Consider the following 72089-nt stretch of genomic DNA (forward strand, 5'->3'; position numbering starts at 1 on the left):
TTTTAGGCCAAAAAAAACGGAATTACCCAAATTACAATGAATGAAATTGCAATAAATTAACTATTGCTAATTTAAGTTAGAATTAGTCGCATAAAACTGCACCGTTATAAATCGTTCTGTCAAACTAAGAATGTATTTCTTTTAAATTTATTATTGAAAGTAAAATGAGGTGTAGCTTTTCTTTAATTGCTTTGATTTTTAATCTATATGATGATAAATGAAATCCTCTGTCACAAATGATAGTTTTCTTATTTGAGAGTTTAAGCTTTCACGGAAAATAGTTAATCGAATCTACTCAAAACATAATAATGTAACAGCAAAGTACCTGTAATTGCTTTGTAATTGAAAAATGCATATAGAGCTCTATAACTTTCATCTTATCCTTCTAATTTACAGCTAGATAACAAAAACAGAAAAACCTACGCAATCTTGTCATTTTTTGCACATCTCCGTCATTTGATAATTATTCTAATTCCTTTGAAATATTTAGACAGCACATATTATGTAGGCAAAGAGCATTTGCCCACGGCTTGCTTTTATAAGATTAGAGAGATCAATTATAAGGATTACTCGTTAAATTATTAGAGCATTATTTTCAGGACGACTGAGAGCAAAGAGGATTTGCAAAAATTACTCAGTTTCAAAACATAGCAATTATTCCGTTTTTCTTTTGAGAATTGAAAGGTTGCTTAGAAGTTTTTTTTAATAGAGGATCTAATGAAAATTTTATTATATTCGTCTTGCCAAGGATTATTTGAGAAGCATGCATGGTGAATATGCGTTAAATGAAAGCAGAAATAACGAGTATTCGACTAAGATGAAAGGAAAGTCTCATGTATAAATTTAGTTTAGTTTAGTGACGGAGGATGTGGGCACCACCCCTTTACCATTATGGTTAATTGGTTTAGCGCCACGTCCACCCTTATCTAAAGCTGACTCATGTTAGAGCCACACGAGATCCACTCATAGGGCACATTGATTAGTGTTACAAAACATAGATATTAAAAATGGTTACATCTGTGTGAACACAGTACTTATGAACAAAACTTTAGCAAGTGACACATAAGATTACAATTCAATACCCTAGCAAGTAATTTTAGCAAGTTACATATAAAGTTTACAATTCAATACATAAAAAAAATATATCATACATAATGATTATATTATACTGTTGTGATTGATAAGTGACGACATTGTCAACATGAATTTACTAATGCAAAATTCAACATTTAAACTCAGTATACAAAAACCCAAGAACATACAAATGCTTATATTTCATACATTGCCAGCTTAAAAAAAATTTATAGTGGAGAAGTATAAAAATGCTTAGATCTCACATAAGTCTCTAATATTCTGAATGTCATTGTTAACTTTTATATTACAGCTTACTACCAAAGACACAGTTATTATATTAAAATTGGATATTAATACAGTTAAATGAATAATTGCACTTAGACTATAAATACTATAAAAACATTAATTCTTTACAATTTCTAAAATGCAATGATTCAAAACAATGATTATATGCGAATATTAGAACAATGATTCACTATAAATATACAATGATTCAATACTATTACTTAAATTAATGATAATACTATTCATATTATTAATCATATATGCGATGTTGACATCAAAATAATATTTTTTTCATACAGGTGCTTATTACTGAAATGATGTTACATATTACTAGCAAGAAATTCAAAAATAAGATATGTACAGTACAATTTTACTTGCACATTGGAAATACTATACAAATAAATAATTCAATACAATGATTCCGTACGATTACTCATGAATAATTCAATATTATGATTCTATACGATTATTCAAATGCAATGATTCAATACAACAATTCTATGCGCTTATTAGAACAAAAATTTATATAATTATTCAAAATTTCAATATTATTGCTCAAATTAATAAAAATACCATTTATATTATAAACCTCACTACCCAAGTGACACAAACATTTAAATTACATCATTAATTAATCATTACAGCAATGATATTACATGTTACTTGAAAGCAGTTAATTATAAATTATGTACTGCACAGTTTTACCTTGCACACTGAATATTATAAATAATGTAATGATGCAATACAGTGATATTATACTGCTTCTTTAGAACATGTACCAAAGCAATAATTATATGCCGTGACTGATGTATAAGGATTACGATACAAGTATTCAATGATTTAATATATATATTCAGATTTGTAGTAATACTGTTATTAATAACATTTAAATATATGGGTATAGTCATTTAAGTACCTATTATAGTATTGATGTTACATTTACTTGTAAAGAGTACAGTACAGTATAACTTGCACTTTATTTGTTGATTACAATTCAGTGATTCAATAGAATGATTCTTTGTGATTACTAAAATATAATAATTTAGTACAGTGATTCTATGCATTTAATAAGTACAATGATTAATCATACCATACCAGTTAACACAATGATGCTATAAAACAATACAATTACTCTTATTCAATATGATTACTCTAGTAACAGAACTATTCCGCTATCAATTATACTAGTTAGGTAAACATTAAAAGTAATAGCCAAGTTTAACAACTAAATTTTATTAATTAAATCATTTTACAATTTTATCATGGACAAATTTAATAGTTATATTTGATGTATGAAAATTTTTGCACAAAAATAAATACATTATAATATTGCTGGCCTAAAATTTTACAAATGGCGTACTTAAATGCTTTTGTTCCATGACGTCATTTCGCAATTTAAAATTCATTTTTAATTGTAATTGAAGTCACTTAGCAACCTGAAATTCCTTATTTGTATCGTATCTCTTATTCTTAGAATTACGATACTAAAATAATGAATTTTTCTTACATAAATATTAGTCCTAATAAAAGTCAGACGCTTGTAAAAAAATTTAAATTTCAGCTTTATTTTTAATATTTAAATATTCCGTTTTGTTTACTTTAGGCCTCGGGACCCTATGACCTTCGGGTCACCGAGTGATCCATTTCATAATTTCAAGTGGCCCACTTGAGTTCCGATAATAAATTTCAGTATACAATAAATAAATTATGAAACATAAATATGAAACGAACATTTGAAGAATACGTAAAGAAATGAAGCAAAAATAAATTATAACAATAGCACTCCTGTTTGGTTAAAAATCTGCAGTAACGAATTTACAGTTTTAAAAATTGTAACATAATTTCAAAGGGAAATCGACATGTTTTGCAACGCCGATCCATAACCGATAATTCCAAAAAATTGGCTTCGTCATTTTGTCCCCAATTCGGTTCAATTTACTAATGTGAGGAAATATGTTCACACATGAAATATATTTCATATGAACAGGAAGAGCTTCAATGCCGAAAATTCATATGTCTAAAGATTCATTCATCTAAAGACTACTAAACCTGACTTGACTAAATTGACGTCCCTATTTCAGCATCAGGGGAGTTTAACTACTATATACCTGACTTGACTAAATTGACGTCCCTATTTTAGCATCAGGGGAGCCGTTGACATCGTAGGGAAAACTAAAGTTTACCCAGTTAGGTTTGTTTTCATAATGATTAGTATTATAATCATAGTTTTTATATTTGAAATTTTAATCGTATTGTATTTTTACAATTTACAATACAATTTATCTCGTTATTCACAAAAAGACCGTTTTGCTGTGAAAATACCACTGACCCAAAAGGCCTTCTTAATACACACATTTTGTTTGATTTTGGCTTGCAGTTAAGAATGGTAGCTGGCGCCTGGTCTGTTCTTTTCTATGTTCGCTTTTCAACCCACCTTAAATAAATGCAAATTTAGCTAGCATGCAGGGCAACATTGTGCAACCTTTCATAGTTATACAACAACAGGGTCTAATAAAATAATTCATCAAGGTGCGAACAAAAGGGACACAAGGTTGCATACAGTCGACACTGTACAGCACCGACATCTCCACTGGTTCAAATTGCACACGCAGCTGAAAACCTGGTAGTATGTCTTCCCTCTCCAGTGATACTGAATTCATGAAACGTCACGATGTGACGTCAGCATTATTCATGGCAGGTAGATCGTATAGATAAAACTGCATTAATATTCTTATTTATTATTGCACTATTATCAGAATTTCTCTTCTATCGCGTCAATTGTATGACGACAGTAAGCATCGATTGTATGCTGATGTCGATGCAAATCTAAACCGGATCGACGCTAGGTAATATCGTTCCTACACGGTGTCACTTCTATGAATATGAATCCAAAGAATAGTCAAAGGTTACATAAAGAATTTTATTAATTGTTGCTTCGCAATACTTTGCCCTCGAATTATTCTAACCCAATTACCAGATTCCTCAAGACAAAATGAAAATGACATCAAAAGCTGTAAAATTAAATGTCCCGTTCATTTTTTGTCGAACGAAGTCAAATTTCTTGTCGTTTTATTTTTTTACATAATCAGTATAAAACTTTTCCAAATATAAGTATATGGACCGGAAGACTGCGTTTAAAGTTAGATTTAATTATTCCTCCAAAATTATTTTTTTTTAAAGTCTGAAATTACCAAAACGTCAACATTTTCGTCATTTCCCTCTAAGCGGCAAGGCCGTATACAGCCTTACCGCTTACTAAAATACTAAAATATTTGTTGTGATATCTGTAAAAACGTGTATATACGTGCATACTAAAATACGTCAAAGAAATTAAGGTAATGTATCAAAAGAAAACAAATCCAGGTATGTATGTGTATGTGTGTGTGTATTTAATTATGGCAAAGGACACTAGGGCTATCTGCCTAAGGGGAGGGATGCCTTCGTGGAGGACTTTCTAAGGGAAACTGGCTCGTATACACGTTACACATGGGGAAAACCACGAAAACGCCCATGCAGCCAGCCCGTTCGCGGGATTCGAACCTCAGACCGAACTACCAGTGTTCAGCGTCTTTACCGCTCGGCCGCTGGTGGGCTCTGCCACAGTTAAAGTTAAGCCATTCTGTGCTTCAAAATAAAAAAGGCAAAAGGTAAATAACCTATTAAAATAACTTATTTGTGCAGCTTTCAAAGATTGTTTTAGTTTAAATACATAAATTAATTGAAATAGAAAAATCATTTCAGGAAAAATGGTTTTTTTCGTACTCTAAAAGTGAATGATTATTGAAAAGAAATTTTTATAACTTTATAATTAAAATTAATTCCTAAGGGTAAAATCAAAAAAGAAGAATAAACATTTAGTGTTTCGATTATACGAATTTTGCATCAATAATTACGAAACAAAATATTAAATAAGAGCAAAGCACTCTGAAAATTTTGTGATGATATGCATAGTTAATAAGAATTTTAAAGACCTCATGATTATCTCAGGAAACACTTTCTGGCTTAACTGCTTTTCCTATATCGATTAAAGGCAAGAAGGAAAACTAAGAACTTTAGAAAGTAGCACTGTGTCGTAAAAGGAGCTGTTTGTTTTTTCAAATTCCATTGGACTGGTGATTATGTCATTAGCTTTTCGCTTCCCATATATTTTAGATGTACAGCTAAAATAACTGAGTGTAAAGCATGAGTCAAAATTAATGTTATTAAAGAGAGTAAGCAGAACGTCTCAGCCTATGATCAATTATGAGGCCAAATGCAGCAATATCTGATATGCGAAGAAGCTTGGGATAAAACCACTCATATGACTTTTCGAAGCCTGTCGCTTAAATTACGAACGAATATTTCCTCTTAAAAACCTGTGTTTGTTTGAAATTTACCGTATGACAGATAAAAGCAATTTTGCTTTGGGGGAAAACAATAGGACGTTCCTCAAATGCTTACATTCATAGTATAGAGAAGACGCATAATCGACAACAAGTAGCATCGATAAGGCATTTCAATGTATATTCATATACATTGATTATGGTTGACACAAGTTACGGACATACGATCGATACGATAAAAAGAAATTTTGAAAATGATATATGTACTGGACATTGCCATAGTCTAAACGAGGTTTATTGCTAGGAATGGCTTATATTGAAAAGAGTAAGAATGTGATTAAAATATGATATTTTCGGGAACCCGCATAGGATCGATGCCGACATAGAATTGAAAGAGCCTGAGTTGTCGTGTCGATCATGTGTCGCCAGAGAGGGTGTCGATTCTACATTCCCCTCAAGTCGTAATGTGTGAGGACCCAATGAAAAGCAAAAGAATCACACAAGGAATTCCAGGGACGTTAACCGTACACTTCTTTTGAGTAACAAGCACAGATAATAATTTTAAATTAATTTGTTTATAATAATTTCTAACAAGTATCAATCCGAAAGAATGACACTGTTGATGAAGCTGTCTCTGCGCTGAAAAGCAACAAAAGCGGTTTTCTGTTCTCCTTCAGTGTTGTTTGTATATGTACCAAAAACAAAATATCGTATAAGAAATTGTGGGAAATCCAAATAATTATTATTTGCGTTCATTACGATTGGCTTTACTTATGGATGAGTATTAAATCCAATTATTATATTTTCCAGTTGCACAAATTATTTTATTTCGTTCTGCGATTCAGTTTGTACTCAAGGATTTCAAAAAGAGCAATGGCGACGTTGTACAGAAAAAAAAAAAAATTATCTCCAGCGAACGAGACTGTGTATCGGAAATTCTAAAGATATGCTCATTTTAAAATTATTTTGCAATATTGCTCTTGTTAATTCTTATTCGAAATACTCGGATTGAACTGAATTTTATGGTTTAAGTGAGAAAAGCACGATATTTAATAAATAAAGGTAACACAGAAAATGTTAAAAAAACGCTCCTCTGGACGTAATTTAAAATATGAAACCTGTCAGACTTTTTTAGTTCTATTCAACCCGAGATTATGGTTAAATTAAAGTTGGATTCGAAATACTCGGATTTTTTCCTTTACCTATGAACACACCTTTCTTGCAGCGCCGAAACCTGTTTCTCAAATAATCTTAGCTTTTTAGTCTTACTAAAAACCTGACATTCGAAGTGGACTTGATGCCAATATAGCCATTCGTTACAGATGAACACCTTACCATTGCAGTATGGAAGCCAGAGGTCGAGGTTCTTTAATTATCTGAAATGAGGTATCACCTGTGGATGTGCAATACCAAATTAATATTGACATCGGTTAATTTGGGTTTTCAATCACGTTTAAAGAATACTTTACGTAATTCCTGCTCAATTACATAGCACATAATACGTGCGAGAATTTCTCCCTTATTTATATAGGATGCGCTATCAAGGCCACCCAAACTCTGTACACCAGATTCACGAAAAGGTATACATAAAAGTGCTCAAAGAACTGTACGTATATAAACCGTAGCTTTCGAGATAAATGCAGAAGAAAATCTGCCGTGAACATCGTCCTAACCGTGACAGTCCTAACCGTGACATCGCCTATGGTTCCAGCTTGATGGAACTCTGGCGAATTTCAGAGTTTCTGCGCGCAACTGTCTTGATACCCAGTGCTTAAGCCGGCTGGAGTGGACGTGGGGGGATCCGGGTTTTTCCTATGGGACTATCTAAAGAAATACTACAGAAAGTGAGTTAATTGCACCTGTTCATGTTGTCTGTACTTTGGTGGACACCTTGCTGCTGCAATAGTTTTCAGTGAGTCATTCCGTGGCGCACGCATGTATGTCTTGTGCAGGGTGGATATTTGAACACCTTATGTAAACATATGAAAATACCTATGTTCATGTTTCCAATAACGTTTTTTCCCCTTGCACCACATATGACATCATACTTTTCTTTGGCATTTATCTTGAAAAATATGGATCGTACAGGTACATCTTTGGGTACCTTTTATCTATTCTAAGCGAGAAAACCGGCTGGGAAACGTTTTGTGGTTCTTGATGGGACACCCTGCATAGGATTTTATATAGGGTTTAAAGAAGTATAGATTCGTCTCGCATAACGAAAGTATATCCGTTTCATGATGACGCTCGTTACGCTAGACACAATTTCCAATACGCTATAATAAAAATATTTTCAATCCGCTCCTAAGCGCCTTCTCGATACGTTTAAAAATTTCGGTGACGAAATTAGCGTGCTATTCATAATGTCGGAAAGATTTCTTTATGCCAAATATTACTGGTTTCTTTCACTGATTTTCTTTCACTGAGACACTTTCATTATACGAGGCTCCAGTATATACTGACGCGCTCTTACTACCCAAAAAATAAGCAAAATGTTTACGATATCCCGATATAAAATGTTTTCACAGAAAATGACCCTGATAATCTCTTTTCTTACTTCTGTGAATATATTATATGAATATATTCTATTACACTAAAAATAATAAATAACATATTACATTACAATAATCATTAACAAAATATCAGAATCAAATTGAAATTTTGATCAAAGAAATTGTCTACATCTTCGTTATAAAATTTGCCGATAAGCAGTTGACATTTAAAGAGATGCATTCTAATCAAGTGCTACTTTGCAACAGTACTTCTAACTAAGAATAAAGAGAGCTCTTTTCCAATTGCTGTTGTAATACGTGATAGCTCCAGGCATTAATTATGCGTTTCAAGAAATCTGAAACTAAAGGTGTTCCAACAATTTCATAGCCAAGATCGATCCAAATGGTACAACATTTTAACGTGGTCTTGCTAGAAACAACGTGGAGATTTATTCCAATTATTCTCAGAGATATATTCTTTTCCCTTTTTTCCCCCTTTATATCTGAATATTTTTCTCACTTTTATGCTGTCAGTCTTTTTAAGAAAAGATCGATCCTGGCAAAGTGGAGCACAATTTCTTTTTATTTTCATCTGGAGTTTGCTTTGTAAAGCAGACAGTTGAAGAATGGGAGATTAAGCTTGTAATGTGTGTAATATATATTCACAAAAATTCTGCCAATATATCACAAACCTTTTGAATTCACAAATTAGGTAAATGACAAGAAAACAATTACTCTGCAGGACTGCGTATTCCGTATGAACTGGTATTAGATTAATATTATTTTTGACTCGACTGTATTTTTCATTACGAAAGAATGGGAAAGCATAATTTATGAAGTCTATTATTTGCGTGGTATGAATTATTTCACGGTTTAAATTAAAAATAGCAATAAAAAAGGTAACGCGGATAAATGTAAAATATTATTATTACAATATTAATGTTGATGTTAGGATAATAAAAATAAATGTATAAGAATTATAAATTTAAATATAATTTTTTAGCTGTGGCAACATACAGCAGATAAGAGAATGTAAGCTACTTATGCTGGAATAGACCAGAGAGGAAATAAAATAATTTACGGAATTTTTGGGTCCTACCAGACTTACCTACATTTCAGTAAACTTTGAACCAGTTGCAACGTTTCGAGCAAAAACGGTTATAGTAGAATAAGTTCCAAACAACGGCTTCCATGTATAACGTTTTTCGAAGCCACAAAATATTCCTCCTAACAAGTCACATCACGACTATTGGAAAGGAAAGCAGAAGATCGCGGGAAATATATCAGCATGGAGATAAATATAGTGTTTGAGAACTAAAAATTGTGTTACAGCAAAACATAATTTTATAGAAAACGCGTTCGAAGAAAACCAGACCGGCTCTTGTGCATCCACTTAGGCATAATAGATAACACTGGGCCTTGCTAATATCTAAGTCTCCTCCTCGCTTGGAATTACGAGAGAGAACATTCCGGTCTATGATCTCACCCCCCTTTCTCTATCGGTAGCCTCTTGAAATGATTTCGGCTCGCCGTGTATTTTCCGCGCCTCTTGCTGCGCAGACATTATACGCTTACAAACATCCACGCTTCCTCTAGGATTTGAACCTGGGCCCTCAGGCAAGGCAGTCACGGACACTAACCACTATTCCCTTTGAGCTGCTGTCAGTATAACAGGGAAAAAAATTGAAAATAATCAACTGTCGTGAAATAGTTAATAATTTGAAGAGTATAACAGATTGTAAATAACCGCATTGTTTCCCAAAGCTAGTAATAATGGATTTCTACATGGCGTTTGAGTGAACTCTCTGACTAAAATCGCCACTTTGATAGTGTACGGATATTTTTCTGAAAAATTGCAGCTAACTGTGTGTTACCGAGTCTGGTATGTCCTTTGCGCATCTGAATGTAATTTTAATTTATTATGGCAATTAACTATGCATTTTCTGAATTTATTTCGAGTTTGACAGATGCTTTGAGCATTTGTAAACCCAGGGTCTTTATTATTTATAAGAAAAGCGACAGATGTAACTGGACACTTAACAGTCGCTTACACTAAAATTCTGAACATATGATTCTCATTTTGATAATCAAACGGAAATTATCTCTGGCCTCTGCATTGAAGTTGCATTTTAGCTCTGAACTATAAATTATGTATTTTAATAAGAATTTGTTGTTTTTATTTTTTTGCTTCACTACCGATAAATCAATGAACAGCTTGTAGAAGTCGTTAATGATAATTGAGTCTAAGTAGCTAGAAGACATAGAAGACTAGGTATATATTATGTAGTCTTGTAAATAAATTTTCAGGTTTACGTTTGCTATCTGAGATTTGCTATTTTAAGTACTGTATTCAAAATTAATGCTCAGATTTTCAAGCAAAGTTTTTATGTATTTCTCTTTATGTCCAATGTATCAAGGATAAAGCGAGTATCCTCAAAGGTACCTTATTTTGTCTGATTCTGTCTCTTCTTTTCATCTTTTGAATATTACCACAACTTACTCTAAACGTATTAATTAATTATTTTAATAAACTTATATAACTTATTATGTTGTACATTCGTAATGCTCGGAGAGTTTGCATTCAGATATAAAAATAAATGTGCCTGTGACATATTTACACCAATATAATAACTTTATGGAGGTAGCGTGTGGATATATACACTACGGAAACGTTTTAAGCGTTCATCTCGACCTCACTTAAAGAGTTTTCTGTCCACGTTTTGTCGAGGAAAATAATTATTTCATAAAAATTCAGGTATGTGATTTAATTGGTACTGAGAAGAGTCTGAGCAAATGTTTAAAGAAGAAGTTAAAGAGAGAGTTGTTAAAGACAAGAGTCTGAGCAAACGTTTTAAGCGTTCATCTCGACCTCACTTAAAGAGTTTTCTGTCCACGTTTTGTCGAGGAAAATAATTATTTCATAAAAATTCAGGTATGTGATTTAATTGGTACTGAGAAGAGGCTGAGCAAATGTTTAAAGAAGAAGTTAAAGAGAGAGTTGTTAAAGAGAAGAGTCTGAGCAAACGTTTTAAGCGTTCATCTCGACCTTACTTAAAGAGTTTTCTGTCCACGTTTTGTCGAGGAAAATAATTATTTCATAAAAATTCAGGTATGTGATTTAATTGGTACTGAGAAGAGTCTGAGCAAATTATTTCTTTATGCACATTTTCTGGCATTACTCCTTCTTTGACTTAAATTATCCAAATATATATTACAGGTTCAAAGATTTTTGCTGTTCTGAAATAAAACTGCAAGCTTAGCAAGTCAAATTTTCATTTAATACGTCTTTTGAACAATTCAAAATGTTGCTGACAGAATCGAATATAAAAGAAGACAAAAATGGCTAACAAATCCCATTTTCCAAATTGCTGCTCATTTTTCGAAGTAACCGCCGAATTTAAAAGTATTCCAAAAAATGGTAACGGAATACGACAGTCTTTCTTTATCGTAAGCCATTACGAAATTTCATCGCATGTCAAAAGAATGATACCGAAAAGAAATAATATAAACCAGATGCGGACAGCCACTGGAGACCTTCGCTAAAACATAAGACGAATACTTACTGCAAAGAAAAAGATGGCTTTACCATTGCATTATTTCTGGAAGACTTCCACGGATGGTGAGGCTTTTGGGATTTCTGGATTATTTATAGTGGCTTCTGGTTACTTAGTGCGAGTGGTAATCCTGACTAAGCAAGAAGACGCTACTGCAGGCTCTCTAAGTCTTAAGCCATGAATTACACATGTTTCTTTTAGTATAGCTTTTGCCGTAAAACTTTTAGTGAGAGAGGGGATTTATGGTATTTTCGGGAATATTCTTTATGTGAACTTTAGCTGCTGAAGTAGCTGGAGCGGTTTTAAAATCCTGAATCTCAGTTTTTAATAAAAAGGATTTTTCGTTCCAAGTGAACAGAATTGAGGCAGGAGATCACTGGTTGCTATAGTAATGGAGCGCTTTTACTTGCTGTTTAGAAGAGTAGGGAAGTTATTAATTTCAGCAACATGCTATGTTACCTATATTTTATGCTTCATTTCTTAAACTTATAAGGTATTTCTCTCGCCTTCTTAACGAGCCTTCGTGGTGTAGTGGTCACCATATTCAGAGCGTAATTGAGAGGTCTGCGGTTCGATTCCCGGCGATGGCGTTGCTAATTTTTCATCTCTCCGGCTTTTCAAATTAGCCTAATGTCTCTAAAAACTTAACATTAGAAAATGCTTAATTTTTCCTTTAAATTATATTAATTCTTTCCTGAGCTTTCTATTTCTTCCATTCGGCATTACCAGAATGAAAATTTGTATGAGTTTTAATAGCACGCGAATTTGTAATATAGCGTGAGAGCTTTTTTCAATTACCAGTAAAGCTGTGTACCCTGAGATGTTGACCTAGAGCCGATTCGTGTATTTGGTGATTGCCTTTGGTATTTGCAACTGCGCAAGATCATAAACCAAATTAGCTGAGCCTAGTTAGTTTAGTCCTTGAAAGTTAGTTTAAAATGTATTTATGGCTAATCTTTGGAATATGGTAACAAGTAGTTTGGCGACATTTTGGTAAGGCGATAAAGGTTACTAGCTAGGACTTTAGCAGTGTACATGGATAAAGTCAAGAGTGTGCGCAATGCCATATTTGTGCAATTCTGGGATGTTTTTTAAGTGAAAATAGGTCAACGTGTACATGGATACCTTGTATGTGCAATTCTTAAAAACGCGGCAAGCAGTTCGCGATTCTGCACTTTCTCCCAATTTCGCACCTAATCTTCTTCATGATTAAGCACTTTTGTTCCATAAAAGTTCTAGCATAAGCGTAATTCGGCTAGCAGATTGTTGGAAAAAATTTTGAGTTAAAAAAAAAAAAAATGCCCTTTACTTCGTGAAAACAAAATGGCGTCCAAACAAAAACTAGCAGGTTGCTGTAGCAGGGTTGGTCGCCAAAGTATTGCCAAAAAATCGCCAAGTTACCATAATTCAAAGATTAACCGTATTTATTTGAATGCATTGAATTGTTTGAGTAATTCTGCAAATAAGGGTTGTGATTGTTCATTAATTTTTAGTTGCATGATAACACGTATGTAGCTTTTAATAAAATTTTTATTTAAATTTATAAATAACGATATAATTAGATCTAACTTTATAGATTGAGCGTGTGTAAAAGATAATATGCAATTTAGAAGACACATACAGGAAACGTGACATAATTTCTAATGAATTTCCGTATCTATATATAAGTATTAGTGTTTTACATCAATGAATTCAACACTAATCATTCATATTTTATTTGTTTCATTTTGAAAATTAGCACTTTTTAATTTATTTAACTACGCACAGCAATATTTAAAATACCTTTATGGTGAGCATTACTCAAAAATCCATTCAATCAACAAGCGATTGTAACATCGACTGAAGTTGCATTGAAAAACAAGAAGCAGTGATTTCTAAAGTAAATAATTAAAAGTTAAGGCCTGAAGTAAGTAATTTCATGTAAAGGTTTTATAAAAACATAAGATGAATATAATCTGATGAAAGATAATATTTTGAAAAAACAAGAATAATATAATACGGTTTAGATTAGTTATAAACATATTGCTATTTTTAGAATAGAGAGTGACAAAAACCAAACTAAGAAGTAGATTTTAGGAGTTATTATAAATCCGAATTTTACCTCATAGGCTTAGAGAAGGAAAATATGTGAACCTCATAGGCTTAGAAAGAAGGAAAATATAGGAAACCTTAGAGCAGGGCTTTTCAACCACTTTTTCCCCATGCTTCGTTTTCACCATAGCTAGAAGGTCATTCTTTGCTCTAAAAATAAATATAGATAGATATCTAAATTTAAATGCCTTTCCAACGTGGTTTATAAATTAAACAGCAGAAAATGTAGAAAATATCGATAAATACCAAAACTTGAATAAAAGCAGTATTTTATCTTCATAAACTAAAACTAAATACTTAACAGTTGCATATTAGGCTGACCTCGTTCCCCCTTCAGACTAGGAAGGACTCGTTCAGACTCGTTCAGACTCGTTCCCCCTTCAGACTTCTCAACCAGGAATTTCTTCCCTGGTTGAGAGCCCTGCCCTAGAACAATGAATTAGACCATAAATCAAAACTTGGAAATATGAAATGGATAAATACCATTTGGAACAGGGTATATGGAATCGTATTTTAGATTCTTATAAATATTAATATGAATGACTGAACTTAAAAGTACAGTTAACGTAAACTACATTTTCGGACGCAATATTCATTAGAGGAATTTTTTTTTCCTTTCCCGTTATGACAAAAATTTTCGGCTATTTATTTACATATTTCATTCTATGTTTTTTTTTTCTTTTACACTGATGAGAAAAGAATTTAGATATCGCGCTATTAAGAGTTGAACTCATGAAGACAACAAAGATTCAATATGCGTAACGAAGTTAAAAAAAAACTTCCTATATATTTATGTATTTGCAGATGAAATGTGTTTGCAGAAAGCATAGATTTTGGCTGGTCAACTTTATGCTGTGATGAGTAAGAATATATTGGAAGATTGTTGACAAAAAACATGAAACAGATGTAGTCATGGCCATTTGACAGGTATTTTTATTAGAAACGGGGTTTATATATATATATACAGTAATGTTCATACCTTATACACATGTACGGATTTACAGAAGAAATGTTGTTGCGAAGAGCATAGATTTCGGCTAGTCAACTTTGAACTGCTATGAATAAGAATATATTGGAAGGATGTTGACAGAGAACATGAAGCTGATGTAGTCATGGCCATTTGACAAGTATCTTTATTAGAAGTATAGTTTGTACATATTTAGCCATATAATTCTTTCTAGTAATTTCGTTCTCCTGATGAGGAGGGACCTGTAGCTGCCCTCGAAATCGATTGAGTGTTTTAATAAATGTACGCGAAATACAAAGTTGTTATTGCGATTTTGATTGTCACATTGACGTGTTTCTCTTTTATTCAAGAATGAGAAGATTATGATATTAATGCTAGCTTAATATCATAATCTTAGTATTCTTCTCGCGCTTTCGTCTATTTTGCGAACGTGTCCGCTGCCTTTCCTTTCCACAGTAATATTATAATCTTAGCAAACATTAACGAAGCTATGGTTTCACTTCGTTTGTATGTGTTGGTTAAAAGCGTGGTTTACAAATTTAACATTATTACTGGCTAAAAGATTTTAGTTTCATTCCTGCGGTTTCGTAAGTACTTGCGTCCGTTCACGTTTAATATATTTTCTTCCTCCTTTCCGCATGCCTTCGTGGTTTAACGGCAGCACACTCGGTACGTATTCGAGTCCCATTGAGGGCACTGCTCATTTTCCTTGTTTCCTCCTTCAAAAACTATAATGACTCTACAGTGGTGCCTAAACTAAAAGGTGATAGATGATGATTCTTCACCAATAGGATTCGGCGACCGGATCCCCTAATTCCTAGTCGCCCTTTAAAAGGGGGAATAAAAATCGTACGACAGGGCTTAATTTTGAAACAACTTGAGACAAGTTTATTATACGCATATTACTAATTTTAGAATAGTTAGAAAAAGTAACCTAATTATATAAGCGATAAGCAACGGAGGACGTGCTTATCGCTTTACCAAAAGGTTAATCGGTATAGCACCACGTCCACCTATATATATAGAATTATATAGAATATTATATATATATATATATATATATATAATTATATAGAATTATATATATACACCTAATTATATAGAAGACTTAAGGGTCTCTTGCTTATTATAGCTTTATCTTACATACTATATAAGTAAAAATTTAATTGTACACCTTCACAAGACAGGCCTGTCATGACTAGACATTATATGTGTATATATATTATTAATCCCGCTAAGCATGATCGTTTCTACTAGGCTTAATGATCAGATTTCCTAAGGCATACCTGCTTACTGAGCCGCTTTTTTCAAGTTATTGGGACAAAATTAAAAATTGAATATTACCGTATTTCTTCACTTCAGTCTTTTTTTAATACTTTTATCGTCTCAAAACTAATAGAGCTAAATTACCATAATAATTATTTTACGAAGAATGCGTTCACAGTAAAAGCACAAGAAACGAAAAGTAATCATGAATAAAATATGGATAACTATAACAATATTATTTCTTCAAAAGAAATCTACATTAGAATAAGAGTGCATAGCTATAGAATAAGAGTGCATAGTTATAGAATAAGAGTGCATAGTTATATGAACATTAGAATAAGATACCTTCATTTCTAAGTTCCTCTAATTTTAATCTCTCCCGTTCTTATTACTGTCTTTGCTGCTCCTTTGGCCTTAAATCATGCATATATAATTAAAGTAGATGAACGTGTAGCCGATTCACAAAACTTGTAGACTAAATTTGAAGCTTGAAGAAATCTGTACTAAGAACAAGCAACAATTTTAAAGCTTTAATTTTTATCCATGTCTTTTACACCTTTTCTGAAGCTATCCACGTATGAAGGAAAGACCACCTGGCAAGTGTACAGAACACTTCTCTGTAGTAGCAATGGATGAGATTCCGAAGCTACAACTTTCCATCTCGTCACTTCTATAAGAGCAGACACAGCAGATATACTTCAAACTCTGCCCACAAATCGGGGACTAGACTTCGAAGCTCTGTCCGGCGCGTTCGACCTGCGATTTGCAGAGAAGTATTTGAAAGACTAGGCTTCAGTTAAAATCTTGCCAAAAGAAACTCAATGAAACACTCCATGAGCTCGCCACTAATGTTGAAAGCCTGTCTGATCTCTCTTTTCTGGAATTCCCAAAAGAAACAGGGTTAAAAACTTTTCCTGCAGTACTTCATCGATAGCATTCGGAATTCTGAGATAAAGAAAGCGACTTGCGAATGTCAAGGATCTAAAAAAAGCTTTAACTTAGGTCATAAAAATTCGAGGTAGACCAGTAAGCAACTCTTAGAGACCGCCATCCTATTAGAGCTGCTCAAGCCCAGAAGCCAATGGATTAAGAGACTGATCGTCTGAACGACGTAACCAGGGATGTGAGTGACTTGAGGTAGAGTAGAAGTGGCAATAAACCGACCCTAAAATGGTGGAACAGCGGTGGTGAACGCCATGTACGAAAGAACTGTAGCACACTCAAAGCCACGGGAACCAAGATCGCTCCCCAGCAATGAGGCTGGAAACACATTAGTGGCCATGTAGCGAAGAGTAAGTCCCCAGATATTAGGATGCCCTATTTTAAAGCCCTTCAGATTTCTGCAATCAGCGGCTGCAGTAATAGAATCGTCATCATGGAACATATCAATGAAGTTTTCTTCAATATGACCATCGATAGAGGGGGCCAGTGTTACCATTAACCGCAATGATTTGGCGAAATGACATCATCATCGTCGAGAAAACGCTGACGCCTTGTCTAGAGAAACCTACTAAAAAAACTGCCGAAAAAATGACGTTCTAGAGTCGAAGCGAAATACGAATTTGTTAATCCTGTCGTACGTCAAATTACAAATTCGCCCATGGAGTGATTTAGATCCATGGAGCAATGAAGTCAATAATGACCAGTTTAAAGACAGTGGTATTAAACTCTTATTGTTTTAATGGAATCTTCGAAATGGAAACATATCAGCAGGTGATTTCCATTATCTATAGTCTTAATACAAAACAATATTAGGCTCTTTGGGACTGACTCCACATTCGCAAAGGCGTCTTGTACCAAAGGTATAAATATGATGATGGAAAGGCATTCCGATACCACCTGATACTTCCCAGATCCTTGATGTCAGACTAGTTTAAAGAATACATAGCAATCCGCCTGGAGATCACTCCCAACGGAATAACGAAGACTTCTACTGGAGTAATGAAAGGGCTGACATGCAAAAGTGGTGCCAATCTTGCAGTGCCTGTGCGGGCCGGGAATGGACTTATAAAAACCGAGTCGAGCGAAGCTGCAGCGCCGTAGTGTAGGAGCTTCTTTTAAATGCATCGCCTTTGATTATCTGAGACCTCTGCCATGAACTGCTGATGGCAAGAAATAGAGGTTTAATCGAATCATTCTTATCAATATCGCGCTGATGGCTCCAAGAAACCAACATGACTGGAGCCAGAAGATACTTCTGTTATCATTAGCCTATTTCAATGCTGTCCCCCAGACTACCAGCTTTTTCCATCCCAGATGCTATTTGGTCGGACCTTCGTCAGCCTTGTAATCTCTTCTTTTGCCGCCCTCTGGATGCAACTTCATAGCCTGTGGCGTATATTCAAGATCTCCAGGCACTGTTTGAAATAACACAATTTTGCTCAAGAGCGATTTAACTTGGCGACGAAGAAGATGAAGACCCGATACGACAGGAAAGTTAGAAGACATCGATTCAAAGGAGGTTACAAGTTGTGGTTTCGGGCTCCTAAAATGCTGTCACTATGGGAGGGTCCTTACAGAGTTCTAAACAGGCTGCACGCAGCTGTACTTCGGTTCCGTAAGTCATCAAATTCTAAGCCTAAGTTCGTTTTTACAACAGGGTAGCCCGTTTCTGTGGCCTAAAACGAAATCTACACCGTGTATATAAATAATGTAAATAGCATATAAGACCATGGTCCTATTTGTATATAAATTTGTAAATTCATGCATTTATTTATCGATTTAATATTTGATATCTTGTATGTTAATTATTGAAATTATTGTTTTAGTATTGCAATGATTTTCCGTAGTTGAAAGCAGGACTTCCTGTTCAGGTAGTGTAATGGTTCGAACGTGCATTAGAAATTCAAAGTTTTGCAGGAAAAGTAAGATTACAGAGGCAGGTCTATTTAACATTCAAGTAAATGGCTATCACGTTGAGTTGGCGAGATATCCCAAAGTTCGCGATCCTTTTGGTGGCTTATTTTCAAATTTGGTGACATTTTGGTCCGGTCCCTGTGCTACTGTAACTGAATAGTTGTGATTGATCTTTGTAGGTAACTGTAACAGTATCCGGCCCTAATACGTAACTTTAGCCGTATACGTATCCCAGTAATTTTGAGAAATTGAAGGGCTGGAATAACTGAATGATATCTCTCAGTCATTCGGTGACCTCCAAGGAGTATGAAATGAACTGGAAACTCTTTGGGTACCGGGGGAAAACTATATAAGACCAAAGAGAGCATCAGTTCTTCATTTTTACTTAGTTTGAAACTGCAATTAGTGATTGTGGTCTGCCCTACCAAGAAGAGCTGTGCGAGTATTTATGTGGACAGTTCCATAAATGTAAATTGCTATATTTTGGAAAATAAATTTTATAAAGCTCTCATAGGTTCTGTGGGCATTCAATTCATTACGAATCCGTACGCTCTCCACAATATTTTCCTGTAAAATATTTTAAGCATCAGAAAAATCCCTTTCATTTTCTTTCTACCTCAGAATGTGGTAGTAATAAAGGACTTCCAAAGAGTACGAAATGGAAGTCATTTTCCCCCTTTTTTTACTTAAGGAGCGGAACGAAAGAACACTTTACATAAGCATAAGTGGAATTTTTCGATGACATTCAAACGATGGGTATCTTTTGAAAGCATCACTTTCGAAGCCAGTCGCTGGATTCTTTTGACGAATTATAGCATTTTGAGTAGTAGTCTAAAGTGGTTCAAGTCAGAAGAGGATATTTTCCAGCATAGAAGTCAATGTTGAAAAATATGAAGTAATTTTTATAAAATATGATCTCTCTATATATAAAGTACTGTAAGATTTATTTATTTGTTAAAGAGATTTACTTAACATCAATCTTTCCTCTCGAGAGTCTTGTAAAATATGTAACAATAAACCAGTTATTACGATTTAAGTCTTAGCTATAGCTTCTCTTTTCCGTATTTCTCACCAGGATTCATATTGGCTTTGTGTATATTTAAGTTCAGGGCTCTGAATCTTTAAATTAGAGCTTTTGGCAACAGCATCGCAGCGTATTCTTGCTAGCTCCGCTTAAAAGATACATTCCAGATTTACCATTCTCGCTAGCCGATGCTTTAAATACGCGCCATTAATATTTCTGAGCCAGCTTATTTTTAGTCTGTTTAGCGTGTAGTCTTAGATTACGGCATCAAAGTTTAAGTTGAACAGTCGGTTATGTTAATTTTTCCCCACCTTCGCGGTCTCTTTGGGCTCTAGAGTGGTGACCTTGGGCAGGCGTTGTAACATTGGGTATGATAAGAGAGAGTTTAAATTAAATGTCCGTTGCCTGTGTATTGGGAACCCAGGGGTGTTGCGGTAATTGCTTGCAGTACTTCTCCTTTGACTAGACAACCCACCTCCCTCCTAATACGGATAGATGAGGTCCATGGGGTGCCATAATCAGTCTGGTAGAACACATAATCAAATACAAAGCCTTATTTTATATAGTTCATCTGTACTAATGGAATTCCTGCATGCGAATATGAAGATTTTTCATTTGCGAATGGAAAGATCATACGGTAGCATTTGAAATGATAAAAAGCAAAAGAGAAAGGTACGCAATTGCCTAGAGGGGGGGATATTAAATTTAAAGAGACAATTGCTGACGTAACTCTCTCGTCAATTCTCAAAGGTATCAATAACTGACTTCATGAGAGTAAAATTTAATATTCGCAAACTGTGTAAAGACTATCAAATGCGTGACATTACCAAGAAGATTAGAAGAGTGTACAGGGGCGTGATATCTAAGATCTTGTCAGCATTTCAAACCGACAGAATGTGCTATCTCTATTACAGAGAATGAAAATAAACTTTTTTATTTAAATATAAATTTATAATCATATGCATCAAGCTTAATTATCCTTCCAATCATTTCTATTCTAACACGGAAATTGATGTCCCTGAGTAATACAATAGGACATTTATTGACTATATATTCTTTGTTAATATAATGTACATTTTATTTTTGTTATATCAAACTTAAAAGACACAGCTTATACACGTTACGAAAGTGGTAGTGCCTTCTAAATGTAAATTTATCTAAGAATTTAGATTTAACCCATATCACACCAAGCATTGAAAAAATTAAATTTTTTTTCTAAATTCCTAAATATGTGTTTCTCTAAGTTGATGTACACATATAAAACAAAACAAAAAAAAATACCAAACGTTTATTAGTTTGATCAATACAGCTAGTCCTAAAAATAGGACAATGGTATAATCCACTGCTAATCATTCTTAGGTAGGTGGAATAGGAGAAAGCACCTTAAGTATTGTCCAACGTTACATTTTTTACACATTAAGTTTTGGTTTTACTGCGCAGATCTTTAGCTGGCATCTTCTTGGTCTATTTTCTGGGTTTTTCGCAATCACGTGTTCATTTTGAAGCTTTGGAAAATTTTCCTTAAATTGTTGATCACCCAGTTTTCAGCAATATGGATTTCTTGGGATAGAATTTCCCAAATAGGCAACTGTTATGTGTCTTCGGAAATCAAACAGGCTCATACTATCATCACCAAATAAGTGCTTGAGCGTCCATGAAGCAACAAATACTGTCTCATAAGGAAACGCCTTCAGATTACATTCAAACTTGGGTTCACATTTTACCCATTTGGTGTTTACATCACGTTCTTCATTGCTATTTGAAACTAAAATTTCAATAGTACCCGCATCCCGTTTAGGACTTACTTCATCACACATTATTTCTTCCATCTCCCTTGTAGATGAATCATCAATCTTCTCTGTGTCACTCAGTGTATCGAGATCCGGAGGTAAAATCACTATTTCATTATTTATGTCAACTGAATCACTGTTACAAAAAAATACCAAGCCTTCCTGCGCAGTTAAACATTATTACAAGCATCAGTCGTCCATTCTTTGGATTTTTTTTATTTTTACAAATCATTCATTAAAAGTTATTTAATTTATATTTAATTTACAAAAATACGTAGCATAGTGTCGTGAAAGCCCGTGAATACTTCCAGTTCCCATCTCTTTCTAGCCATTCATAGCTTTTTACAGTCTGACAAAAATATAGCCTATTCCACGTGATTTTGTTTCCTTTTAGAATTACCAATTCGGTCCTTTTGTTGTTATTTATACAACGTTAAAAATTAATTAAACGTTTTATTTTGCACGTTATTCTAAAGAGTTATTATTGTGCAAATACATTTATCAATCAAACATATTCATGTTTAAAAGTTACAAAATATTATTTCTTAAAACACTAGTTCTTAGTTATCTAGAGTATCTAGAGTATTTAGTTTAATAAACCCATTATATTATGATGTTAACTTTACTGTCACTTCTACGTTTCTCTAGTTCTCACCCGGATGTAAATGAGATACGAGTATTAAGTATAGAATAGTTAGACACTGAGCTTCGTAAGCGACGCTGACCTTTGTGATATATCCTCCCCCGGCTCTGAGATATGCTTATCCGGCGTTAGCCTTTTTGCTAGCCGAATAACTTGTTAAATTAATTACAATTGAATTAAAGTTTATTAGGCTTTACGCCGTGAATCTTTAGCATTAATTTTACCTTGAATTACTTTACTTTGTTGTCTGAAATCCCACGAGCTAAGAAACATTTCATTGTAAATACAACCCGTGCAACTCTTAAGTTTAAAGATTTTAATAAAAATTTGATTTAAACCTTCTTCAGACTCATTTTCTATTTCCATAGACGGGGCAATCAGTCTCCTGACAGTCTCAGTAGTAATATTAAACTTACTAAGGAATATTTTAGCTCCGCCGTAGATAGATGTGCGGAATTTCGAAGTTTTCAGCACTTGAAGCCACTAAAATTAGAAAACATAATATCCGGATAGCGGGATTTTCGAAGTTTCCGGTGCCTAGAACCTCTGGTGTGTTACTAAGCTTGATTGTGTTTGCCTTTTACAAAAAATGCCTGTTTTTGTTTTAGAATGCAGACTATTATATGTATAATATTGTTTCCTTCAGGAATTTCAAATCGTAGATTTAATTTTAGGTTTTCTTACAAAGGCGAAAACAAAAACAACATTTTTGTGTAAGCAGTTGGGGTGATCAGCCAATAGCAAACATCCGCATTTGTTAAAATAAGAGCGCATCTGAAAAATACACATTTGGTTCAATAATAAGTCAAAAACCCAGAAATGCTTCTTTATTTTATAATAGTCTTAATAGTTGTATAAAGTAACACTTGTCATAAGAAAATCTGAAGATAATCCGTGGAAAAGTCAAGAGAGATAAAGTTTCCTTGAATGTCTCAGCTACGTTATCTTCCTTCTCAGATGCCTAGAAAAGAATATCAAAAAACATGGAAATGAAGATGAAAATTAAAGAGCATGCATAAATCATTAAAATATGGAATGGGGAGATTCACTTACGTAGAATGTAAAAGTGCTTTCAAACTTGTAAAATACAATAATGTAGCGAAAGAAAATATGTATGAGATTTTATTCTTTACTTAGGCATTATTCATTAAAAATATTAATGTATAATTGATGTAATACTATTTAATTTGCTTTTTGGAGTATATAATATTGATATTATAATTACTAATTATCTTCCTTTTAAGAGTATGTAACACAGATTTTATAAATACTATTTACCTTGCTTTTAAGTGTATATAATATTGACCTGATAAATACCATTTGTCTCTCCTTTTACAATATATTATATATATCTTCTGAACATTAGTAGCACTGTCATCACTATCAGTTTATAGCATGAATACTATATTTACTAGTAACGGTGTTATCATATTTAGTTTTATCTGTCTCTGAAAATAATCCTAAATTAGATATATACGTCTTAAGTAAATAACGTACTTTCTAAATCAGCAGATTTAATCTGATATCTTTATATTTTAGTTTTTCATATACTAGGAATGTTTTTGTATTATGCAGATTCTTGTTCTATGAATATTCCACATTCACCAGCAGTAACATGTAGTTAAATTGCCTGGAATAAAAGTTGCAGAAAAGTAATGTTATTATTTAATTAAAAAAACATAAAGTACAGATTAAGGCCTTATTAGAAAATTTCGACTTACACCATTCTGACCCAAGCCGAGACACTTTTGAGGGCATGCTTTATCGGTCGCACTTTAAACAGATACGCATAGATAGGCACGAACTATCCAGATATTCTCCTTATCGTTGAAGTGCGATGACAGGTGTAAAATGCGAAAGAAAAAAGTGTCTTCTCCATAAAGAGGCAGGGAGATAACCGTTGCTTGAGAGAGTGCTGTCTTTCAGCCAAAGAGACCGGGATCGAGATGTCACATGACATATATTTCCAAAAGGTGCTGAGGATACCGTGTCCATGGCAACGCCGTCGTAAAGTGCTCTGGAGGATCATCCGCGGAAACTTTATGAATGTCATGTGCGTGAATGAACGCGTTCCGGCTCACGGTAGTGGAAAGTAGTATAGGTTTGTATGTCCACGGTACACGCGAGATCCGAGAAGGGATTTCTGGGAAGTGCTTGCCCATAAGGTCTATGAAAGTGTGGAATGCAGATATTTTCGAAATTTTATGCACAAGGATGGGTGGTAAAAGGCAGGATGTTTGGAACAGTATCAATTCAACTTTTGTTGCCAATAAAAAATAGGCATAAAATCTCACGGATGAACAGAAGAGTAGAGAAAGTAATTTTGAAAACTTTATACGGAATGAATGCTGAAAGCTCCTGCCAAAGTTGCCAAATTGGATTTCTCAAGGGAAATTCCAGAATTTTTTTTTTTTTTAAATTTAAGGAAAAGATTGTTTGAAGTCAAAGAATTCATTTCGCATTTATATGATTCTTTTAATTATAAATTCACTAACATGGAAATTAAAGATAATTCATGTTTTGTAATTTAAAGAAATGAATTTTTGGATTAATTAAAAAATTATATTAATTTCCAAAGAAACACTAGAAATTTTGCAGCTCTTCACTCTTGTAGGCCCACCAGCGGCCGAGCGGTAAAGTCGCTGAACATTGGTAGTTCAGTCCGAGGTTCGAACCCCACGAACAGGCTGGCTGCATGGATAGTTTCGTGGTTTTCTCCATGTGCAATGTGTATACGAGACAGTTTCCCTTAGAAAGTCCTCCACGAAGGCATCCCTTCCCTTAGGTAGATAGCCCCTGAGGCTTTGTCGGAATCATATAAACCAAACCAAGTCTTCATTATCGTAAACGATAATGTTTACCAGAAAAATTCAGACGACAGATATATTATCTCCAGCTTCCGAAATTATCTTTGAAATAATGTCGGTGTTAGAGTTGATGTGTAAAAAGGATTTGAGATCAGCAGTGATGTGTGATTTATAAACCATACATTTTAAACATGAAATGCACCTTTAGCAATAAATTAAATTTACTTCTATATAATAGAATATAATTATACAATAACTGTATAATAACTATTCTATATAATCCATAATATTTATTAACTATTCTATATAATATAATTCTATAACTATATTAATGTCGTGAAGTAGAAATTGTTTTTATCTTTAAATGGTACATGGCAACTCTAAATCTCTATCCTCGCAGTAAATATATTTTAGAAATAATGTTATCAAAATTTAGAATTCTGCAAACGGTATTTGTCTGTTCAAATGTGCAGATGTGATCACCATGAAGTCTACATGTAGCTACAAATTACTACTTCTACTAAAATAATCCCAATTACATATGCTGTGAGAAAAGTTTATTGTCAAAACAAAGCAAGAAACAGAAGACATGTAATTTAAAATTAAGGGAAAAAAGCAACATCAGGTTGGCATGGATTTTTAATGAAACTCTGCTGATTTTGAGGGTGATCAAATACAGATCTCTCTTTTGCACGAGAAAACACAGTTTTGTAAAACGAGAGAACCGTTAACTTCTTTTACAGTGAAAAACAAAAACGTATCGGAAAGCAAACAAAAAAGTATCGCCGTCTGTAGAATAAAGTTGTAATGAAACGTGGAAAAATTAGAAATTAGAATCTGGAAACCTTAAGAAAGGATTAGATTGTTTTATTCAAAATCTACGGCCAACTAAGATTCATTTTTTGTTATAAATTTTACATTGGCGTAGTTTCTTTTCCATTTCAGAACACAACTGTCTCTTTATGGCTGTATTGCAATAATCTAACAGCAGTATTGCTCTCAAAGAAGACCAATGAGGACTCCACATCTTCAAAAATGAGGAATGTCTAATAACATTTAGGTCATTTATTCCATTTATTTCAATGGATATGATATACTCAACCTCGATACCGAATTTATATTGAGAAACACTTAACAAGATTAAAAGTAAGATTTGTTTTGGTTTTTTATTACTATTATGTGTCTTATTCTAGATTGTTATTTCTCAAGTTAGAGTTTTAATTTTCAGCCTTAATCTAAAGTCTCTGGCTCAGTCTGAGAATACCGTAGCAAGAACGTTACTGTAAAATCAGAAGCAATATAACTTCGCGTAAATAACCTTAATTTGTAAAATTCTAATTAGTTTGTTTAAATAATTTTACAAGTAAATGCTAGGAATAAAATTCTGTCTGATATTTTAATTAGAACTAGGAGACTATATCAGAAAAATTGCACCAAAAAATTATGTACTAAAGTAAAACTTTTTGTTTTGTTTTTATGTGAATATTTAGTTTATAACTCTTAAACATAGCAATTTATGTTATAACTTGCGCTGTAAATGGCAATGAAAGGAAAAATGAATAAGAGGAATCGGTCCAAAATTAAGAGAACTAATAAAACAAGTCATTTTAACTTTTTGATGGTCATCAAAGAGCTTAGCTTACATTCCAGTTACGCCTCGCAGTAGAGGCAAACGAACACAGCTGGGGCATTACAAATTTACTACTGACAGATATCGCGCAAGAAAGAATTGCTTAATCTAGCAATTACCGAAGGATTAAATCAAAATTAAATAAAACAATTCAAGAACAATGGTTCTTCAATTATAACCGCAGCTTACGTATGTGATGGATGATTTTGACTAATTTCGTTACATTCTACAAATCACTGGACAAGAAAATGCAACGCAATATTTTGCTGTTAATCTGAACAGTAAAATTTCATACGTTTTCTTGTTTTACTGCAGTATAAGTGCATCAGGGTTTCAGTTATGCCTCAATTCAGCAAGAAAGTAAGATATTTGGAGTTTTGGATTCATTAAGATAACCAAAACAGGTGAAGGGGAAAACTTTAAACCCTGCAGAAACTTCAAGCAATAATAATTTTTATAGATAAAGAAAAATAAACCTGTTCTTGGAAATCTAAGAGGTAACGATGAAATTCTTCCTTGAGCAAGACGAATATTATAGATTACAAAAGAACTCCCTAAAGTGAATGAGTAATTAAACCATATTATAATATGGTAGCCCGTCAATATAGTCCACGACAAAATAATTTATTACGAAATAACCCGCAACAAAACAGTTCATGACTAAATAGCCTAAATCAAAGGCCATATCTTAACTGAGTCCTATGAACAGCTTTTCAGATTTTTAGTATCTAAATATATGCAGTATGTATAAAAGAGTGCTACAGTACATGTATAAACCAGGAATTACCATCTTGCACGTAAATGCATTGTAAAAAATATACATGCTCTTTGATGTTGTACAGTTATTTAAATAGTCTGGCTGATATGCTTATCTTATTAAAACATGTTTCACAACCATTTGTCAAGAAAGATGCCGTAGTAATATGTAGTAGTATAAGTATGCCGTAGTAGTATAAGTAATGCCATAGTACAGGTGTGCATATATTAGGTTATTTTGAAGCATGAGTACATGAAAAATGAGCGATGCCCTCACCGGGACTCGAACCTGGACCTCTCGAGTATGCGTCGAGTGTAATACCGTTACACCACGAAGCCATGCTGGAAAAAGAGAGAAAATATCTTATACAGGTTACTGTGGCGTAAAAAAGCTTCGTATCCTTTGGCCTGTATTCTATATTATAATTGTTATGTAATTTACAAAAGATTTATATGGTTTGGCAAAAAAGCATCTACGTGTCTAAGTATAGTAATAATCTCGAATTACGAGTGATGATAAAAATGATTTTGTTGCTTTTTTTTAGTTGTTTTTAGATGTTTAATTAATCATTAAATAAGTTACTTTAATTTAAACTGAAAAAAAAGGATAATAACTTTCTTAGTTTTTCTGAAAACGTTTTGTAAGTAAAACAAAACTTTAGAGTAAATAATGAAAAGTTAGTCTCTTCCTCTTACGTATAGAATTTTTCTTCGGTGCATATATAAGAATTTATATGTTTGCATGTATTTAATGATAAATTTCTTGTATATCTTACTATATCGTGGTACTTGATGACGTTTCGCTCTTGATTAAATTTTTGATAAAGATAATAAAAAAATATAAAGACCTTGGAAAGAAATTATACCTCTTGGAAAGAAATTGCTGGAAATTATCTTCTGACTGTAGATTCTAATTGGACATTGTTTTTTCTTGTTAATTTTTAACTGTAAGGAAAAGATGTTATAATAAATAAATGTATTCACGAACAAAGGGATTGTTTTTACAGTAAATATTCGTATCTGAGCTTATTTAGTTTTTGACAAGTACGAATAAAATCTAATAAAATGTGTTATCTTCAAATCTTTAAGTAATATATATATATATACCACGATGTAAATTAGTAAGATCCCCCATTTATAGATTTTATGACAGCGTTATTCACTTTAGTTTTTAATGAAAATGAAAATAACATAAACTCACACATTAAAAAAATAATTAAACTCTTGAAATCTCAGTAACAATTCATTCTCTGAAATCATTGCAACAAATTCATAATTGAAATGTCTTCACGGATCTCATAAAATTGTTTCGGAAGCCGCATGCGGCACGTGGGTCACCATTTGACACTGCTGATATAAAGGATTGGATTTTGTATTTAAAGAAAACTTTCACTGTTTAAATAAATTTCTCCAATTTATTTTAAGAAAACTTTTAATTCGAAGAACGGAGAACAGAAAGAGTGTTGTAGAATGTTTTTGTGACTTATCTGACTTGTCTGACAGTAACATCAGAACAAGCCCACGGAATTCATCATGGCAAGGAAACAACTTCTCTCAGTCCCGTCCCCGATTTTGATGGAGAGCACCCAGGGAGACGGGTCCGAGGATTTCTCACCTCTCTTCCCTTACCTTCAACCTCTCGAGAGAACTTTCGGTTCGCCATGCATTTACAGTGCCCCCATGCCGTAGAGACACTATACATTTACAAACATCCAAGCCTTATCCGGAATTCGAATCCGAGCCTTTAGGTACCGAAGTAAGCTCTCCTAACCACTATACCGTCTGGGTGGCACTGTTTGCTTTGCTGCATTTTAACATTATTTAAAACAAAAAAATAATTTCTTAACTCAACAAGTGCTTTGAATTTATTTATCTTCATTTCTTAAAATTCAGCTAAAATGTATTATAAAATGTTTCTTGAGTAAACTTAATTATTTAAAATAAATAATTAAATAAAACGTTTTGTTTATATTTTTGTTGTTATGTTAAATAATATCAAACATGTTTTTATGAGTAAAATTGTAATAAATAATGATTTCGGTGGAGTTGTTTTATATTAGAAACAAACTTCTTTTGCAGAGAAAGTACATAAGTACATTAGAATTCAGAATGTACATTCTTGAAACTTAAAATAATAAAATATGGTGTACTTAGAATGCGTCTGAATGATTTTTCAACAAATACTTAAAAAACAATGCATTTAAAATTTAACTATTTTATTTTTAACTCCATGTAATAATTTAAAAAACTTAATTTTTTTCAAATTTGTCACTAAATTAATTCTAATTTGGTGACAATTCATAATTATTAAAATGAAATAAAAGACCAAACTAGCGTCAATAATGGACAAAGGGAGTGTATTGTGAGCATGTCTAGTATTGGTTTTTAAAAAACAAAGATATCTTTAAAACTTACTTTGGCATTTAAGCGACTGACTAAAGATTCTTAGCGACGTGTTAAGTGTTAAAATAGGAAAGAAATTTCAATACATTGTAGATTCTTATTGTTCCTCTCTTAGAATGCACAGTAACAAAAAAAAAAAAAAAAAAAAAAAAAAAAAAAAAAAAGTAAAAATCAGCATGTCTTACTAAATTTTTAAACAACAGCTTTTTGTATGCTAAGCCCATTTATTTTACACTACCCATTCAAAATATAAAATGTTCTCTTTCTCTTAGTATTCTATTTTCTGAAAGGTACTTTTTTTAGTTCGGTGTACGCCCACCCATCCATGAAAGAGACATCTTTTCAAGCATTACTTTTGCATCTTGTTTGTTCTAAATTAATTACGAACAGAAGAAAGCAAAGAAAAACCGAAAGTAAAAGTGTTATTGATTATACATTTTTTTTCCTGTTTCTCTGTTCTAAGGAACTGAATCTTTCTTCGGCTCTTTTCTTTCTGTTTCTTCCTTTTGTTTAGAATTTTTTTGCTTTTATTCTTTCATCATTTTACTTTTACGCTCCTCGCATTTTTCCCTCTTTCTCCAGGAGTCGGTGTTTCTATGGAAACGATGAGCATACTTTTCAATGAGGAAGATCTTTCTTGATTTTGATTTCACTGGAGTATTTGTTTCAAGGGATTGTTGGCAAATAAAGAAAATGGCTATGTATTTTCGGGGCTAACGAGGCGAAACATCAATATCTTGGTATTTCGAATGCTTTTGCTTCTTATCATGAACACAACTGAAACTTTTCTTCTGAATTTTAGAAATTTAGGTTGAACGTACGTTCAAGGTATTTTTAATGTTAGCGTATATTAATGGTATTCAAACTGTGTTCCACGGAATCTTGAGATTCGATATAACTACACTATGGGTTCCATAAGACAAAATCAAAATTCGAAAGAATTCCTGACCAGGTCGTAAACAATCCGTTTTATCATCATTCTTCATTCAGAGATTAACCATTTAAAATAATTGATCAGAAAAACTAACCATTTAAAATAATTAATAATTAAAATAATTTGTTTTCTCATTATTAATTAGCATAATATAAAATCTCTTTCTATGAGCAAAACTGAAAATATATATATATATATATAGTGATTTTTCTTCTATTTTCCGCATAACGTCACCATAGTTTCAATGCTTTTCAATCCAACATCAATATAATTTCAATGGTTTATTTTTCGATGCTTTTCAGAGCTTTCAACCTAACATCAAGTGCTGTATCACCTTATGTATGGCAGAGGTCTCACAATAAATAAAGAAATAAATAAAAGTATTATTTGAAGAGTTCCCAAAAGAAAATTAATATTTTAAAGATTCTCCCAATCAACGAAGTTTAATGATCACAGATGTATATTAAATGAATAAATGCAATTTTATATATGGAAGATTCCGTTTAATGTTATCAAACTGAAATTTTTATCGAATTGCTGCAGTCCCGGTCGTTTCCATACGCACAAGTGGAAAATACTTCGTTTACTGTGATCACAGATTTGGTTAATATAATCAAAATATTACAAAACAATTTGGTAAGCTCACGTAAAGACACCAAATAAGGACAATATAGATTTATAAAAATTGCAAACGGGACACAGAAAGATAAAGGATAAATTCACCACTCAGCTTGGTTTCGATTTTAATCAACCATTTGAAATTCAGCGAAGAATGTAACCTTAGTTTGGTATAGTTTTTGAATAGTTCTATCTATTTTGAAGCAGGTAAGAAATAAACCCCTTATCTTCAAGAGAAAACAAATTCTGGAGAATTTTCTCCTCTTTTCTTTGCTCCTGGAAAAAACGCATGAAAACGTCTACTAAAGTTGCCTTTTTTGCTAAATTTTTAATTTTACACTCGCATGTTCCCTTTAAATGGGGAATCCCATTAAAGTATTAAGATTAGAGATTCAGCATAGGTCAAATAATTTCCAGAAGCCTTATGAACAGGTCATAAATGAACTTTTGCATTAAAGACATTCGGAACTGTTCATAGAAATCTTTTGCATATTTCTAATTATAATTCTGTGAAATTGCCTATTTATGCATGATGGTTATATTTACATTAAATAAATTTTAAATTCCATTGTTGTTTTATTATTATTATTTATGTTTTCCCTAGGCACTACATGCAAGGGAGTTATGCCCTCGTGGAGAACTTTCTAAGGGAAACTGGCTCGTATTTAAAAACTTGCACATGGATACGAATTACGAATCTTCTATTTAGCAGGTGTGCATACTCGCCAGTTAAACCGCGAAAGCACACTATGAAGAATGTACTAATTCCTACAGACTGAATATACACAGTCCTGCTTGATAAATTATTTCGGCTTTTTACAGATCAAAATTCCATTATTTACACCAAAGTTGTGGCAAAGGTGAGGCACTTGATTCAGGTGAACAACTAGAAGGAGCGCCAATTTGCAGCACAAATTAAAAAATTTATTTTAAAAAAGAAATAATGATTGTAAAGTTTCAGCTTTAGACGTATCCAAAAGGAATTGTATCATACACAATCCAATTAATTAAGAGAAAAAGTAATAACATTAGTTAATCCTAAAAAATGCTGAGGTTTCACAATGCGATACAGTAAGACCCCGCTTAACGCGGGGGATAGGTTCCATCGAAGTAGAGCGTAATGCGAAACAGCGCTAAGCGAGGCTATCTTAACATGTAAATAATGGAGTTAGGGGAAGACGGATAAAAAATGGTTAGGCATTAAATTTAATAATGTTTTTTTAATAAAAATAAAATCAAACATTTATTTCTTACAAAAATAAAAACAATATAAACGCATATACTTTTAAAAACAAATAAAATTCTCAGTCAGATCATTCAGTCTATTCTGGGTTTCCAATTTTCTGCCTTTTTGTCAAGAAGGCATTATGATAGATTGGCTTAATGGCATATTGCGTTCAATTTCGTCGTCAATCCATATAGACAGTCGTTTTTCCATTTCCTCTATAATGTTATTTCTAGAACGGGTAATTCTAGTTGCAGAGCTTGACGTAGTTGCAGTTGCCGATGACAGTATTTTTTCTTTATTCTTAAGAATTGTCCTTATTGTTGAAGTTGCCAAAATCAATGCAGCACTAATTTGAGATTGACGTTCACCAGAATCTAATCTTCTAATCACTTGCATTTGAGTTTCCAGTGAAATGCTTTTTCTGGTTGCTTTCTTTTCTTGTTTTTTGTTATCACCCATGATAAAAACTAAAGATCATAATATTTGTCACTGTATTAATCGTTATAGTATTATACAAATTTAAACTTACAATAATGTCAACAAATGTTTCAAATGATAAAAATGCGTCCACAAAGCAAGAAACACAACTACACTGTTTCGGATATGTTATTTGGAAACCTAGCGCTGCGCACAATTTCGGAGAACCCCGGGTTGAAATAAAAGAGCGCTAAACCGAAACAGCGCTAAACGAAACAGCGTTAAGCGGGGTCTTACTGTATATTGTTTTCTAATGTTAAAATTTATTATTGGATCTAACGTACTTAAACTCATTCATTTGTTGTAATGATCTGCATAGACTAATCTTGCCTAAAACCCATCATGCTGCCGATCCATTGGTACTTTTCTACTGTATCCCTTTAATTTCAGCAATAGTTATTTCGGCGGGAGAAACGGAATGTTCTCTGGCGTGAATTGTAAAATCAGCAATTTTGATCTACTTTACAAAGATTTTGTAAATAGTGTACCTATAGATATATATATCTATATATGTCATATACGCAAAATTTAGAAGTACTGATGTAGGAATACCGAGTAAATAAACTGTAATAATAAATAGCAAGGAAAAGTAGGAGCAGCGTCGATGCATAATATCTAGATATTATAGATCTTAGATCCATACTGAAGAGGAAGAATTTTGATTGTGCCGTATACTGATAATGTTGACTTCGTAATATCTAAAAAACTAGGCAGTCGAGGTAATTTTAATTCCATTTTTATTTGCATTTGATATTTGTGGCCTCAGCTCGATTGGCACTCTAGCCGCGCCTATTCAAGAACATTGCTATTTTTGATATTATTGCAATAGAAAGCAGCATAGCTAAATTACGTCGACGCAGAGCAGAGAGAGAGAAGCTGAAGTGCGTAGTTATCGAAGATGGAAGCACACAAAGAGAAAGGTTTTAGTTTGAGTTAAAAGTTTTAGTTCCCAATTATTACGTCATCAGCGCTGAGCAGGCCATGCAAAATGGAATGGTCTAGAAATGACGCAATCGAGAGATGTTATTGCGATTTTTAGAACCGAGAGGGAGAATTGAAGAGAATTAGGGTTTAGTTTAAATTATAATTTTGATTTAGATATATTTTATCTTACACACATATATAAGAAAAATAAAGAATATGTAAAAGATTAAACTAACAACGTACATTTCCTTTCTAAGTTCTAAAAATAGGAACCTCTCTTTGCATTCCGTCATTTCCAGAAAAATCTAATTTTGATGATGCAAACAGGACTGAAACCCAAATTTTAACCAATTACAGTTTAGCTGTACTTTGTGCACCTATCTTGTATAAATAGTTAATAACTGCATAGTTTCTCTCTCTTCGCCTGCGTGTTGACAGCTTGTCGCTCAATCTGTGTTGGCTATTCGTCATTATTTAAAATGTAATTGCATATCTAAAATTATGGGGGGTGCCGTTTAGCACCCCTAGTCTTCTACAGTTTTTTATTAAGAAATCTTTCATTCAATAATAAATTATGTTTAACTATCAAGCTGGTCGTACGTCTACAAAGTCCACGCGATCATCCATTACGCCGTAATGACCCGTCATCTACGCAGCAGGTTTTTCCGGCCATGACTAAAAATGAATTGTTTTCATCTTCCACAAAACATACGATTATTACATATATATATATGTAATAATAAAATTTCATAGTCAAGAATACACTTAAAATTCTAACTGTATGTTCTTTTCATTTTTAATGGCGACGGTCTCTTATTTGAAAGTACGTGGAATTAAATGCACAGCCCCGTAGTCAAGTTGTTTTTCCCGCCTTTTCTACACGTACAGTTTTAGAATGTTCTGGAAATATTTAAAGCGAAGTTGATTGGCTGACGAGACTGACGTCATTTCTTGGAAGCTCCGCCTTTCCAGAGGATATAAAAGGACTCGCAAAAGAATATCGGGGTTTTTCTGTAATGCAACGATGCAGTAAATTTCATGCAAAAAGTTATTAGTAATTCTTTCTATTCACTCCGGATATCTGATTTTGTAACTGCTATTTCTCCTGAATAATAATAAATGGATCCTGTTTTTTAAACTTATCGTCTGATAATTTAAGCTACGACTATATCTATATTTCTTCAACGATCTATTTATTCTGGACAAAAGCTGATACATCATATATATATATATATATATATGTAAGATAAAAATATATGAATCAAAATTAGAGATTAAACTATAAACATTAATTCTTCCTCTCTATTCTAAAATCGTAATAACTTCTTTGCATTGCGTCATTTCTAGATCACTCTATGATCGGCGCAGCTCTAATGACAGCTCAAAAATTATTACATTCGTGTGAACCTAGCTCAGGAACTAAATTATTTAATGTGCTGCAGATTCTATAGTTTTCATTTCAACTTTGGTTAAAATTTCTGCAATTTGTTTGGAGAAAATCTGAAATTCTTGTTTATTAATTTTTCTAATTTTTCATAATTATGTGTGAGCAAATTAAGTAATTAATTTTAAGCTATATAAATTATTCATAGGGAAGGATATTAAGATAAGTTTTTATGTTTTTGAAATTTTGTTGAGAATTTTGAATACGAATTTTATAATTATTCTAAAAATGAAGTAGATGTTAAAAATAAGTGAAATTACAGATACGTAATATGAAATTATGGTAAATGCATGTTAAATTTATGGCTGATTGTGTGTTAAGTATAGTATGATGAGGGTGTACTGGTTCCTTCAACAGAGGCCTGTAATTACCTCTGTACAGTTGTTCCTTTTACCCTCTTCATGCAAGATAATGTTGGAGGCTCTCATTTTATGTGTGTAATTTTTTTATATTATTATTATTATTATATTTTTTATTATGGAATGTATTAGTGCAGTTCTCAAAGGCCAGTTACCTTAATGCAAGGAACGGAGGTCTTTTCAAGTAACTGTCTAGGCACCCTGGGCCACCAGTGCAGAGAACACACTGGTTAGCGCAAGAGGACAGCCCTACTGATGGATATGTTTGTTTAGAAGTATTGCGAGGCTTCCAGTTTGGTGAAATCAGGAATTGTAAATGAAAGATGATAACGGTGAAACCATAATTTCTGAAGCTTACTCCTATTATTATATGGTATTAAAATATAATTTATCAATATGAAAATTAATATCATAAATATTTATGTGCATTACATTTAATTATAAGTAATGATTATGTAAAAGTTTTTGTGGTATTCTGTAATAACAAGAACCTTCCCTGAAGAATTATGATTATGTGAATTCTCAAACAAAAAGACTTTTGGACTGAAATGCTGAAAAATTCCATAGGACTTTAAAAATTAAAAATTTGTTTTAAAAAAATTGATATTTATAAATAATACTTTACAGGATCAAAATTTTATTATTTATATATATTTTTTTTTAATTTGCTTGTGCTTTAACTCTTTTTCTTTAAAAAGGCTTCTCTGTCGCTAAGCCTTTTTCTTTTTGAAGGGGGGAATATGTAAGATAAAAATATATGAATCAAAATTAGAGATTAAACTATAAACATTAATTCTTCCTCTCTATTCTAAAATCGTAATAACTTCTTTGCATTGCGTCATTTCTAGATCACTCTATGATCGGCGCAGCTCTGATGACGTAATCATTGGGAACTGAAACTGTCCTTGTATACCAAAACTTTTCTCTTCGCGTGCCTCCATCTTGCATAACTACGCACTTCAGCTTTTGCTCTGTGCTGTGCTAAGATGTAATTTCGTTAGCTTGCTTTCTATCTCAGCAATATCAAAAATGTAAATCCTCTGTGGAAAGGCACGACTAGAGTGCCAAGTGATTGTGGCCACAAATACCAATTGGAAATAAAAATGGAATTAAAATCGCTTCTACTGCCAAGTTTTATTTACGAAGTCAACACATTAGCTTACGCCGCAATCAGATTACTTCCTCTTCAATATAGGATAACTACGCATCTACAGTCTCCGTCATTTCCTTTGCTTTTATTATGACATATATATTACAGCAATTCAATAATGTTAATAAAATTGATATAAAATATTTTAAAAATGCTGAAAATTCCTTGGTCATTTTCAGGGCAAAGCCGAAGAATTTTTGACAAAGCCGCGTTTCTGAGTGATATGTAGAAGATTGCAAAAATGAAAATATTCTGAAAAACTTTTCTAAGAAATGCCAATTAGTAAAATAATACATAACAGCTTATTTTAATTTTAACAATATATAATACATTATTTTAATTTTAACAATATATAATAGATTATTTTAACTTTAACAACATCTTAAATGAAATCTGACAACTTTATATACACATTCGTTTTTTTCCTTCCAATTTTCAGTATATCTAGAGGCTCAAATTTACATCTTTTCCTCGGATGAAAACATATATAGGCAAGGCTCTGACTTACAGTATCTTGCGGTATCTTACAGTATCTTAGTTCAAGAGAATTGAGATTTAAGTTTTACTAACTTTTAACGAAAGTAACTTTGATGAAACAGCTGATAAACTAAGGTTTTATGATAATTAAGACACCATATTTACACAATACAGTTTTTTATGTAGTTCTATCATTTATATGATTTTCAGTAACTGCAAGAATTTTACTGCTGATTGCAATCATAAAAAAATTATTCAGCTGGGTAAAACTGGAAAAAGCTACTTATCCGGCCCAAGTTGGAGATTTTTACTACTTTTTTAAAGAAGATTGCTAAATCATTGACATATTTTAAAAAAAGAAATTTTAGCAATGTAAAATAACAGATTTTAGTTATTAAATAAGTATTTTAAAAACTAAACTTAGTGGCTCAAACAGCCCTAATGGGCCAAGGCTGGAGTGCCCCAAAATCTGCTTTCTTGACCGCGGGCCCTGGGGTGCGTAAGCACATGCCCTGAACAAATGGTCAGCTTGTCGCAGGACCCCCAGTGTTTAAGTCCCAAGCGAACTTAGTTCTCATTTTAGCGACCCAAGTGATGGAAATCAAGGGACGAAAGGCTGAATCGACCTTGCCCAGCCCGGGGTTCGAACCCCGGACCTGTGGTGCTGCTGCTCGATGCGCTAGCCTCTGCGCCACCGGGCCTCGAATAAGTATTATACAATACATTAAAAAACAAAATATATTTTCTCGAAATTGTTCTGTAAATTTTTGCACTGTTTCTTTCCCCATGTACCCAAGAAACTCCTTTCGCTCTAGGAAACATCAAAGTACTGCATTAACTCGCCAATGAGTACAACTTCGGCTTTGTATATGAACTACTTACCAAACTCATCTCATCATTATTCCTTTTAGGAATTTTGAGGATAAATACTGTATTGTTGCAGAAATGTTTGCTAAGTTTCTTCCATTACTTTGCAAACAAATTCCATTATCACATATTTTTAAATTTGAGTTGCAAAAAATGTCATAATTTGTTTTTAAAAACCACTGAAACTTGGAGAGGAACAACAACCAAAAAAGGACCATATGAAAATGGCGCTCTCGCCCTGCTGGGAGGATTGTTATGAACATGGTTGCCTAAAGAATGGTTATGCTACGATCGCTAAACTTTCGCGCATTCTGAAAATTCGGCAGCTTCTACGTAAGAGGATTCGAAAATACGTATTCGTTGTTCTAAAGTATCCGTTGTTCTAAATTTTCAGAATTTGTTTTTAAAACCATAATATTTCATAAAATATCTATCTGTGAAATAAACAGCTAACATATTCATTTTGATTTCTTGGTACGAAAAAATGAAGCAAAAAGAACAAGTATAGAATATTAATAAATTTTTACACTGCAGTTTTTAATGAAACAAAAGGTCTAAATGAATGTTTCGCAGAAGGGCAGCTCAATGACAGTGAAATGTATTATCACTTAATGAGGTAAGGTTTGTTTTGGCTCGTATCCACATTACACACGGGAAAAACCCCAAAACGCCCGTGCAACCAACCCGTTCGCCAGAACCTGAAACCCGAACCGAACTTCCAGTGTTCAGCGGCTTTTACCCTTCAGTCGGTGATGGATCTAAACGTGCACGTTTGCCGCCAATTCCTGATGGCCGTAATAGGCAATTTTTAAGGTTTACCCTAACCTGTCTGAGAGCTTAAAAATCAAGTCTTAGTTCAGATAACCTTCTGTCCGCTAATTCAGGTTACAATGCATTCACTCTTGGACTAGGTATGTATACTATATATCTCTTTTACAGAGACAGTCATCTCAGACATTATAATATATACAACATATACACTATACACGTTTAGTACATTCCTTATGTACTAAAAGTATTCAGTTATAATCCAATCTATTTGTGCCCTTTTTTAGACACTTGTCGCATTGTGTATATTGTTATTAAATCTTGCATAATCTCTCCATCGGAATTTAGAAAGTTATGATATAACAAATCCAGCAATAACTATATAAAATAAATGAGATTTGTTTAATAAAATATTGCTACAAATTCTCGCACTTTTAGTAATATTCATCGAAAATTGACTGATTGAAAATGAGAAATATCTTTCAAAATATCAAAGGAAGAAGTTTCAGGACTTGGAACAGAAAGCTCTCTCGAATTATCGGAGGTTGTTAAAGACATGATTACTTTTTGTCCAAACACCATATAAGGAATTTATAGTTGCCCATATCGAATTATAATTTGGAACGAATCATTATGATCCAAAGCGCCTTCCTCGTGTAGTAGTCACGTCTCGTTGTCTGCTCGTTGGTATCTCTGCCATCCATTAGTCTCCGGCAAACGTTGTATTGCAATCGATTCGCAGAGAGCCCCGCAGGTAGCAGGACTGTGTTTCCGTTTAGATCAATGAAAGGAAACGGAAAATATTTCGAGTGAAAGCGAAATACGGAGCTTTTGATGAGGACTTCCATATCCGGATCGGACGTTGTTCTTGCTCTCTGCTCTGTCACTGTTTGTTCACAATGTTTGCTGGGACATTGTGTGGACAATCATGTCCAGAAGATAATTTTCTTTGCTAGAATCATTGGTGGGTGTTTAATAAACTTACTTCATCAAGTCTTCTACTAATTTACTTTGCTCGAAAACGTATTTTATATAGCATTAATTATTTAAAGTCTTTTATGCTAATATTATTAATTATTTGAAGAATTCTAGAAAATTTATATTTGCATTTTACATTGATATTTTGAAAGATTTGAGTTTAACGTGTTTGTACAACAGGACATAAAGTCAGGCAAAAATGTAGATCATTCGAGTGATATAATATTTTGAAATTTAATATTACATTAAGGGTGAATTACTTACAGTCAAACTTTGATTAAAAGTGATCATGCTGGGGACGAAGTCCACGGTTAACTCAAAATAATTAAAATCACAGTCAACCCAGAGGCAGTTCATAAACACTGAAAGAGAAAATAACCCATTTTATATGTAATACAGAAATAGCATTAATAATTTACTTACGTGTATATTTCACGCAGTTCAACGTGGAGAATAAATTCAGAAGATTATGCATGTTAAGTTGATATTAAGAAACGGTTTAAATAATGTAAGAATGAACATCATTTAGAATGAAGAAGCTAGCTTATAAATGTCAAAAAAGAATGTTATTAATAAAAATATTTAACAGCATTGTTGAATTCAAGCAAATGTAAAATTTTATAAGATAATTTTATATTTTTATATTTTATCTTCTCTATACAGAGTGATTTATAAACTTCTAAAAGTGTTAGGGTATATCTAGACGACTCGAGCCCTCATGGTAATGCAGGTCTCATATGCAGTCCTAGCGAGATAGTGGGTGCATGGTCAGAACTTTGAGCACTTCTTGTGAAACTGAAAATGTACATGTATTGTAAATTATCCCTAAATAAAGACTTTTTCCACTTATTATTGGCTTGTTGTTCCTACATCGTTGTTTATCCTTCAGCTGATAAGAGGTAGTAAGGAAAAATTTGTTGGTATTCGTTGCGATCGCAAACTGACATTTTAAAGATTCCTGATGATTGAGGTCCTGATTCTCCTTGTGATTGAGGTTCCCGACATTCGCAACCTGGGGTACAGTATGGAACCTCGAATGTTGTGAAATCTACTGGCAATTTTAAAATAATTCATCTTCGTGTTCAATATGTCCGGGATTCCATGTGGTACCCATGTTATGAAACGTGTAATTTCATTATCAGGAAAGTCGTGATTTATTTTAACCTTATGATCTGTAAATGCCAATTTGCGATTTCAATGTATTAATATTTTCCATACTAACATCCCTGCAGGTGGCTGTCGACGCTTTTCCTGTGGCAGCCCCTAATATCTCCTTCATCGCGTTAGGATTACATTTCCGACCATACGTTGCTATGTGATTCCGAATCTCCTCTGGGTACCCTACTCCTCCTACAGTAGTATACTCCTAGGCTTGTTCCCTAGTTTTGAATTACTTGTATATTCCGAATTGCATGGTATAAATTTTCTGCCGTGGGTAAAAACAATTTCCAAATACTCTGACGCCAGTTAATTTGATTGTTGTTGTCCCATACTTCCATTTTCAACATTTTTGTAGACAGTTTTATTTAGCGCTGATGATTTGTGACAATTATTTTTCCTTGTTCCTCAAATAAACAAACTTATTTTTATAGTCAGGGCTTTAATCCATGTCAAGATAATTATAAATAATGGCAAGATAATTATAAAATAAGGTTATTTATAAATAACTTTAATTTATTTAAAGATATTTACGTTATTTTATTAGTTAATTAGGGACTTTAAAGAAATGCAGGAATGCTTTTAACTCAAAACTTCAACAATGAAATTTTGAACAAACCTGTCATTTTTCCTTTCTATGTAATTTAAAATAAAGTGATGCAAAAATGCATTGAATCTTCGAATATTACAATATTTTAAAATTAAACATAATCTTAAAGACGCGCCGTTTTATGAAGAAAATATTTATTAATCCGGATTTAATTACGTTATTAATTCGCAGATTGAAATCATATGAAAAATTAAATATCATTTACCGCTAGAAATTCGTAAGCTACTGTTATTTTGAAGATTATTCCTAGGCCTTTCTGTTCTTTGCTTCTTCTTAATTATTTGGGAAACTGCTTCTGGAAAACTAATGAAAGTAACATAATATAAATCAAAGATATTAAAATAAAATATCTGAAAGGAATCAGATTTTGAAGCCTGTATATATGATCGACTTTTGATTTGAAAAACGAAACATCGCAAAAATTGGGATAGAGAGTAATAGCCCCTCTGATGATAAAAATGAACTTTTTTTAACAAGAAATTGTTTTGTTAAGTAAGACAGAGGAGGTTGTAACAGCTTTAATATCGTTATTAATCTCTCGTGCATTTGAAATAGATGAATAATAAATAATGTACATATTACTGGCAATATTGAAATGCAGGCTCGAGAGCTGCATGCATTTTCTCGCACGAAACATGTAATTATTATTTTTTAAATAAGTTGATATAATTTTTCGGTGCTACTTTGGTAGACGGTTGCACGGATTTTTGGCGATTTACGTTGGCGCAATTGTTGGCGCGATTTTTACAAACGTCAGCCATCTTGAAAAACGCTGTTTTTACGCATAGTAAAGTATTCGAAACTTTAAAAAAAATAAATAAATAAATATCGTTAAAAGTAATGGATTAATTTTTTGTTGAAAATGTCGTTTCTTAAGATGGCAGGCAAGTGTAAATAAATACATTTACTATGAGTATAAAATACTAAAGTAAGGTTATTATTACTTTCATATAGCAAAGAAGAGAATAAAAACACCGCTATAAAAACATTGGGCCAACGTTTAATTAGACTAAAATATTACGGAAATTGAATGTCGAATTAAAAACCATCATACCAACATTTAAAAGAATTAGAATATTATTAAATACAAATACTTTAAAATACGTTATATAGAATATAATTAACATTAAAACATATGGACAATAATTATCTCAGCAATTTCTGAAAATAGTGTATTAATTTTTTTTAACAAAAATTGAAGTATACAATTATAAAATTTAAAAAAAATATGCACTTACATTTTTTTGAGTATTTAACCTGTTGTTTATTTATAAGTACCACAAAAAATCAGAATCATTATTTAGATAACATCTTTGAAGACATCTTTGAAGGAATTCGAAGATATGAATTAAATTTTAAAACGGCGCGGAAATGCACAAATTGTCAGTAACCAATTAGGGAGCTGATTACAGCTCGTTAATGCACAAATATTCTATAACCAATCAGAGAGCTTATTACATCACGGCTAGAGTTAAAATTATTTAAAAATTCATACACAATAAAATCATTTTTTAAAAAAATGCAAAATTAAATTGTATTTTAATATTTAACAGCCATAAATAATGTTTAAAACATTAGATTAAATTTATACATATTAAAACGAATTAAAGTCAGGTGACGTCATTGATTACATCATCCACAACATAAAATTTCATAAAATATGATAGACAATAAAATTTTTATTTCAAATAAAAATGCAAAATTAAATTAATTTTTTAACATTTAAAAGCCATAAATAATATTTTAAACACGGAATTTATGCACAATAAAACGCATTATTTTTAAAATAAAATGACAACAAAGTATCGGTTACTATAAATAACTTATCCAGCAATGGGTTTACCATAAGTTGTTTTACTCGCCAAAGGTAAATCGCCAAAAATCGCCAATATCCGTGCAACCGTCTACCAAAGTAGCACCAATTTTTCTTCTCTTGTTTGTATGTCGCCATTTTTTTTAGTGCAAAATAAAAATTATTGCTGTGTTCCATCATTGGAGTTTACTTCCAATTGCTAAAGAAGTATCACAGTCAATATTATTTTGGAGGCACCGACGAGCTCGAATAATTGTGAGTATTTTTATTTTATTAGTTCATCACTGAACATAATATTAGTGATACCATATTATTACTTCCTGTTAATATTGAATTGCTTTATTATTATGTTATTAGTTCATCACTGAACGCAATATTAGCGATGCCAGAATATTACTTTCTTAATATTGAATTGTCTTATTTTATTACCATATTGGATATTATTTTTAATATTCATTTTAGTTGTCCAGACAGTATATATATATATATTGCTCTATGTTGTTAATCTTATTTTAGTCCCAATTAATGTGGTAGAGAGTCTGAACTTCATATAATTTAAATATTTCATTTTGAGATATACGTATTTAACAGAGTGTATTTAATTTTGTGATTCCTTACTGCATTAATTAATTAAAGTAATTGAATTGAGCTGTTCTGAGGAAGTACAAAGAAAACAGTGTTCGTTAATTTTAAACATAGAAACAATGTCTTACTTAGGAAGAGCTCGTAAGGAAGATTTGCAAAATCTCGCGGCTGAACTGGGAGTTCATGTGACTGCAGATTTGAAAATAGTCGATTTAAAACAGAAAATTGTTGAAAGTAGAGATTATGATGAAGTATTCGTCAAAGGAGTCTTAGACAGAATAATAGAAGAACAGAAAGAGAGGAAAGAGAAGAACGTAGAAGACAGGAAGAAGCGGAAGAGCGGAGAAGGAAAGAACAGTATGAATTAGAGAGATTAAGACTTGAAGCAGAGACAAAGTCTCAAAATACCGGACAGATCCGGCCGAAAACGGAGCTGCGTCACCTTATGCAGAAATTCGATGACAAGAAAGGAGATATCAATCTATATTTGCTATTGTTTGAAAGGCAAGCATAATGGGCTCAAATTGATAAAGAAGAATTTGTATCTCATTTACTAGGACTACTTCCTTACGAAGTAACCCAGTTGATAGCTAGAGAACCTTCCGATAAAGAAATTAATATCGAGAATCATTTTGCAATGCAGCGTTATCATCATCTTTCGGCTTTCGATTTAATATCAAAGCCGCTACTAATAGACGAAGAAAACAATTGTCGAAAGCAAATGAAAGTTGAATATTATCCGAAAGGCACAAATGAACTGAGGAAAGGCTTTGTTGTGAATTATAGCCGAGGAACTGGTCCAACATGGAAGAGATCTAGGCACCGTAAAGAAAAAAAAAGGAAGACTAATTTGAACGTTCTCCATTTTTTCTATTTAAATGTGGTGTAAAAGTATTTGTTGAAAACTTAAAAGTTTTGTCTAAAGTTTGGAACTTATGGGAGAAATTACGTCTTCTTAAAATAATTCAGAATGCCGAGCTCATAAACTTTAGAATTTTACAGAACATTTCCCTTCGGAAAAAGTCTCTCCGTTGGGGAAGAGGTTGTAACAGCTTTAATATCGTTATTAATCTCTCGTGCATTGCATTTGAAATAGATGAATAATAAATAATGTACAGATTACTGGCAATATTGAAATGCAGGCTCGAGAGCTGCATGCATTTTCTCGTACGAAGCACGTAATTATTTTTTTAAAAAATAAGTTGATATAATTTTTCTTCTCTTGTTTGTATGTCGCCATTTTTTTAGTGCAAAAAAAAAAATTAGTGTGTTCCATCATTGGAGTTTACTTCCAATTGCTAAAGAAGTATCACAAGGTTCTCTGTTAATAAGGTTAATATTTGTAAGTATGAATGTGATTTCAGGCGATAAATATACTTTTATTTGCTTAATTAAAGTATAAGAGAAAATAATTTTGAAATTATCGGTAATGATATGAATAGAAATTTGTAACGATATTCATTCCAATATGAATGGATTTGTATATTAAGCAGTTCATACACTTGAATTGAAATTTTCACGTATTTCTTGTGGATTCACGGATTCGCCGCTGTTAACATCTGCGCTAGAAGGATATAATCGTAGTTAGTATTTCATAATGTATCTGAAATGAAATACTCATTATGTATATGAAAAGAAATCTGCCAAGAGAAAATATCAAACATTCTCTTTTACTTATTTTTGTTTATTTATTTATTTATTAGCAGAGTGATATTGTGCAAAACTATTGCATCTCGTCGAACATATCATTCATTTGTTTTATAGGGTGAGCATAAATGAGAGTATAGTTTAAGCAATGGATAATTGTGTTGTGTGGTACCTCACTCGACACCACAAATGTTTTGTTGGTGTATTAAGACCAACTTTCATTTTGGCGACGTAAACCCTTTAATTATTCTGTCCTAACTAGTAAAACAAGAATTACAGTGACAGAGAAATTCACCTTAGTCAGACCTTTAATAAGACAGGCCATGAAGCAGTTAGGAAGTGAGTTGTGTGATTATTTTAGCTTCAGATTTCGTTTTGGTTGAATGGCTAGACACACATTCGGAATAGACCTTCAGATAATTAGCCAAATAATTTGGAAAGCGTAGAAAATAAATTCATCACAAATAAGTAAAATAAATATAATAATAAAAATATGCTTGGAAAAAATGACAGACTCGGATTTAACATTTACTTTCTGGGTTTATTCAAAACATTTTCTCTCGGGTAACTAAGTTACAACAACTACCCTAGAGATACCACACGTTCATAATTAAAGTTTATAGAGTACTTAAACCGTCAGATAAACAATAAACTTAGGTATACAATCCACTCTTCTTATATCTTTTTTGAATCTAAAAGGTCTTTGTCCCTGATGGACTATAGTTTTCGTTTTGCGATTTTACGTTTAATTACTATAAACGACGAATCACTTTTCAAACTGTTACCACCAAATGTTACAGTCCTGCATTATATTTGAAGAAATTAAATAATGAAAAATCTGCATAAATGTATGTTTATTTCTCGCATTGTGATAAAACAACAGTACATAGAGCCATTGAATTTTGAATGATGTAATCCTCCTACGAATATGGCCCCGTGAAAGACCAAATTTGAAATTTGGAATTTGTTTTATTATCGATTTCCTATTTTGTAAAACTTTAACGAATTTTTTATTAACAAAATCAAGAATTTCAAGGCAAGCAATGGCAATGTTTTACAGAAAAACATTTTTATCTCCAGCGCGTGAGTCTCTATAACGGAAATTCTAAAGGATATGCTCATTTTAAAACTATTTTGCGATATTGCTATTGAACTGAATTTTATTGTTAAGGGCAAGGAACATGATATTTAATAAATAAAGGTAACACAAAAAACGTTAAAAAAAGTCCCTTTGGACGTAATTTAAAATCTGAAACCTTTCAGATTTTTGTATATATATATATATGTCATAATAAGAGCAAAACAAGGAAAAGCCGGAGCAGTGTCGATGTGTGCTTAGATCCATATTGAAGAAGAATTTTGATTGCGTAGTATTTAAAGAACTTGGCAGTCGAGGCAGTTTTAATTCCATTTTTATTTCCAATTGACATATGTGGCCACAGATCACTTGGCACTCTAGTCGTGCCTTTCCACAGAAGATTTACATTTTTGATATTGTTAAGATAGAAAGCAAGCCAGCGAAATTACATCTTAGCACAGTAGAGAGCAAAAGCTGAAGTGCGTAGTTATGAAAGATGGAAGAACGCGAAGAGAAATGTTTTGGTTTAAAATTCGGTGATTGGTCGTCAAGAGGCATCTGGTATTAACGGATACGTAAGATCGCATGATTAATTTGAATGACGCAATGCAGATAAGTTATTACGATTTTAGAATAGAGAGGAAGAATTAATGTTTATAGTTATATTATAATTCTGATTCATATAATTTTATCTTACATACAAAATTATGCTAAAATTAGAGCCCCGTTAACTAAATTTACTTAAGAAAGATACTCCTTATAATTGGACTGATGAATGTTAAAAAGCTTTTCAAAAATTAAAAGATGCATTGATTTATAGACCTATTTTAACTTTGTTTAATCCTAAATACCCCTGTCATGTATTTGTTGATGCGTCCAAAGAAGCTGTTGGTGCTGTTTTAAAACAAGAACATCCTGATGGTAGTTTACATCCAATTGCTTTTCATTCTAGAAAATTAAGATCTTATGAACAAAATTATGCCATTACTGAGCTGGAATGTTTATCTATTATTGATGCAATTTATAAATTTTATAATTATTTACATGGTAACCATTTTACTGTACATACTGATCATGCTCCTTTAGTTTGGCTTAAAAATATAAAACACCCTACAGGTCGTCTATTTAGGTGGTCTTTAAAATTATCTATGTATGATTTTGATATAAAATATAAAAAAGGATCTACTAATGTTGAAGCTGACATGCTCTCTAGAAATCCTAGTGTCAACATTTAAGATTGGAAGTTAATTTATTATCATTAGAAGAAATAAAAGAATATCAAAATTTAGATAATGTTTGCAATACTAAGTATAGGAAAATGAATGATGTCTTAACTATCAAAAAACAGGGATTGTACAAAATTGTGATACCCATGTCTCTACGTACGAAATTATATCTTAGCACAGTAGAGAGCAAAAGCTGAAGTTTGTAGTTATGAAAGATGGAAGCACGCGAAGAGAAAAGTTTTGGTTTACAATTCGGTGATTGGTCGTCAAGAGGCATCTGGTATTAACGGATACGTAAGATCGCATGATTAATTTGAATGACGCAATGCAGATAAGTTATTACGATTTTAGAATAGAGAGGAAGAATTAATGTTTATAGTTATATTATAATTCTGATTCATATAATTTTATCTGAAACCTTTCAGATTTTTGTATATATATATATATATATATGTTTATGTGTATATTTTTACATTTTAAAACTACACGTTATACACGTTAAATTTCAAATTTCGTTACGTCCGTACCCTTTTCCAGAAATAACCAAAATTATACAGTTACAATTTTTAGCAGATATCTAATGAAACTAAAGCAAATAAATACTGTCAAATACCTCAGTCGAAGCAGCGAAGGAGGATAATCAATTGGTGTTTACTCCTACCTTTACATAAATTTATATCCGGATCAATGAATGAAATGCAGGTAACTTTTACATACACTGGGTTTTAACACAGCCTTTTACTAATGTATAGTACATAATCAGCACGCATTAATAGAATGACAAGAACTGAATCATGCAAATGGAACAGGGCGGGTCTTTTTCACTGAAAGATAGAAAACTATGATTTTTATATTTTGGATTTTAGCACGATGACAAAAATAAATTCTTGTATGATCTTTTATCAAATTATCTTTAGGCCAAGCACAGGAAATATTTCAGGCTGAAGCACGGACCCAAAGCCTCTTCCCCTCGAAGCTTTACCCGTAGAAGAAATTTCACGTAGGAGGGTTTGTTCTGAGACGTTTACGTAGAAGAATTTGCATGCAAAAAAAATTTCGATGCAGAAGAATTTCACGTAAAAGAATTTGCACGTAGAAGAATATCATGTAGAAGAAACACAAGATTTACGTACCAGCCGCCGAGTAGTCAACTCTTCTTTATCTTCCATGCTCACCTACTTTTTCCCGTTCAAGATGAGCAGCTATCTTAATTTCGACGCGTGGACCCGAAAGATTCACGTCCAAAGAAACGCTCACGCAAGGGGACCGGATAGAAAAGTGATTTTTATCCACTGTAGTATCGTTGCCTGGAAACATTTTGTTAATTTTCAGCGGAGTGGAAAAACGGCTTGGTTGCTAATATTCCGAAATTTCGCCCCCCCCCATTCACACAATTTACGATTTTCGTCAAATCACCTGTCCGAACACACTGGCCCCCAAGCCAAGTGAAAGCCTAAACGGAAATCGTCCACGCCAAAAACGTGATCTCTAAACGTATCCTCTCCGGCAACCCCTCCCCGGACTTTCGTCAAAGGTAAGCAAGTACTTATCCCCGAAAACAAGGTCAACAGCAAAGGAAATGTTCTAGAACATACGAAATGAAAGAAATAAAAAAGGGGGAGAAATGGCACCCCAGAAATATTTTAAGACTTCCCCTCTCATCTTTCTACATTTTACAAAATATTTCCTTTTATTTTTCTTTTTCAATAATGAATGAACAAAATAACTTCTAAGTATTGGTTCCCAAGCCTTAACGTAAGAAAATAATTTTTTTGCGAAATAAATCCCTCATTAAAAAAATAATTAAAAGAGCAAATTTACACTAGAATGAAACCTAATCTCCGAATAATTGCAATCAAATAACCTAATTCCTTAATCAATAAACCCTCGAATTTCACTACACAACAACTTTTTTTTTAATCTGTCAACGTTACTTCTTTCTTACTCTTTTTAATATTAAATATAATTTATGGAAAAATGTTTGCAGAATGTTTTAAAAATAACTTTTAACAAATGGCGTCCATCTATAACATCGCTATCACACGTTCTATGCACGGAATTTTCCATAATTTTAATTGGAATTTTGTGTCTTAACTTTTGAATTGCTCATGGAATATTGGATTTAATATGTGGTTATGACTCTTGGCTTATTTGCGTATACATTTCCTTTTAAGTATCCCTATAACAAAAATCTGCCGCTATTACATCTGAAGACTATAATGGCCAATTAAAAGTTGAAATCCGGGGAATTATGCGATGGTTGGAAATTTCCCTTAAGAGAACCACTAATCGTTGCAGAACATGTTGAACAAATTAATACAGCCTTTCTTAAACTGGGATCGTGGAAGCCTAACCTTGTGGTCCTCTTACATCTGCAAAAAACGAAAAAATATATTTCAGATTAACTGCAAGTACTACACTTTAGCTGAAAATGATTGCAGATTACGCATGGCAATCACCTATCGCTTTTTCTCCCAAGACTGGCATTTTATAAATAAAAATGGATTCATATAAAACATCGGATCGAAATAGACTTCATGTATGAGCTGATCTCAGACTTAAAATTACCGGCAAACATCTAAACATATACCAGTTGCAAAATAATCGGCAAACTCATCCATCTCATTGATTAGAGTACTAACACGTATTGAATTTTTAGTTAATAAAATAAAGATTCGTGCTCAAATGGCTTTGAAATATTAAAAACGAAAAAATAAATTTCTTCTATTAACAAAATTACTTAATACCGATATAAAACATAATTAATTTCAATAAACTGTATTTAAAAAAATATAAATATACTAATAGTAACGTATGTTTAAAAAATTGCTTATGAAGGGGGGGAGTAAGATGGTCCATAGGACACTGTAATTTACAAAAGCAGTCTCCAATTGAAAAAGTTTCAGGAAGCGCTGAATCCCAAGCAGCCCGCCGCCAAAAATATACGTATAATAATAATACCAAAAATATACGTAATAAAAATACCATACCCTTATTTCACCAAAATATAGGCATAATTTAGGTGAAATAAGGGTATAGTATTTTTTGAACGTTACTTTTACGAAATTTATACGAATAAAAAACGTTGTATATTATTGACTCTTTATCTTATATATATCTTATCTTATATCTTATATTATCTTTATCTTATATATATCTTATCTTATATCTTATATTATCTTTATCTTGTATATATCTTATCTTATATCTTATATTATCTTTATCTTATATATATCTTATCTTATATCTTATATGATCTTTATCTTATATATATCTTATCTTATATCTTATATTATCTGTATCATATATATCTTATCTTATATCTTATATTATCTTTATCTTATATATATCTTATATTATATCTTATATTATCTTTATCTTATATTATATCTTATATTATCTTTATCTTATATTTATCTTGAATATTGTTGACTCTTTATCTTAATTTTCCACACGTTATTTTTACGAAAATTATACGAACCAGAATGTACTGAAAAAGACTACCGCCTTTATCGTATATTTCATTCGTCACTTTTGCAGATATTATACGTATTCTAAAAAAGACTGAAAATAATTAATTAACTGCTGGCGCACTAGGTGCATTCTGAACATTATGCAAGTTTGCTGCGTTAAAATGTTGGAATATTCATATTCAAAGTATATTTGAGCAATTTGTGTCCTTTGCTTTGTGACGAACATTTCTATCATAAAATCTTAAAATGTTGATTCAGTCTTTAAAATACTATATACTTTTTTTAATTATAAACTATATGCCCTCTCTCCTATATATGTTTAAATTTACTACATTGTACTTTTTTAAAAAGTCACCCGCCTTTAAAAAAACTTATGCCGTTTTACTTCTCATAGTTATTTCTTGTTATATTTGTAACTGAGACCCTTAGGCCCCGTTCTCATCAATGCTGCAAAAAATCGCAATAGATAGCGAAGAAAGATACATTTTTTCGATAGAATTGCCTAAAGCCTTTTACTTGCTCAACACTGAAGTACAAATGTATTCTTTATGTTACGAAATATGCATTACTAGAGTCGAAGCTTTATGTTTGTGCGCATTTTTATTGCAAAATTCTTTGGCGGAAAGACTATTTTTCGTTTTAAAGTCAACTAGGAACAAGACCTGTAAATACTTAATTCTGTAGTTTCGTAGCCAGGAAAGGAATTTTTTTTAATAAGCTTATACTTCATAATCCGAATAAAGGCTAAATTTGTAATTCCGCAAAACATTCATCGAGATTGCGACTACAAATGATTGCTGCAACAGCACAGAAATGAATTAAAATTATTTAATTCTTCAAGGAAAATGACAATGACTGAACGGAACTAAAAATACTTAAATGTATCACAGAATTTTTATTCAATCTTTATCAATTAATTTACGGATCAAAATAAATAGTAGCCATCATAAGTCAATAGAATAATAAAGTAACGGAAATATCAGTTGCTATATATAAAATTTAATTTTAAAGTGCGTAGACTGACTATCACACATTTCGAACACGAAATGTGAAAAATCTGATGTGGACACCACACGACTTAAGGACTATTAAATTATACACATTCTTTGCTGCATTTCCTTTAAACTTATTTCCTCGAATTTCATTAGAGATATATTTCTCATTCAATTCATTCGGATCTCACTTCCAAGTAAGGCAGAAATACATAAAACGCAAAAAATCTTTATTAAAAATTGTAAATTACAGACAAATATAAAACAGAAAATACTGTTAAAACTGTTAAGAAAACAATTTTTATAATTAAAATTAGAAATTTTTACAATTTCTGCCCAAAAACAAGCAATTCGGCTAACGAAAGCAGATTTTTCGGTGCGCAAAACTGAACTTTTGGTCCTGCTCGGCAAAAAGACGCTCAAAGTGTAGCAATTGAGTTAATTCTACTATGAGTTTCAAATGTAAACAAATGGCGGCTTCGTTAGGCTTAGCATCACTTAAAAACTTCTAAATTGTTGATAATTCTACACCTATTGCATGCAGGTTAACTAAAGGCATAAAAACCTTAACCGGAACATAAGACAACATAATTAAATCCAATTTAAAAGGGAAAAAGAATGCACCATTCACCAGCATGTAAGAATAAAAAAAACTGAGCTCACCCGGCCGGTTAACAAATTGGGTCTATATATATATACATAAATATGTATATATACCCATTTACCTATATATATATATATATATATATATATATATATATAATTTATTATTAGAAAAGGTATTTATATATCATTTCCAAGGAAAAGAAATTTAATTAATGCTATGAATTATTAGAAAACACTTTAGTAAGTATTTTTAAGTAGCGTTCCGGGTTAGTATCCTGAAACGTTTTATAGATCTATTGTAGTAAAAATTATTTAAAATTTTTAAAGGAAAATCCTTTGACCGTAAAAATTACAAATATTAAATTCAAAATCCAAAATACTGAAAAAGTAGCTATTGTTATTTATGGCAGATTAACTGACTTGTTAAGGGGAACAAACCAATCTATTATCAATTAACAATAACAAAATTAAGTGAGAGTGTTTCGTCTTTTTACTTCCTTGTACGAAGTAAAAAGGAAGTATTGTAATCGCGAAAAGTTTCAGACAGCATATTTCAACGAAAATATCCATTTTGACCGCTATCCAATGCAATTTAACGATGTTTTTGCGTGATATGTGTACGTAAGGAAAGAATAAAATACTCTTTTCCTCCAAAAAATTATAAAACTGCTTTAAAATGAATTCTGAAGAGAATTTTTCTTTGCGCCTGTACGAACATTTGTACGTATACATACATAAGTACGTATCTGGCATAACTCAAAAACGAGTAGCATTAGAACGTTGAAATTTTGTATATAGGGCTGTTATAACATGTCGTTGTGCACCTCGTATTTTGGTTGCAATCGGCCGCACCAAACGTATATAAATATATATTTATATATATCCACTCTGTTACCCGACTCAGTGATCTCAGTTTCTTTACTCTTATACATTCGTAAATTATAAATTTTTTGCGTTAAAAATAATTGAATTATGTTGTTCTTATCTTCCGATTAAGGTTTTTATGCCTTTAGTAAATCTGTATGCAATATTTTTAGAATTATCAACAATTTTAAAGTTGTTTAAGTGCCTGCCGCTAAGCCTAATAATGTTTTTGATGGCGGCCATTGCTTGTTTACATTTGAAACAGCAGGATAGTGGACTTGTTGCCAATCTACAGAAACGTAGCTTCGCAACAACAAAGATAACGCCTTCATTTATTATTGCGAATTAAATCATGCTTAATCCTTTCTGGAATTTTTTCGAGGAAATAAGTGTTTAAGATTTTCTTCGTAAAAAAATATACAGATAATACAGATATTTTTAGTTTTTATATATTTTTGCCTTGCCGCGAAGTGAGAACTGAATTAATTGAATGAGAAAAACTCAATCGTCTGTGAAAAACTGTTTCTTTTTTGCTTTGTTTGCTTAATTTCGTTTATACATCGTTCTAGCTTTATTATAGTATTTGAATAGAACATGTGGCAACGATTAGATAATTCTTGAAATGATATAAATTTTGTGCATTCTGAGTTATAATATGAGCGAAATATAACGCTGTTAAGTGAACCTAGCGCCAGAGTGCCGCTATGGTAAACAAATAGAGTGAATTTTAAAGAGTGCATTTTTACTATTGTGGTTTATGCGCTGTCGGCGAAGTAGATTTAATCAATCTAACAAGTTTAAATGAAATGCCAGATAAAATGCGTGTAATTTAATATTCCGTACAAGGAAGTCATGTGGTGTACACACCAGACTTTTTCAAATGAGGATCAAATTAGTTGTTTTGATAAAGTGAGTTTACAAGTAACGAACAATACTCAATTATTAGAAAGATATTGGTCTACTTAAGCCTAAAACGTTTTTACCATAAACAAAATCTAAAGTAAAAATGAGTAAGAAATTCTTTTAAATTTAAGGTATATGTTAAGAACTTAATTAGATGAGATCCTTATTTTAGAAAAAAATATTCCCTGACACTCTCATGGTATTGTAAAAATAATAAAAAGTACCTACATTTGTGCAAATTAATATATGTAAAAGAAGACATTAATAGCAAAATGTAATTAATATATTATTTTAGATTAAAACTTTCTTTTACAATCAAACTCAAATTCAAAAGTAAAAATAAAATTTATGTATTCTTTAGTAGTAAAATGTTAATTTCAAAATAACATTTTACTACTAAAGAATGCATAGATGTAATGAGTATTATTTTTGATTAAAACATTCTTTGATAATCAAACTCAAAATCAAAAGTAAAAATAGAATTTATACTTTCTAGATTAAAACGTTAATTTCAAAATCAAAATTTATATAATTTTTCTTTCAACCCTATCTGCTTTTACATTTTGTGCAATTGAAACGTTCTACTAATATGGAGGTTTAAGGAAAGGTATGTTTGTCTTCTTTCATTGTTTAACGTATTGAGTACGAATGCATGTAGGAAAGAGATCTGAATATTTGAAAAATTTTAGAATTTTGTTTTAAAATGAAAATTTTGTACTTTACTTGGTTTTGAGTCTCAAATGATTCCGAGAAATGAATTGTGCATGCAGAACTAATTAATCAACTTGGTTTTAGACTCCAAAGCACTTTTATGTTTGAAATTATTTTTAAGACGAGTGACAAGTTCTTGACAAGTTCTGTTTGAAGCGTTAAACAGAGGTAGGGGATTAATAATAAATTATATTGTATTGTTATGTATAACGTTCTATAATTTTTATAAAAGTTTTCTCTTTTCATATTGTAATTTTCATTTAAAATTCTGTTTTTCAAAGTTTCATTGATTCGCGTTTATTAAGTTTGGTAAAGTCCCAATCACATTACGTTTCGGATACGAGGGATTGACTTCGAAAGTGACAATTCTGGAAACTCGCACATTTCCAGGAAACCCAAGTAGCTAGGTTACCATTTTCACTTACCACAAAGACTTGAACGCCAAACAGTAATCGATTATCTCTCAGATAGTAATCACGTGATCCTTCAGAAGCAGAAGTTTCGTCTGAATGGTTGATCTCTACGCGGGACAGAGCTGTACCCGAAACATTTTCGGCGAGGTTTCAAAAAATCCCCCGTAGCCAGTACATCGTTTCCATAGCTAGGCAGGACTTTGCTTCCAGCGGGTCTCTTTTTTCTAGGAATCCTCCCGTTTAAGCCAGTGCTACCTGAATCTCGTTTCTCAGAAAAGTCTCGTCTAGCAGGGGCCGTAGCTATATGTGATAACCTCTTAAATGTTTTCCAAGAGTAGAATGGTTGGACCTTCATATAGCAAGAATAGAATTTTATTCATTTTCGTTCCTACTTTTATATTTGATTTTTATTATATATATGCAAAAACTGGGTGTAATTTAATAGGCTGCACAAGGAAGTCATGTGGTATCCACATCAAATATTTATTATATATGCTTGATTAGACTTGAAAGTTGAAATTTTTAACCCTCTGAGCGTTACGGGTTTAGCCTTGAAATTTCAAAGTTCCTCAAAATGTCATGAATAAGTGATATTTTCTTGATTTTAATTAAAAAATGATTCATTTTGTACCTTGATTTCTTTTCTTCCAATATGCATCCAAACTGAAATCAGATACATTAAAAGCTAGCAGAAATTTTTATGTATAATGAATGTGGAAGGCAACCTTCTGTACGGAATTTTCCGGCCTTAACGCTGAGAGGGTTTTAAGTTTCAACTAAATGATACAAGTTAAAGATACTATATTCTTAGAAGTATTCAAATAGTCCGCCCAACATCAATGCACTTTTGTAGGAGATTTTTCAAAAGACTTAATGCTTCAAGCCACCCATTTCTTGGAATTGATGATAAATATCCTTTTATAGCCTTCTTAGTCTCATATTCAAAATAAAATTGACAGCGATGAAAATTTTGTTCTCGAGTTCAAAATAACCAAAAGTGACATGTAGCAAGATTAGGAGAACGGGGTGGATGTTCTATCAGTTTAATGTGTTTTTGTTCAATAAATTCAACAGCCAGTGTTACAGAAAGAAAAGACGCGTTGTCATATTTAGGTACGAATGTCCTAATTTTACTTTTGTAAACAATTTGTGGAAGACATTTAGTGGTGAAACAAGTCTGTCTTCAATCTCTCTAACTTTGTTACTTTGGCCATCCTTGCACTTCTGGAAAAAACGGCATGTATTACTTTTTTCATTTTTTCATTGCTTGATGTATTCTCATAATTGTTAATTGAGGGCATCTTCAAAGATCCATAGAATACTTTCTTAGCATACCATCCTGAAACGTCAAAGAATCGTACTACGTTTTATTATCAACTATGATTTTTGAAATAATGCGGCATTCACTATCATTGAGTAATTTTGGAGTTTCTTTTCAGAATCTGACACGCTCCGGGTTTTGATGTTCTGTTAATTTATGGAAATATGGAAAACACAATGACAAACTATTTTTTTCAAATGCTGTTTTTCATGAATAATTGTACATCTAGTTGTGAATACAATGTTAATTTCCTTCTTTACAACATGGCCGACGTACTTTCTGTGACTGCAGCTAACAAAGGTTTTCCTGTATGTTCTTCATCCAGGAGAAAGTTTTGAGCTTTTCGAAATTCTAAAAATTATCTGAATATAGTGGCACGAGACGGAGCTACATTTCCATATATTACTACATACGTTCTTGATTTAACCCTACTTTAAAATTATAGAAAGTTATAGCACGACAAGGCTCTTGTGTTAGCTTCACTTTCCTTTCCATAAAAATTTATTTGCCGTAGATAAACTGCAATTGTTTCCACAATCTATCATCTGAGGACATAAAAGGATTTAAATTTACACATCTAGCAAATAATTTTGGTTTAGCGTATATTGTCTTCCTGTCTCAAACGTTTTTGAGTTACCTACGTATCTACTAGAAGAAATTTGATTTCTTTTAATTAAATTTTTCATAATATTTGTCTCAAGAGATTTTCCTCTCGTGAGAATATGACATATTAATCTGACGATAATGAATATGTTATATACTTTCGAAAGATTATCAGTTATAAATTAAAGTTATAAAATATATTATACTGATTTTATAACTGATTATATTATCAGTTATAAAATCAGTTATAAATGGATAAAAGAGAAATCTATTAAACAGAAAATGTATTTAATATTATGTTTCCTTTAATTAAAACTGTTAGATTCCGATAAGGAAACTCAGTTAATTTGAGTCTCTTAAATCTGAAATATTAATACATGTGAATTATTTTTACCTAGGGCACGCCATTGGCAACTCTGTTGTATTAACTGAACCATGCATGCTACTTTTTAATGAATGACTAAACAAGTAGCATTAATAGAATATCCAGAAGATACATCTAAGAATTCATATTAAGCTTCCAGAAACTTTTAAGAGAAGTTAGTTCCCATTTCATGATATCTTTCTTTTCGTAAGTACTCCAACTAGCATAATGGCATTGAAACACTCGAGTTGCTTCCACATTCTGAACTTAAAACGTTTCCCTCAACTTTTAAAACTTTCGAGCAGCCAAGCAAACTCAGTTATAAAAGGAACAAGAGCTGATGATAAATACCTCGAGTAATCATCTCGTTATGCTTAATGTTGCCAAGAATGGGGATTTTTATTGAAAACTTAAAAGCTGTTAAAACTGGAAGGAAATTCCCTGGACTGTATTGCCAGGAGGAAAGTATTCTTTTAATGGATTTCTGATGAAGAAGAATAGTGATTAATGGTTGCAAAATTGTTGACGATTGTTTGATAGGGAAGATCGTAGAAGTGATCGCACACTTACAACGTTTGCATAAAGAAGCGATACTGGAGATGGAATATTAACTAAAGCTTGAAATGTTCAAATATTCAAGACTCGTTTTGTTCCTTTGTGCAATGTACATAACTCCATCTCTTCACTTTTATAATGTAAATAATAGAGTTGATATTTCAAATATTATGAGAGATGGAGTGTCTACGTTTATAGCAATAACTTAGCCTAGTTATCCGTCATTCTTTAATATGTATCAACAAGTGTGGAAATTTCAGAATTTTAGTTCATGTATGTTGATGTTGAGTTTTTAAGTATGGAAAGTTTAAATTTCCATACTTAAAAAATACGAAATGCAAGAAAATAAAAAAAAATGTTTGATCGACATATTTATATTAAACAATATTTCTGACTCTAGACATTGTGAAATAAATGTCCATATCTCAAATTATCGATTAACCGTTTAATTATTATTTAGAGGTGGTAATATTATTTTACATACCAAATTAAACATTCTAGCTGATGAAATAAAATGTCAGAAATTACACTGACAAATATTTTTAAATGTAAGTCAAATCTGCAAGCAATCAAAATAACAAAGAATTATAATGTAGTATAATAAGGCACTGTAGCCATTATAATAAGACGTTGTAGGATAGCGTTGTAGTGTGATGGCTTGGAACTTTCAGCAAGACTCTGTAAGGCTGCTATCACACGTCTTTTGTTTCGGAAGAACAACTGTTTGGAACAATTTTTCTGCTTTGTCACAACAGCCAATCAAAACAGATCGCTTTGGGGTTAACTGGTTCCCCACTACAAACAAGCTGATAGCTGATTGGTTCAAAACGAACAACCTGCAATTTTTTTGGAAAGGAAGAAAAAAGTCGCGCGTCTTTCTTTCAATAGTAAACCAGGCAGAAAAACTGTCCGAAACAGTTGTTCGTGTGAAACAAACGCCGTGTGATATGGGCCTAAGACTCTGTTAAGTCTATTTTCAGTGAGAGATCGGTTGAATTTTCAATATACCTGCTCACAAAAAGTTAACGAATCTTTATTGGTTCTTCAAATAAAACCGTAGAAGACGATAACTTAATGATCATTTTAATTTGGATAACTGCACAGGTTAACTTTGGGGCAACTAAATTAGCGAAATTTTAGAAGGTGCCAGTTTCGATTCACGGAGAGAATGTGGCCTACATTTCAAAATTTATACTCACATACACAAAATTGATAAATAAATTCTAAGAACTTCCTACATAAATTCTTGTTATCTTTGAGTGATGCATATTAACGCAAAAGTTAATGTTTCTGTGTTTATAATGAATTCTATGTGCTTCGCTGTATCTATACTCAAGTGAGATTCAAGAAAGATGGCAGTGTTATGGACATATCGTGTGTTCGCTAGTCGAAAACAAGTGAATACTACTGTTCTAGCATATCTAAATACTATGTATAAAGTCTATATAATATATGAATGCATTTATTACTGTAGTGAATATTTGTACATGGGCGTGGCTGAACTTTGTCTTGACACCGAGTTAGTAAGTTCAACGAAGTGCTTCTATGGGCTACTGAGCAAATGTTTTTCATTCCCAGCAGAGTGCTGGTAGGAAATGTGTTGCAGCTAAGGTGTGTCTGATATTTAGTCTGCATTTGTAAAGTTTCTATAAGTGTAAGTGATTTATTTAAATAAAGTGTGAGGTTTTTCAAAACAATCCTATATCATTTGTTAACTCTGTATTCTGTATTTTTTATATTTTAAAATATTCTCCCAGACAAGAATTATTCAACTATGGCCCGCTGGTATTATCAGTCCGACCCGTCAAAGGTTTTTTTTTATATAATGTCTGTCATGTACATTATTTATAAAGCATATTATTAACATTATACAACAGTTTTTAAGTTTACAATGAGTGAAATATAGCAACACTCAATCATTTATTTACTCATTCAATTATGCAGCAAAATGTTTTATTCGGAATCAGTAAGGTGATTACTCGTACCATTGTTGCCGATTAAGAATGATTCTAATATATCGCCAAAAGTTCGAATAATTGTTTATATAACTTAACTAGATTTATTAAACAAACTGAACTTAATATCAAGTCCTGGCTTATTCGAAAAATAGTTACCTATTTTTCGAATGGTGAAATGACTGTCTCCTTTTGAAAATGAAGCATCATCAGCAGTGTTTCTTATGAAAGTGGAAGATGATGATGATATCTACGAGGCGAATGATGGCAGTGTTAATAATAAGACGATGAGCGATGATATGAACCCGGACTTATGTGTAGATAGAAGAGACGTATGAGAATTGCTGTAAAATTAAATGCCAGATATTGATACTAAGTATTTTGATAAATGTATATTAGGATTGGTTAAGACAAGAATACATTTCAGTTAATTTCAGTTTTTAATATTTTGGTCAAATATCCCTCTTTTTGTGAGGTATTTATTTCAGTGCAGTAGTAAAAGTATTTATTTATTTCGTATGTTATTTTTAATGGACGTATGACTGAAAAAAAAAAGAATATGACTGAGTAAAAAGTATTTAAATGAAATTTTAGATACATTCGTCATTACCAATACAGCGCACTTTCTATTGAACTGCCAGTCTTTGGAATCCGTTCTGATAAAACTGTTATTTTGCAAAGATTCAGTTCTGTATCTCAATTTTCAGATGGTCCTCCAACTCGAAGGGAATAACACGCAAATAATTGAAAAAAAAAAAAAAAAAAAAAAAAACTTTGTGCTACTTAAAATAGATAAAAAGCAGCGCAAATGCAGCTGAAAGTACCATTGACTACAGTTTCGTTGCAAATATTGTAAGATTATCAAAGGGCTGTTTTTACGATGAACACAGTAGAGGTTATAGGGCTTCTTGCAAGAAGCACCTGAAGTACTAGGTTGCTGCTTATGTCACATGTGCTAGAGTCAATGCTGCAGTGTAACTTTATTATTTTCTGAGTTAACACATTGTTACCTATGGCAGCTATGGTAATCGTTACCTTATTGGTTGGTTAGTTTTTAGGGTTTATATTTATTTTAACTAACATTTATTTTAAGCTATCTTTCCTGTCAAGCCTTACTTTCCCCTAGAATTGCCAATGCCAGAGTATGTAAATTGTAGTAGAACGCGCAGTATATTCAAATTTTAACAGAAGTAAGTTGAGTTTAAATAGAAGGGAAACGAGATTGTATGTGTGCTTCTTGAATCGCGAGCGTGAAGGTGGCTAGGTAGAAATTTAAGAACCGCGCGTTTCGGCCTGTGTGCCTATTTCGACAGTTCGTTGAATCTTCAACTGCTTAGTCAGTAAGCTTGCTGAATGTCAGCTGTATCTTAGAACGCGGTTAAGTTAGTTACGATTTTAGAGCCTCGTAGGTAGTGATCTCGTTATTTATTCATCCTGTCATTTATTTTTAGTTTCACATTTCTGTTTTGTTAAACCGCCGTGTCGGCGTAGTTTGTGAGCGTCAAGTGAACGCAGCTGTTATTTCTAAAGTGGAATAAAAAGGGATTTAAACCCTTCTTACGAGTTGTAAGTTACAGTTCATAGCAGTCACTACCACTGTTGCTGACAAGTTGGGGCCTCGCACCACTATAAGTTAATAAGGCAGAGTATACGAAGTCTGTCTGCTTAGGAAGTGAACTGTCTTCGTAGAGGACTTTTAAAAGAAAACTCTCTTGCATTTACGTTACACATGAGGAAAACACTAGTGCCCAAGCAGAACCCATTTGCGAAAATTTGAATCGGGGTTGAAATACAAGCGTTCAGTGGTCTTAGACTCTCGGGCACTAATGGAACTAATGGAAGATTATATGAAAGCAAATTAGAATTGGGTTTTGTTTCCCTCTTTTCAAAATAATGGAATGTATTTTTGTTTTCATTTGCTGTCAGAGCTGGATCGACTCTTTCGAGAACTTTTAACAAGAATTAATTTATCTCCTAATAATATCTTTGAATTCCAGAAACTTTTATAACTTCTATTTGGACTGTGTGAACACTTGAATTAGAAAACAAGAAATTAAATCCAGCATTTTGTAATATAATGTAATTCATTTCAAGTAAACGGATTAACTTAAAGAATTCGTAATTTAATTCAATATTTAATCAAAAATAAAAAAATAGGAAGCAGAAATTACCGTATGAAAAGGCAGCCGTCAGAAACTTCACTGCATGCACTAACTGAATTTACTCAAAATAAAAGCAAGCACATGAAATTAAAACGCAAATTAAATTTCCCGAATTAGTTTTACAGATCCTTAATACTTTCAAACAAGACTCTAATTCCATTTTAGATCCCTAATCCAAACAAACAACAAGGCTTCGATGAAAGAAAACTTTTTAAAATATTTGAGTTTTTTATTCTTTTTCATTTTGCAGCAAGCTTATTTGCTTCATTTCTGACCCAACTGGCTGTTTATAAAATGGCGCCTAATTGAATTCAGAGTGTGTGTTCGTGAGGAAACTGCGTGACTAAAAACAATTTAATTATCTTTCTTGAGCGCCATCTCGTGGCATCTGTGAAACGAGCAGGATTTAAGAAGGCTTAAACTTCACTAATCCCTCCTTTTTAGGCGAGAATGTTCTTTTTCATGCTCTTTCTGCGTAAAATGCGTTAAATTCTTAGCAGATTTTGTTGTTTAGGGCTTTTTACATGAGGAGAAAAAATAATTTTTTCGTATGAAGGATTATAATTTTAAAGAAAATTGTTTCATGCTTTCTTGTTGCAAATAAGTTGCGTTCTGCATACAACCGAAGAGTTTGAATAAAAGTTTTAAGATCGTGAAAAAGGATTTTTACGTGAAATTATACAATAATAGAAAAATTCAACATTCTGTATAAAAATTCAATAAGAGTTTAAATAAAAATAAAACTATATATTTGTAGTATATAATCTACCTGATTGGTATGTATACCTCAACGTTTCTATTCTTTGAGCGCATTTTATTTACCGTTACTCCAAGCCTGTTACTTTGCGACTCAGCTGTATCATGCGGTTATTAAGAACTCTGAGTAAGCTATAAATAATTACCGCAATCCAAACTTTCTGCTAGGCTCGTCTAGTATGTTATTATATACATGCAAGTAGTTTATTACGTAACTGTAAAATTATTATTTTGGACCTATTTAGCAATTCCATTATGCTAACACGTAACTCCAAGCTTCGATTCAATAAATCCAAAGTTGTGAATTATATTGTTATTATATATTTGAGAGATTCGGTTTGTTATGTTAAGTAAATGAAAAATCGTAAGCTTCAACTAGCTGTTATAAAATTTAGGGAACATTGTTATGCAAGTTCTATCCCATTAGTAAGTATCCCTCAGCTCCTTTTGCATTCATAATTTTAACACTTTAGTCCTTTATTATAGTTATTATATAATTTTAATGTTCTATTTAAAGCCAATATTTTAACTTTGAACATTCTATTGTCCTAGTAAGCCCCGATTCTCTAACCAAACGTTTATAAGCGAACGAATTAAAAGTAATAGAATAACAATAACTAACCTACCGATATCTACTAAAAACAATGAATAATAACTAATATAAACTATAACCAACTCATTACTCAAAGTTCATTCATCTCGTAATATCCTAAAACTTATATCAAAAGAGTTCGCAACTACTAATAACAATGAATAATAACTAATATAAACAATAACTAATGTAAACAACTCATTCCTCAAAGTTCATTCATCTCATAATATCCTAAAACTTATATCAAAAGAGTTCGCAGAATGAAAATCATAAATTTAGATCATAAAAGCTTAAAACATGCTAGTGCAGCGATTCTCGACCGGTGGTACGCAAGAGAAAAACAGGTGGTACGCAAAGAAACAAAATATTTTTAACTATTAAATTCAAAAATCTCGTGAAGAAAAAGAAAAATTGATAGAAATTTCCCGTGATCGAACTCTAGCTAAAGATTTGAAAAATAGCTTGTTAACTTTTGACTGAAAAAAAGAATTTAAAGGCGTTTCAAATAAAGCTGTTAAACTTTTATTATCTTTTTCCACAACCTATTTGTGTGAATAAGTATTTTCTTCCACGTTTTATTTCAAAATGAAATCCAGAACAAAATTTAAATTGGTTCCTAATTTACGGTTAAAGTTAAGTGAAATAAGATCAGTCATAAAGAAATTGATCCACACTTTGGCTCTCCTGCTATATATATGTAATTTTTCATTTCAAAACTTGTAGTGCTCTTGTGTTTCAGATTTTAGAAACTTACGCATCTCTCTTTTATTTTTTATTTTCGTTCAATATTTTCATCTACTTCAGTAATTTTTTCATGTGCTAGATTTCTTGTTTTGCATGTTTTTGGACCTGGTTTACTAAAATTATTAATTTTTAAATTTTTATTTATTTTTTACTTATTGCTTTTTTATGATTTATGCTTTTTTTAACCCGATCTGTATGTTTTCAAAATTTGCATAATATTTTGTTTCTTCAAATATTGGACTAAGAATTTGCAAATGGTTTTGTTTTTAATTATTAGATTATTATTTTTATTATTATTATTTCAAGGTTTATTTTTGGACTCGATCTACTCTAAATAATTGCAAAAAGTTGATGTCTATTTTTTTACAAGCTTTTCGATTTTTTCTTGAATCGTTTTGAAGAAAAATTCAAAGGTCTTTTGAATTTGTTTTTATTGAATGGAAAAATCATTCGTTTTCAATTTGTCTATTTTTTCGCGACCGTTTTTAATTTCTAATTCTGTAATTTTGCACTGTATACTTCGGACTGTATAAGTTGGACTGACAAAGACACCGATTATTTGTATTGTTTTTCTAAGATTATTTTTAAATTTTAAAAATAAATAACCAATTTTAAAAGTGAAATTAAAAAATTGTGTCTTTGTCCGTTCAGAAACAGGCTTCTTTTTTTTTCATTTCTTTCATTGCACCAGCCCTCTGATAACGATGCGGAGAAAGATATAAATGTCATATTTCACATTTGGTTTTAGCTTATTTTGCCTCCCTATTTCTTGCAGTTTGCAACCATTCTTGCAGTGTGCTTTTAGTTTTTTGAATTTCTCATGTGATTTATTCCGAAATTAATATGTGATGAACTTCAAACTTACTTTTTATTTTATTTTGTGTATATATATACGAATTAATTATTAATCATGGATTAAATTTCAATAATTATCTATGTTTATAAACTATTATTTTATTACAACGCTACTTTCTTTAATAAAAAAAAAACTATTTGGTTCTTCAAGGAAATTTTAATTTCTTTATAAGATTACTGGAAAAACATTCATAGTCAAGTGAATAATCTTTAATATGTAAAACACGTTAATATGTTCTGAGGATTCTACACTCGACAGAATAACTATCCCCAGTCGCTCTTTAAAATGGGGATATATAAGGTATTGTCTTCCACCTTTCTGCATGCCTTCGTGTAATGGTAGAACGCTTGGCGTGTCTTCGAGAGAACCAGGTTCGAGTCCGGGCGAGGCCACTGAACATTTTTCATATCTCATGCTTCAAAAAATTCTAATGACTCTACAACCGGGGTACGGAACCCGGTGCCCGAGGCGGCCTTGCATAGCTCCCGCCAAGCTTCGGTAATTTTTTTTTTTTTTTTTTTTTGCTGCAACAGTCTTTCTTGAGACTGCACTTAGAGGGAGGGTTCGGCGGAAGAGGTGTCAGAAACTTATCTTTGTTTTCGGAATCATCGAGGGGGATGGCGTGTCTAAACTTGATTCTTCTTATCGCCTTTGTCCGGTTTGAAATGACAATGACGAGCTAAATGACAAACGCGAGCCTCAGGCCTAGGAGGCCCGGCTACCCAATTTCTGAAAAAAGAGGGAGAGACAAATTCCTAAATGCCTGTGAACGTACATGATCTTGAACGTAGCTACTGAGAAGTTCGAAAAATTTCACCGAAAGGAGTAATTTTTGTATTATGTATTTGTAATGACCGAACCTGGCAGGCCCGACGCGCATCCTCGCCCGTTAATAGGACGATAAAGTTTTAAGACTGGGGGCACGGTATTACAAGGCTCACCACACCAAAAACAGCTGACAAAGGGTGACAAAAGTGGAAGGAATTGCAGGTCAGAGTTGACCCTTGACTCGACTGTAGGGCACAATTAGTATATTAAGTATTTAACAAGGTGCAAAGGGCGACTTTTGACCAACATTCTTCAGCAGTCTTCTTTGAAGCTTTTGGCAGTGACAGTGTTATTGGTGCTCCCAGTTTTGTTCGGCATCCTCAGTCTGCGTCGAGGCTTAGGGATGAATTTTAACCGCTGCTGCACGATGAGTGGGCCCAGGAAAAGGCAGAAGATATACAATTCCAGCTGGGAAGAAACGTATTGCTTTGTTAATGTGAAAGAGAAGTGCGTGTGTTTGCTGTGTGGTGCTTCTGTAGCATTGACTAAGAAACATAATGTGGAACGTCACTTTCAGACAAATCATGGGACATTTGCAACGAACTACCCGGAGAGTTCGGAAATTAGGAAGAAGAAAGTATATGAGCTGAAATTGAAGCTTTCAGGGCAGCAACCAGTATTTGTTAGGCCAGTTTCAAAGTCCAAAAATGAAACAACGGCTTCGTTTAAAATTGCTCACTTCCTGGCAAAGAAGAAAAAAACATTTCAGGACGGTGAATTGCTGAAGGAATCATTTCTTGCAGGTGCCGAAAGCCTCTTTGACAGATTCTCTAACAAGCTTGAAATCATCAATGCCATTCAGGACCTTCAATTATCAGACAGCACTGTTTTAAGGAGAATAGAAGCATTTTCTGATGACATGCAATCTCAAGTGAAGAGAGACTTGGAAACATGTGAATGGTTTTTCTTTCCAATTTGATGAGTCCATGGAACAGGTTTCCATTGATAAGAAGTTTTGCATATAAAATAAGATCTTGTTTTGGGTCTACCTACCTCTGCGAATATCTATTTTCAATCAAGAACATTATCAGGTTGAATAACAGGCTCACTGATTCGCATCTTGACAATTGCTTGCGTGCGGGAACTTCAACGTATGCATCTAACGTACATATGTTGGTGAACGAAATTCAGTGTCAAAAATTGCATTACGTGCAACACCATAAACAGAAGAGACACGACTATATTGTAAGTAATAAAAACTTTGTGCATGAAATGTATATTTGTTTCTATCTCGATCCCATTTTTCCGATCTTCTTTACCAGGGGAGCGTTTTTTTTTTTCTTACGGGCTAGCGTTAACTAGATAATGTCGCCAAGGGATGGCCTATGAATATCACCCGGGACGGAAATGTTATATGGTGCCCGCTTCATTTTCTGAAATTGCCTTTTGTGCTCCAGCACCAAAAAAGGTTGCGTACCACTGCTCTACAACATGTAGCATTTGCGTGAAGTTTAAAACCTCAATTATAGCTCAAACATATAGCTTTATAAAAGAAGTGGCCGTTTTACTTAAATGGTGCAATTTAGAAAATTGGAAGAAAGTCTGACTATAATTCTGAAATACAATGGGTTTCGAAACTGTCATTCACTCCATGATATATTCTTTTATTGGAAACATTAATTAATTGAAATGTTATATTGCTAACATTTAACGCAAAACTACAACTTGATAGTTCAGAAATACATAAAAAGACTTGGCTGTTATTTGGAATTGATGGATTAGGAAATGCTGAAAGAATAAAGAGTGTAGCACCAAAGAGAAATTGTCAGACTGAGACGAATGTGATAGCAGATTAAAAAAGACGAGTCCATGTCGAGTATTTTCAACAAAAGGAAACAATTTAATTAAATGTACCCTGAAGGGAAATTTTAGTTTGCATAGCGCAAAAGGAAGATCTGTTTCCCCCCAATGAGTTATAACTATGTTTACATTGAACAACATCAAGGATTTCCAGCCCTTATGTACAAATCGAATTTATCTCTAAATTCTGCGCAACAGAGTCATCATATAACCAGTGTTTCAAAAAAAAATCAGTTATCGATTAGAGTCGGACGAAGCACACATTAAGGTTATAAAAATATTAATACAAGATACCAGGATTCAATTTCCTAGGAGCAAACAACGAATTTTAATGATGTGTGCTTTCTACCGCCTTTGAGGCATTTTTTTCTTTCTTGACTACTTTTCCTCCGTGTTCCTCCATCCCTACTCAACTCCGTAGCTTCTTTTTCCTTTATCCTGTACCGATAGTGATTATAGGGGAAGGATAATGATTCGATATAGGAGATCAGCGGAGCGTGAGTCTCTCTCGAAACGTTTCTTCGAGAACTGTTTCTCGCTTGAAAAGAATTTGTCTTGTCGATTATGAGCTGAAGTGAAGTAAAGATTAGCATCTGTGTGTTAAACGGTAGATTGAGCTGCATATGGAAACAAAAGCCTGGCATTTTGTTAAAATGGAAGAAGAGTTCTTATAGCTTAGCTCAAGGAAAGAAAAATGATCTAATAGGAGGAAGGCTAAATGCTGTAATGCTCACGCTTCTCTTTGTTTTAATAAAATTAATTCTAATTTATTTTCTAGTTTACGGCTATTGCGTGGGTCTGCTGAAAACTTTTGGATCCTTAAAAACTCCTTCACATTTATAGCTGCAAGAGATAATTACTTTTTACGTTAATTAAAACTAACCTCTTATTTTTCAGTCTCACTAAACACAGGCAAACTTAAAAGAATATTTTTTTAATTAGTGTATAATTTCTTTTGCAACTTATTACTTACTATGTTTGAGATATTTATAAAGTTTTTGCGGCAAAACAGAATTGTTTTCAACAGCACGTACCAGGACAAGAATAAATATTAGAGAATCAATTTCAGCGGACCACCAAATATTTCAATATTATCAGAAAAACAACAACATATTACCTCAATTATGCATAATGAATAAAAATTGTGCGTAGTGAATAAAATTGCGCTTAGTGCTCATAGTGAATTTGATAATACAATTAGTAACGAGTTCCGAATCCATACTAATGCTTTCTAGATAAAGTTAACAATTTGTAAACACAAACATAAATTTATCAGGTTCAGTGTTCCGCCTTACTTGCTTTGGGAACATGCAAAGACCTGACTCGGAACAAGGAGCGTACTAAAGCTATGTTCAATAAATGTGGGAAGTAGACAAGATACACAGGAAGGGTATACGAAACCCTTTATTTTTCACTCTTTACAATGATTTCCGGACTTCGGAATACAGAGACCAACCACTTGTGGTCTGAACATAAGAATATAAAAATATTAACTAAACTCTAACTTAACATTGGAATAACAAACAAGGGCCTCCGAGAAGATTGGCCGTATATTAACAGGAAGCCGTATGTAGTACAGAGAACTGTTAACACTACGATACGTTTAAAATTATTAAGAGGATTAAACCTCTGGCCTGGAAGGCAAACAGCAACCGAGTAAAACTGCTAAGGCAAGCGGCCTGCTTCGACTAACTCCTTCCTCTCTCTCGCTTGGCAAAAAGCCACAACTTAAGTACTTGGCGTTCGCCAGACAAATTTGCATAAATAAGTTAAAGCTTTTAATTCTGGCCGGAAGTAGAAAATAAGAAGTGATAGTAAAGATTTAAAATAAAATAAACTTTAGTAAAACTTAAGATCCTTACAAATTATTCACTGGAACTACATGCAAGTAAAACAATGTTATCAGGCCTCGGTTTTATTTTAGAATAAAAAGCACTCTCACCTTAAGCGAGCTTGATTGTTTTAGATGTTTTACATAGGAAATAAACATTAGGCATATGAACATGAAAGCAAAAGTGTAACAAAATCAAATTTTATTCCAAATTTGATGGAAAAATTTTATTCTGCTTTAGAAATTTCCGCTCATATGTAGGAGGAATTTTCAGAAATTTACGATATTTAAAATATGTTTCAATTAAAAAGCTTAAAGCAGAAATGCCTTTATGTTATAACAATAGATAAATTAAAGTATATTTTGTAAAACGTACGATTTTTTACTGGAAATAGTGGAGAAATATTAAATATTTATCCCTGAGAGTATCATTAACATTACTACCTAAACTGATTTTTTATATAATATTTTGATAATAAACGCGTAATAACTGTAAAAATTTATTTCGTCAACTCGTGCGTGCTCTCAGTCTTTAAGCCCACCTTAATTACAAGTGATGGCAGTGGAAAATCCATGGTTCGAATCCCAATGAGGATGTGGTTAATATTTTTGTTTCCTGGTTTGTTCCTTCAAATCTACTGATCAATAAATATAGTGGCTACCGAGCTAAAAGTGGGGGGAGAGGGGAAGATAATTTGTCAACACCTGATTTATTGATTAGGTCTCCTGCTACTTAGTCGCCTGTTAATTAGGCATTTTCTCCTTCCTTTGCCGTCTTCTTTCGCAGAGTAATTGGAAGCATGTCCGGCTAGCAATCGGGATTTCTCCAGTTTGAATCCCGGCGAGGGCATAGTTGATTTATGAAATTCTCTATCTATAAATGAATCTAATTAGTCTACAAATCATGATGAAATTTCCATCTTTTTGCGTTTTCAAAATTATTAAAAATTATAAAAATGCTTATTAATGCTTTATTTTACTTTTCTTTCACTCATTATCCAAATATGTTATAATAATCCTATTACGCAAATTACTTTTAAATACCGTTATTTTTTGGTTGCTTTTCGGAAAATACTTTAAAATTAAGCTTCGTTTTCGTCTCTTGAGAAGAACTTCAAGTTTTTATCAAGTAAATCTTTCATTAAGACATGGTAAATGATACTCAAATGTTAGTACTTAGAGAAGTATCACTTATCACTCAATCGAAGTAAACGTACGTAATATCTTGATAATCTGAAGGACAAGTGTAGAAGGCAGGAAGTGATATCAGACGGAGAAGGCGATTTAGTAACGCGAAGTTAGCCAATTGGATGTTTCGTATCTAGAGGCATCTAGTTCTCAGTAATTACGAAACGACTGAAGTTTTGGAAGATCAGAGCAGTTATCGCCCGAGGAAAAAAATCATCCAATCTATCAGATCATTTACAATTCTACAAATCTACAGGGGCTATCATTTACA

General features: G+C 32.4%; 1 long non-coding RNA gene across 1 annotated transcript; it reads right to left on the minus strand.

The window, feature by feature from the left end:
- Positions 1-23176: 23176 nt before the first annotated feature.
- Positions 23177-44768, minus strand: LOC118197421 (uncharacterized). The gene is made up of 3 exons (XR_015040525.1): positions 44479-44768; positions 40449-40546; positions 23177-23325 (listed from the first exon to the last, which is right to left on the minus strand). It is a non-coding gene; the product is annotated as an uncharacterized LOC118197421 (long non-coding RNA).
- Positions 44769-72089: the final 27321 nt, after the last annotated feature.

The sequence above is a fragment of the Stegodyphus dumicola genome, chromosome 4 (genome assembly GCF_044657685.1).
Source record: "Stegodyphus dumicola isolate Sdum_Otavi_A_Nest chromosome 4, ASM4465768v1".
Classification (NCBI taxonomy): domain Eukaryota; kingdom Metazoa; phylum Arthropoda; class Arachnida; order Araneae; family Eresidae; genus Stegodyphus; species Stegodyphus dumicola.